The sequence below is a fragment of the Phyllobates terribilis genome, unplaced genomic scaffold, assembly GCF_046119375.1.
Source record: "Phyllobates terribilis strain yellow unplaced genomic scaffold, ASM4611937v1 Scaffold_3__8_contigs__length_932513732, whole genome shotgun sequence".
In the NCBI taxonomy this organism is placed as follows: domain Eukaryota; kingdom Metazoa; phylum Chordata; class Amphibia; order Anura; family Dendrobatidae; genus Phyllobates; species Phyllobates terribilis.
Window position 1 is genome coordinate 522296949 of NW_027362763.1, and position 72089 is coordinate 522369037.

Consider the following 72089-nt stretch of genomic DNA (forward strand, 5'->3'; position numbering starts at 1 on the left):
ACAGCTAGTACCAACCCAAGACACACGTTGGTTTCTATGGTACAACTCATATTGCTATCGGGCAATAGCTCAAAATTACCTAGTACTTGTAAAATTGTTCCATTGCCAGCAGTGTCATAGACTTTGCGGCTTATCCCATCATTCACAGTACTGTACTTGACTTACCATAAATAGAATACTTTTTAGCTGTTATGTGATGTATTTTAGCACTCAGCAATAATCCTGAGAGTTATGGAAGGAGTAGTCTAGGCAAATAAGAGTCAATAATATAAGAAGTACTATTTTAAATGACAATTTTACAAAGCAATACAAAATATTATTTTCACATCAAGCGAAAATTGTAGCTATATTTAGCCTTAAAGGAAACCTGTCAGTAGGTTTTTTTCATGTAATCTGAGAGCAGAATGATCTAGGGGTTGAGACCCTGATTCAAGTGATGTGTCACTTACAATACTGTGTATTGCTGTTTCAATAAAATAAGTGTTTTATCAGCAGGAGACTATCACTGGAGGACTAGTTGTGTAATGCTTTCTGGTCCAACTGTGCCCCCATCTCTGATTAGCAACTTTCCGTCATTATAAATTGCGCACAGATTTCTGCCAATCAGTGGTGTGGGCAGAGTTATACACAGCTCAACATCTGAGCTCTGCTAGATCTGAAGCAGAGAAAACTTTCCATCACAACTGCTGTACCCAGTAAGCTAAGTGATACATCACTGGAATCAGAATCTCTATCCCTACATCATACTACTGTTCCTTATATCCTTTAAGGAGATTGTGTTACTTTATATTTTTTATTGAAAAAAATTGTATTTTTTTAATTTATTTATCTTAAATATAATACATATAGAGTTGGTAGTAATGCTAGTAGTTTGTTTCTATGTATGTAACTGATCTTAGGTGGCTGAGCATAAAAAAGTTAAAAGTGCAGTAAAAATTCAAGGTTGTATGTACTGAGTCAGACAGGATGGGGGAATCACATTTTACTGCTGAGTGCACCTACCATCATAGAAGACAGATGGCATTTACGACTAGAATTAGATTCCTCCATCTTGACCACCTCTGTACTACCCCCTCCTCTTTACTACACTAGAAGAGATCCGTCCGGGATGGAGAATTTACTATTACAGTTGAGCGCAGCTACAGTTAAAGAAGAATGATTGACTTGCATGATCCGACTGCTAAGAATATTATAAACTCAGAACCACATTGCATGCATTATTACTAACGCCACAGGGCACCTTGCTTATGATAGAACATCCATATCTTTATAACCATGCATTATTTTTAATACAATAAAACGGAAATTTGGTGAAAAACACGATTTTCTTGATAAATATGAATATGATGATGGAACAAAGTCTGTAAGTGGTAAAATTTTGTGAAAACAACATTCACAATTAATTTAATTCAATCCAATATAGCAAAATTGTATGAGAATAAAGGATATGTATACCTTTGGTGGCATTATTTCCTCAAATACAAAAAAAATCTATTTTATTTTGGTGTTTTATTAATATATTTTATACCGTTTAGGTTCTGAGATTTCTATGTATCACTGCACAAACAGTAAAAAGTTGGAAGGAATTCCATTTACAGCCCAATCATCAGAGAAATCGTCTGATGTCTTGACCTGCAGTGGCTTCTGTGTTTTCTAATGTGCAATATCAAATCAAAACTGATTATCTAAGAATTGAAACTTGATAATCAAAAATGACAACACACACAAACTTGATCCAACAAAGTAGTTAATGGAATAGACACATACAGATGTGTCTTACTAAATTAGAATATCATAAAAAAGTTAATTTATTTCAGTCCTTCAATACAAAAAGTGAAACTCATATATTGAAAAGAGTCATTACAAACAGAGTGATCTATTTAAAGTGTTTATTTCTGTAAATGTTGATGATTATGACTTACAGCCAATGAAAACACAAAAGTCATTATCTAAGTAAGTTACAATAATTAACAAAAAACACCTGCAAAGGCTTCCTAAGTATTTAAAAAGGACCCTTAGTCTGTTTCAGTAGGCTCCACAATCAGGGGGAAGACTGCTGACTTGACAGATGCCCAGAAGGCAGTCATTGACACACTCCACAAGGTCCCAGAGTTCCAACTTTCATTTGGAAATTAAGGTCCCAGCGTCTGGATGAAGAGTGGAGAGGCACACAATCCAAGCTGCTTGAGGTCTAGTGTGAAGTTTCCATAATAAATGATGGTTTGGGGAGTCATGTCATCTGCTGGTGTAGGTCCACTGTGTTTTACCAAGACCAAAGTCAGTGCAGCCGTCTACCAGGAAATTTTAGAGCACTTCATGCTTCCCTCTGCTGACAATCTTTTTGGAGATGGAAATTTCATTCTCCAGCAGGACTTGGCACCTGTCCACACAGCCAAAAGTACCAATGCCTGGTTTAAAAGCAAGAGTATCACTATGCTTGATTGGCCAGCAAACTCGCCTGACCTTAACCCCATAGAGAATCTATGGGGTATTGTCAAGAGGAAGATGAGAGACACCAGACCTAACAATGCAGACGAACTGAAGGCTGCTATCAAAGCAACCTTGGCTTCCATAACACCTCAGCAGTGCCACAGGCTGATCGCCTCCATGCCATGTCGCATTGATGCAGTAATTGATGCAAAAGGAGCCCCGACCAAGTATTGAGTGCATTTACTGAACATACATTTCAGTAGGCCAACATTTCGGATTTTAAAATCATTTTTCAAGCTGTTGTTATAAAGTATTCTAATTTATTGAGATAATGACTTTTGTGTTTTCATTGGCAGTAAGCCATAATCATGAACATTATCAGAAATAAACACTTGAAATAAATCACTCTGTAATGACTTTATATAATATATGAGTTTCACTTTTTGCAATGAAGAACTGAAATAAATTAACTTTTTGATGATATTCTAATTTAGTGAGATGCACCTGTACATGATTTGGGTAAATTCAAATTTTTTATGTAATGAACTGCAGGAAAGCCAGGCAGGACAGGGTTAAATTCTAGCACTGAAGGACCCGATTAGGTGCACCTGGTTAGCTATGACTAGAACCAGGTCATATTTCATTTGAGTCTCAGTCAGCTAGGAAAGCTGAGCAGTGTAAGGTGTTGGAGCTGGTGAGTGCATACTGAGCCTAAAGCAGGACCTGAATTTCTGTCTGAGTTAGACCCTGTTATTAGTGATGAGCGAACATGCTCGCCACTGCTAGGTTCTCGCCCGAGCATCACTGAGCTAGACAAGCTTGGCGCTTGGCGAGTATTTTGGGGTTGCTCAGGCTGGAACTCGGGTCCCATCCCTGCATGTTTGGTGCTCTTTAGAGAGCCAGTGAACATGCAGGGATTGCCTGCCATGCACTGTAATGCCGTAGCCATGTTGGTTGTGGGCATTACAGTGATTGGCTTGCTGCACAGCGTCAACAGGTCTATATAAGACCTGGCGCCGCTATGCTCGTCACAGTCTACATCGGAGCCAGGCAGAGTAGGGGGAGTTGCTGCTGAGTCAGGGAGAGATTTGCTTGTTTATAGTTAGTGTATGTATTCCACAACATATATCTGTATCCATCTGAACTAACAGTCCTTCTGAGAACTAATCCAGCTGTATATAATCAGTGCTACACAGGCAGGCAGTGTATGTGGCAGACTGCAGTGCATGATACAGCACAAGAGGGTCCATTGAACATCCTGTTAGTATAGGTATTCCACAACATATATATATATACCCATATGAACTAACAGTCCTTCTGGGGACTAACCCAGCTGCATATAGTCAGTGCTAGGCAGGCAGGCAGTGTATGGGGCAGATTGCAGTGTATGATACAGCACAAGAAGGTCCATTGAATGCCCTGTCTGCTGCTGCTGTAATAATTACAGATCTTTGTAGACATAGCCCCAGATATCAGGGGTCAGGGCAATTTTTTTTTTATCTTAGTCCTGGTTATTTGCTTAAAAAGCAATCCAGAGTACACCATTTTTCTGTTCCATTTCCTTGTTCTCACTGCAGAGTAAAGCCAGATCTGTTCCACATCTAATATATATAATCATCTTATCCCGTCTGTCTGTCTATCTGTCCAGGAAATCCCGCGTCGCTGATTGGTCCGGCCGCAGCCAATCAGCGACACGAGATTTCAGAAAAAGATGGCGGCTGTTAGCGGCTCATCTGCCGCACGGAGCAGAACTACCCCGACCGGCGGAGCCACTGACCTCCATGCGGCCACCGTTGAGAGATCAGCGGCTAGCGCCGCTGATCTCCCGACGCCAAGTGTGAAGGGAGGACAGGGGAGCAGTGCCGCCGGTCGGGATGCTTCTGCTGCGAGCAGCCGCTCATCTCCCAGCTGCTCACAGCGGAAGTACCCACACACGCAGTGCCGCTCCCCGGTCCTCAGTAAAACGATTCGCTGATTGGTCATGGCTGCCGGCCTCAACCAATCAGCGATATTGGCACCAAACTTAAACACCGCTCTGCTGATTGGTCGCGACCACCGGCCGCGACCATTCAGCGATATTGGCGCCAAATTTAAACAACGCTCAGCACAGAGATCAGCGGTTATGCAGCCGGAGTACACCGACCGGCGGCGCCGCTGACCTCCATGCGGCTACCGTCAGGAGATCAGCAGCTAGGGCCGCTGATCTCCCGATGGCAAGTGTGAACGGAGGACCGGGGAGCGTAGCCACCGGTCGGGATGCTTCTGCTGCGAGCAGCCGCTCATCTCCCAGCTGCTCGCAGCGGAAGTACCCGCACACGCAGCGCCACTCCCCGGTCCTCAGTAAAACGATTCTCTGATTGGCCTCAACCAATCAGCGATATTGGCGCCAAATTTAAAGACTGCTCTGCTATTTGCGCCCGGACGGCCCATACTTATTTTAGAATACCCGATGCGTTTGAATCGGACCACCATCTAGTTTCAGCTCTAAAAATCCAGAAATTTGAACTGAATGTGGAAAATATTGGCCTCCTTTTCCATTCTGTTGCAGTCTGTCGGTGAAGTTATTCACACTAGGAGTCTGTGAAGAATAGTATTAGTAAATTACAGTCCTGCTATTTAACACCGTGGTTCTCTGTCAGAAATATTACCTATAAGACTGTTCCAAAATCAGATGTTTCTTCCATTTTCATTTCATTGCAGTGTGTCAGTCAAGCTATTCATACTAGGTGTCTGTGAAGAATAGTATTAGTAAATTACAGGCCTGGTATTTAAAACCGTGGTTCTCTGTCAGACATATCACCTGTAAGACTGTTCCAAAATCAGACATTTCTTCCATTTTCATTTCGTTGCAGTGTGTTTGTCAAGCTATTCACACTAGGTGTCTGTGTAGAATAATATTAGTAAATTACAGGCCTATTTAAAATAGTGGTTCTCTGTCAGATGTATCACATATAACTTCATTCCAAAATCAGCCATTTCTAGTGAACGTGGAATATATTGTCCTCCATTAAAAAGAGGCAAGGTGCATGGCAAGGGACGGGGAAGTGGATGTGATGGTTATGGTGCATGCAGAACGTGGCCGTGGGCAAGCTGAAGTTGTGCAACAACAAACACTGACATCTTGTTACTCAATCTTCCTGTCTCAATTACTAGGGGACCGCAATGCACCACTATTGAACCCAGAGCAGTGTCAAAAGGTTGTTGGTTGGATAGCAGATAATGCTTCCAGTCTCTTTGCCACCACCCTGTCTTTCACTCGGTCAAGTCTCAGTAGCCGTGAGTCTGGACCGCATATTCGTCACCCTGATCCTCCTTCCTCCCACCATGCTGAGTGCATGGAGACAACTGATCCCACACTTGGATATTCAGAAGAGCTGTTCGCTTTTCCATTTCTAGATTCAGGCCTCTTGTCCGGCCAGCTACAAGCGAGTCAAGAAGAGAATGCGTGTAGAAATGCCCAAATATTTGAGCAGCCATGGTCATACGAAGGCGACGGTAGGAAAATGCAATTACTGGCGCAAGAGATGGATGATGATGATGATGAGACACAATTGCCAGAAAGTCAGGAGGAGGACCAAGGTGCGGAAATGAAAGACGAGGTGGTGGATGATATAATAACTGACCCAACCTGTCAGGGAGACATAAGGAGCGAGGACAGCAGCACACAGGGGGAGGGAGGAGTAGCACCACAACAGGCAGGAAGAAGCAGTGTGGTGGCCACAGACACAAGGCATTCCGCGTAACGCCAACACGACTGAAGTTGCAAGTACAACTGTTCAGTCTTTCTGAGTCTGGTTATTTTTTAAAGACTCTGAGAATAACCCAAAAAAGGCCATTTGCTCCACCTGCCAGGCCAGCATCAGCAGGGTAACAAAACTAGCAGTCATACCATCTGTTCAGTGTGGATGGCCTGAGGACAGGGAGGAGGAGAAAAATGAGGAGGATGAGGAGGAGGATGAGGACGAGAGCATGGTCAGTCGTCCTCTTGGTGAGGACACGGAAGTCTTGCCTCTTTGCAGTCTGGCACAGATGGCTGAGTTTATGTTACGCTGCCTTTCCCGTGACCCTCGCGTTGTCTAATTTTTGGATGACAGTCATTACTGGTTGGTGACACTTCTAGACCCTTCTACAAGGAAAACTTTTGGTCTCTTATTCCCACGCTGGACAGGCCTAATAAAATGGGGCAGTACCAGAATGCCCTTTTTTGCGTAATTAATAAAAAAATTCTCATCTGAAAACGCTGCCGGCAGAGGTCACAGTTCGCTGGACAACCAAGAAGTACAGGTGAGAGAGAGACAAATGCAATCAAGCAGAGGCAGGTGAACACTGTCAAAGTTCTGGGACAGTTTTCTCAGACCCTCCAATCGCACAGGCCCTGATGTGCGGGGTACTTTCACAAGGAGGGACAAATTTCGGAAGATGCTGACGGAGTACCTTGCCGACCATACCAACGTCCTCCGTGATTCCTCTTTGCCTTATAATTATTGGGTATCCAAGCTGGATACGTGGCATGAACTGGCTCTCTACGCCTTGGAGGTCCTGGCCTGCCCTGTCGCTAGCGCTTTGTCAGAGTGGGTATATAGTGCCGCTGTTGGAATTATAACCGATAGGCGCATCTGCCTGTCAACTGAAAATGCTGATAGGCTGACTCTTATAAAAATGAACAAGGGCTGGATTGGGCCAGACTTCTCAACACCACCAAATGATAGCAGCGTAATGTAAACTCAAATACAGTGTCTTTTTTTTGGGAGGTCTATTCCCATGCACTTCACACCCAGACATGGGTATACGCTTCCTAATTTTGTCTAGTTGCTCTTGCCCTCCTCCTTTTCCTCATCCTCCACCCCCATATCACCACCATATGTACCATATCAACAAATCTACGTCTCTTGCAAGGGACATGGGAGTTCCTCCAAATTTTTGGCTGCCGTTGCTTCACTGCATAGGCAAACAGTATGGGAGACACACTTCCTAATAATGGGAACATTGTTTTCAGGAGGCCCTCCGACCTCTACATCTCTTGCAAGAGGTATTGGAATTTCTCCAAATTTTTGGAAGCCGTTGCTTCACTGCATAGGCAAACAGTATGGGAGACACTTCCAAATAATGGGAACATTGTTTTCAGGAGGTCCTCTGACCTCTATGTCTCTTGCAAAAGGCATTGGAGTTCCTCCACATTTTTGGCGGCTGTTGCTTCACTACATAGGCAAACAGTATGGAGACACACTTCCTAATAATGGAAACATTGTTTTCAGGAGGCCCTCTGACCTCTACGTCTCTTGCAAGGGGCATTGGAGTGCCTCCAAATTTTTGGCAGCCGTTGCTTCACTGCATAGGCAAACAGTATGGGAGACACACTTCCTAACAATGGAAACATTGTTTTCAGGAGGCCCTCTGACCTCTACATCTCTTGCAAGGGGCATTGGAGTGCCTCCAAATTTTGGCCAGCTATTGCAGTCACTGCATAGGCAAACAGTATGGGAGATCCTCTCCTTTCTAATTGGAATATGTCGTTATTGAGGCCCACCTCTATGTGTCTTTAAATTGTTAGTAGGGTTTTTCCTAAATTTTGGCAGCCTTTGGACTATCGTATAACTGAATAGCAGACCCTCTCCTTTCTAATGGGATCATGTCGTACTGATTACTGTGGCCCAGCTCTATGTGTCTTTAAATTGTTAGTGGGGTTTTTCCTAAATTTTGGCAGCCGTTGGACTCACTGCATACCCTATAACTGTATAGCAGACCCTCTCCTTTCTAATGGGATCATGTCGTACTCGTTACTGCGGCCCAGCTCTACGTGCCTTTAAATTGTTAGTGGGGTTTTTCCCAAATTTTGGCAGCCCTTGCAGTCACAATGTGGGAATTACCACTATAGGAGACCCGTTCCTTTATAATGGGATTTTTTTTTACTGAGATCCTCCTCTTTGTCTCTTCAAAGGGATATTGGGTTGCGTCCAAATATTTGGCAGCCCTTGCAGTCTCTGCATACATAATAATAGTATAGGAGACCCACTCGGTAATAATGGGAACAACAAAGCATAGCCGGCTGATGGCTCTCTAACAATAGCTAGGGCCAACTGCTGGCCCTTTAAGAATAGTAAGGGCTGCCTGATGGCCCTGTAAAAATAGGCTTTGTGACTTTCAGAGTCCCTCCATCATAAATGAAATGGAATGTGTCTGATGATGTGTCTCACACCACATGGCCAGATAAGGTAGTAAAATGTTAAAATGACATTTCCTGGTGAATGCATTTGTCTTGGTTGAAAGCAATGAATGCATTTGTCTTGGTTGAAAGCAATGCAAAAGTGCAAAAATACATCAAAAATGCTATGTGGGAACATAGCCCAAGGTGTGGAGGAGCAGTTTTGTTTTTGTATATTTATGTTGCCTTATATACAAGTCATTACCCTGGAAAGGATGGTCCTTAACATATTTCCCAGGAAAATCCATTTTGTTTTTGTTTTTGTATGTTTTATTGTGAGTCCGTAAAAGTGGCGTAATACTCTGACAACGTTGTTGACAGCAGTGACCTGGGAGTCAAAAATGCTTCCAGGGGTCTTCCCCATGCTGTTCCCATGTCATTTGAGCACTGTTCCCATGGATTTGGGCAATTTTTAGGCCCTCTGCAGACCGCCGGGGGGAGCCGCCGGAAAAAATGCTCGAGTTTCCCATAGACTTACATTGGGCTCATTACTCCGACCGAGCCCTCGAGCATTCCAATTTGCTCGACTCGAACAACGACTACCCGAGCATTTTAGTGCTCGCTCATCACTACCTGTAATAGAACGTGAACACACAGAGCCTAAATCAGAGCCTGAATTGCTGTCTTGGTGAGACCTTGTTATTGCTTTGACTTCAATGTAAGGACTAGTGTTGAGCCACCCCCGTAGTGTTCGGGTTCGGTTCGGTTCGTCGAACACCGGGATGTTCGAGGAACTGTTCGTCGAACACCTTAGAACACCGTCGAACACCGTTAAAACCAATGGCAGACAAACAAAAACGCATAGAAACACATAGAAAACACCTTCAAAGGTGTCCAAAAGCTGACAAACTGCTCAGAAGACGCTCTCTTTAAAAAAGCCGGCCGGCAATTCAGCAGCGGCATACACCGGTACCCGACAATTTAGACAAGAAGGAATAGAGCCTCACACATAGATTAGATAGATAGAAACATGTCAGTCACATATATATGAAGTACAGTGACAGTGTTGCTTACTGTACTTGTCATTTAGTGTAAAGGATTTATTTAAAAAAATAATAGTGTTTTCATGCACCGTCTCCTTAAAAAAGCCGGCCGGCAATTCAGCAGCGGTACCTGACAATTTATAACAGAAAGAATAGAGCATCACACATAGATAGATATAAACATGCCAATCACATATATAATAAGTACAGTGATAGTGTTGGTTACTGTACTTGTCATTTAGTGTAAAAGATTTATTTAAAAAAATAATAGTGTTTTCATGCACCGTCTCTTTAAAAAAGCCGGCCGGCAATTCAGCATCTGTATCCGACAATTTAGAACAGAAAGATAGAGCATCACACATAGATTAGATAGATAGAAACATGTCAGTCATATATATATGAAGTACAGTGACAGTGTTGATTACTGTACTTGTCATTTAGTGTTAAAATAAAGGATTTATTAAAAAAAAAATTGGCGTGGGGTTCCCCGTAATTTTAGTCTCTAGCGGAGGTTAAGCAGACGGCTGGGGCAGATGTTTGAAGCCTGGGAAGGGGGTAATACCCACGGAGCTTCCCAGACTACTAATATCAGCCCCCAGCTGAATACATAGCCTTTACTAGCTATTAAAATGGGGAACCCCCCCAAAAAAATGACGTGGGGTCCCCCCTATTTTAATAGCTAGCAAAGGCTAGGCAGTCAGCTGGGGGCTGATATTAATAGCCCAGGAAGGGTGTCATGAATATTGGCCCCCTCCCAGGCTAGAAACACCAGCCGTCAGCCGCCCCAGAAATGGCGCATCCATAGGATGCGTCAATTCTGGCACTTAGCCTCGCTCTTCCATGCTGCCCTGGTGCGGTGGCAGTGGGGTAATAGGGCTGGGGTTGATGTCAGCTTATAATGCCAGCTGACATCAAGCCCAGGTTAGTAATGGAGAGGCGTCTATAAGACACCCCCATTACTAACCCCATAGTCAAAGTTAAAAAAAAAACACAAACACCCAGAATAAAGTCCTTAAATTGAAATAAAGACACAATCCTTTATTGTTCTAAATTAAACCATACTTACCACCACGCCCATTCCAGCTGAAGCCAACGATCTCCTGCAATAAAAGAAAATTAATAAAGCAACCTCATCCTTACCTTCCCTTGGTTCCCACGACAGCTTCAGCTCTGCTACATCGAGATGACAGGCTGGACCGCAGCAGAAAGCTGCCATCCAGCCTGTCATCCCGCAGACACTGAGAAGCGCAGGCATGCTTGCGCTCCTCAGTGTCTCTCTGTGACGGCATAAAGATGAGACGAGGTCATGTCCAATGAACTCAGCTCACCTCATGTACGTCACTGACAGCGTGGGAGAATTCTCCTGCACTCAGCGCTTCAGCGTGAGAGTTCTCCCACGCTGTCAGTGACGTGCATGAGGTGAGCTCATGTCCAATGAACTCAGCTCACCTCATGTACGTCACTGACAGCGTGGGAGAATTCTCACGCTGAAGCGCTGAGTGCAGGAGAATTTTCCCACGCTGTCAGTGACGTGCATGAGGCTGATATTTAAATTTGGTGCACAAATCGGTGATTGGTCGCGGGCAGCGTCCGCGACCAATCAGCACGGTAGTGTTTAACTTTGGCGGCAAGATCAGTGATTGGTCGCGCGCCAAGACCGCGACCAATCACCGATTTGGGCGCCACATTTAAATATCGGCCGCGACCAATCAGCACAGCGTTGTTTAAATGTGGATCCAAGATCGGTGATTGGTCGCGGCCAATATTTAAATGTGGCGCCCAAATCGGTGATTGGTCGCGGTCTTGGCGCGCAACCAATCACTGATCTTGCCGCCAAAGTTAAACACTACCGTGCTGATTGGTCGCGGACGCTGCCCGCGACCAATCACCGATTTGTGCGCCAAATTTAAATATCCGACCAATCAGCACAGTAGTGTTTAACTTTGGCGGCAAGATCAGTGATTGGTCGCGGTCAAGACGGCGACCAATCACCGATTTGTGCGGCACATTTAAATAGCGGCCGCGACCAATTGGATGTCAGCGCCGCTCCCCGGTCCTCCCTTCACGCCCTAGCCACATGGATGTCAGCGGCTCTGCCTGTGCGGATACTTCCGCTGCGAGAACCCGGGAGATGAGCGACTGCTCGCAGCAGATGTATCCCGACCCGCAGCTCCGCTCCCCGGTCTTCCCTTGACACCCTAGCCGCTGATCTCCCCACAGTATCCGCATGGTGTTACAAAGATCCGGACATTTGTGTTAAAAATCGCTGATTGGTCGCTGGCGCTGCCCGCGACCAATCACCGATTTGGGCGCCAAATTTAAATATCGGCCGCAGCCAATCACCGATCTTGGCTCCACATTTAAACACCGCTGTGCTGATTGGTCGCGACCACAACCTATCAGCATTATTGGCGCAAAATTTAAACCCCGCTCTGCTGATTAGTCGCGACCGCCGGCCGTGACCAATCAGTGATATAGTCGCCAAATTTCAACACCGCTTTGCTGATTGGTCGCGGTTGCTGGCCGCGACCAGTCAGCGATTTTGGCGCCAAATTTAAACACCGCTCTGCTGATTGCGCCGGGTCTGCCGCATACATATTCTAGAATACCCGATGCGTTAGAATCGGGCCACCATCTAGTTTCATGAAATAATTTAAAAAAAAATTGACGTGGGGCTTCGCACTATATTTGTGTCCAGCCAGGTACAGCAGGCAGGAACGGGCTGCCCCCAACCACCAGCTGCCTATTTGTACCTGGCCGGACACAATATAGGGAAGCCCTTTTTTTCTTAATTATTTCATGAATTTCATGAAATAATTAAAAAAAAAAATACGTGGGGCTTCGCCTTATTTTTGTGTCCAGCCAGGTACAACTAGGCAGCTGGGGGCTGGAATCTGCAGCGCAGGGAGGCCCAAACTTTCTGGGTCCCCCCAGCTGCAAATTGCAGTCCGCAGTCGCCCCGGAAAATGGCGCGTTCATAGAAGCGCCATCTTCTGGCGCTGTACCCAACTCATCCAGGGCCCTGGTGCGGTGGCTCACTGGGTAATAAAGGGGTTAGGGCCAGCTTGGCATTATCAGCTGGCCCTAAGCCCGAAATTCATGGGGTCACGCCAATATTAGACATGACCACTATGAATTTCTAGTAAAGTATTTAAAAAAAACACAACACCCAGAAAAAAGTCCTTTAATTGAAATAAACACACAATTCTTTATTGTTCTAAATTAAACTATACTTACCATCACGCCCATTCCAGCTGAAGCCAACGATCTCCTGCAATAAAAGTAAAATAATAAAGCAACCTCATCCTTACCTTTCCATGGTTCCCAGACAGCTTCAGCTCTGCTACATCGAGATGACAGGCTGGACCGCAGCAGAACGCTGCCATCCAGCCTGTCATCCCACAGACACTGAGAAGCACAGGCATGCTTGCGCTCCTCAGTGTCTCGCTGTGACGGCATAAAGATGAGCCGACAATGAACTCGGCTCACCTCCTGCACGTCACTGACAGCGTGGGAAAATTCTCCTGCACTCAGCGCTTCAGCGTGAGAATTTTCCCACGCTGTCAGTGACGTGCATGAGGTGAGCTCATTCATGTCCAATGAACTCGGCTCACCTCATGCACGTCACTGACAGCGTGGGAAAATTCTCACGCTGAAGCGCTGAGTGCAGGAGAATTCTCCCACGCTGTCAGTGACGTGCATGAGGTGAGCCGAGTTCATTGTCGGCTCATCTTTATGCCGTCACAGCGAGACACTGAGGAGCGCAAGCATGCCTGTGCTTCTCAGTGTCTGCGGGATGACAGGCTGGATGGCAGCGTTCTGCTGCGGTCCGGCCTGTCATCTCAATGTAGCTGTTAGAACCTTGCTGTTAGGTTTTTTTTCCTTTGCTGGTCACATGACCTTGTTGGCCTATTTGGTCCTGCTCCGCCCTTCTGGCTTTGCTGGACGTCATTGTATTTCTACTTTCTAGCTAGCCTGTGCTCTGTATCTAACTCTGTTAGTTTGCTTGGTCTACGGACCTCTATGTTCTATCTATTTTGTTTGTTCGTCTGTCTGCTACTATTTCTGTTAGGAGGTGTCCCATATTCCTCCCAGTCCTTAGTACTTGTAGGGATTCCCTCCCCACATCTATAGGTCTCCGTACAGACTAGATTAGGACTTTAGCAGGTCTGATCGCAGGATCAGGTTCCCTGTTACATCGTAGGGATTCAGCTGAGTCCTATAGTAGGGACAGATCTCCTCTCTTTCCTTAGCTTTGGTAGCAGAACATAACAGTAGCAGAGCTGAAGCTGTCCTGGGAACCATGGAAAGGTAAGGATGAGGTTGCTTTATTATTTTACTTTTATTGCAGGAGATCGTTGGCTTCAGCTGGAATGGGCGTGGTGGTAAGTATGGTTTAATTTAGAACAATAAAGGATTGTGTCTTTATTTCAATTAAAGGACTTTATTCTGGGTGTTTGTGTTTTCTTTTAACTTTGACTATGGGGTTAGTAATGGGGGTGTCTTATAGACGCCTCTCCATTACTAACCTGGGCTTGATGTCAGCTGGCATTATAAGCTGACATCAACCCCAGCCCTATTACCCCACTGCCACCGCTACAGGGCAGTGGGAAGAGCGAGGCTAAGTGCCAGAATTGGCGCATCCTATGAATGCGCCATTTCTGGGGCGGCTGATGGCTGGTGTTTCTAGCCTGGGAGGGGGCCAATATTCATGGCACCCTTCCTGGGCTATTAATATCAGCCCCCAGCTGTCTGCTTAGCCTTTGCTAGCTATTTAAATAGGGGGGACCCCACGTCATTTTTTGGGGGGGTCCCCCATTTTAATAGCTAGTAAAGGCTAGGTATTCCGCTGGGGACTGATATTAGTAGCCTGGGAAGCTCCGTGGGTATTACCCCCCTCCCAGGCTTCAAACATCTGCCCCAGCCGTCTGCTTAACCTCCGCTAGAGCCTAAAATTACGGGGAACCCCACGCCAATTTTTTTTTAAATAAATCCTTTATTTTAACACTAAATGACAAGTACAGTAATCAACACTATCACTGTACTTCTTATATATGTGACTGACATGTTTCTATCTATCTAATCTATTTGTGATGCTCTATTCCTTCTATTCTAAATTGTCGGGTACAGATGCTGAAATGCCGGCCGGCTTTTTTAAAGAGACAGTGCATGAAAACACTATTATTTTTTTTAAATAAATCCTTTACACTAAATGACAAGTACAGTAAGCAACACTGTCACTGTACTTCATATATATGTGACTGACATGTTTCTATCTATCTAATCTATGTGTGATGCTCTATTCTTTCTGTTATAAATTGTCGGGTACCGCTGCTGAATTGCCGGCCGGCTTTTTTAAAGAGACGGTGCATGAAAACACTATTATTTTTTTTGATAAATCCTTTACACTAAATGACAAGTACAGTAAGCAACACTGTCACTGTACTTCATATATATGTGGCTGACATGTTTCTATCTATCTAATCTATGTGTGAAGCTCTATTCTTTCGGTTCTAAATTGTCGGGTACCGGTGTATGCCGCTGCTGAATTGCCGGCTTTTCATGTTTCACTGTTGGCACTGTTCCCATCGATTTGGGCAATCACTGTAATGCCACAACCACCATGGCTGTGGCATTACAGTGAGTGGCAGACAATCCCTGCATGATTGGTGCTCTAAATAGCGCCAGACATGCAGGACACGCTTTTGGTGCACGAACAGTTATCGAACATAACCTCGAACAGCCGAATTTTTTGCAAATCGTTCGGGTTCGTCGAACAACTCGAACACCGCCCAAAACAGCTCGAATTTGAGATTGGCGAACAGTTCTAGTCAAACACCGCTCATCTCTAGTAAGGACTGTGATTGTTCTAATCATGTTTGTGCCGGGAAAAGGTTGTTTTCATGTAAAGATGTGTGCAAATTTATGGAGTTCAATAAACCTCACTCTGTTTAGACACAAGAATCCTGTGCTTGTGTGAACTCTAGCACCTACCTGATAACATGAATCCCTACAAAACATAAATTGGATATAGGAGAAAATTTGTACAATGCATAGAGCAAAACCGGGCAGCCATTAAACATATCTGTCTATGCATTTTCGTGTGAAATAGTGTAGCTAGTAACGTTAGACGGAGAAAGATGGAGTGAAGAATGCGTGCGGCTGCACACATGATGGTAGAATTTAGACAGTCCTCACATGGGGAAGCAAGCACTGTCAATCAGACGCAGAGAAAGGGCCCCAATATACAAATGAGGAGACATACTGCTGCACCAAACTCGTAACCATGTCAAAGGTGAACCAAAGCCTCCTCATTTGCATATGAATTAAAAGTTATTTTTTCAGGCACTGTACCAGTAACAGATACAGCGTAAGTATGGTTGTAATAGCGGCTAAGTCCTGTACAACACTGTGTAGCCTATTTAAAATGTTTTTTTTGGGGCAATGGGGTCCCTTTAGTGCAGAACTGGGCACAAAGTCCAACATAAAATCATCACGTTCCAGACACAGCGCGTTTTTTCTAAAAAAACAAAAACAAATATGTAACCTCTTTTTCAGGTAACTTGTTGCCTTATTTAATGTGATGACATATGAGAAGTCAGCTTTGCAGAGCATTATGGTCATGAGTCGTAAGTCTTTGTTGGATATATTGGACAACATCATCAAAAAAAAAATAAAGGTGATACCACGTTCTTTTAACTATATGTCCCCTCTATTATTTACTAGTCATCCAATGTCATATAGTACTTGTGAAAACCAAACTAAGAAGTCATATTCCACTTACAACTTTTAAACTTCCCATTCGATAGTAAAAATACACAATTCCTGGAAATGGAGAGTTCTAGTTACTGAATAAAGGACAACATCCAAGGGCGTAATAGTTGGCTTTACAGTTTATACTGTGGGATGTGGCTGAAGACATATTGGACTCCTGTGCATTCACTTTCCATCCCTTTAGCATACTAACACACTAGAGAACTATGCTATTAAATTTTATGGAGTCACAAAAGAAATATGATGTTAGGAAATATAATGTACCAAAAGCATACACCCAATCTAGGTACAAAATAAGACCTTTGTAGTGTGCAAAGTGTTCTTCTGAAATAGAAAGGAAAACATGACTCATTGTTTTAAAGAATAACAAGGACTTTATTCAAAAGATTTGCAGAATTAAAATGTTACTTTTGTACACAATGTACAATACAACATACATATTACATTTATCTTAATATGATATGATTGCACAAGATGACTGACTGAAACTTTGTATCGCATTACCAGGGCTGGAATTACACATTTCTAAGACGTAAGCCATAGCACATAATTCTACACCCTCTTAATCCCCCCTCAAAAACTCTATTAGAAATGTATGATTCAAAAGTTGTCATGCCCGCTTAAACTAACTTAACCATCATGTGTCTCATCTGATTGAAGTTTGCTGAGAATCAAATGCTTTTCATGACGCTCATATACTTTCTGTCACTATTCCAACACTCATGGTGTCCTATGGATGCTTTGAATGACAGGTCTGCCACCCTAGGGCTTGTTGAGGTGTCAGGATTGAGAGTGACAGCTGCCTCCAGTGTGATATTAACTTTTTGTATATGGTCCGATATTGAGGGCGTGGCATGGGGGTGGCCTGCTACCGGTTGCTAGTAGCTGCCTGCCCCCTGATACTATCTGCTTGTATGTTGTTCAATATTAGGTGCATGGCCTTCTCCATGCTAGTAGCAGCAGCCAGCCCTCTTATACTTTCTGCTTGTATGTGGGCCGATATTATATGGGGGCTGGCTGATGCTACTAGCAGGGAGCAAGCCACGTCATCAATATCGAACAACATGCAAGCAGGTAGTATCAAGGGGCAGGCAGATACTAGCAGCCAGAAGAAGGCCACTCCCCCAATATCGTACAACATACAAGCAGATAGTATCAGGGGCAGGCAACTACTAGCAGCCAGGAGAGGCCATGCCCCAAATATCAGACAGCATATAAGCAGATAGTATCAGGGGGCAGGCAGCTACTAGCAGCCAGAAGAAGGCCAACCCCATGCCATGCCCCCAATATCGGACCACATACAAGTAGATAGCATCAGGGGCATGCAGCTACTAGCAGCCGGGAGCAGGCCACCCTCATGTCAAGCCCCCAATATCGGACCATATACAAGTAGATAGCATCAAGGGGCAAGCAATTACTAGCAGCTGGGAGCCGGCCACCCCCAAGCCAAGCCCCCAATATCGGACCACATATAAGTAGATAGTATCAGGGACTGGCTGCTGTTACAAGCAGGAAGCAGGCCATGCCCCCTGATGTGTGACATAACGTCCCAAAAGTGAGGGGGAGCAATGAGGAGCAGCTGCAGCGTAACACAGAATTACAAATAGTGTGAGAGTGGAAAACAACACTATTCATGTTATCCTGATAGTTTATGAAGATATGGCCATTACAATTATTTTTTATCTCCCTGGAGTACACTTTAAGGCCAGCATGCACAATACCAGTCTTAATGAATCAACCCCAATTTTTTTTTAAACTAATGTAGTTTGTACACCATTAGACTCATACAGTACTCTGAACTGTAGTAATATGTTTTAAGGAATTAGAAGAGTACACAATATTTTTGTCTATGGCAGCGCTCAGTTCCTATAAAAGTGGTAAATACTAAAGCAGATGACTGCACTGAGATTATGTTATTTCCTTTTTGACTGGTGCCTTAGTTTGCCAATATCAATACTTAAACTATAATTACTAAATTATGTAACATTCAGAAACATGCATTAGTTACTGGCAAGTATAAATTTGGCTTATATTGCATAAGAAAAATAATGTTTACAAATGCTGACAACGAGTAAAAAGTAATGAAACGCTTATCAGATAAAGATTTGATTGTGGCACCACATAAACATTCTTTAAATATTTCACTCTTTATTATGTACAAGAAGATGGTTACAATGTACTGGAAAAGTAGCCAAACACGAGCTATTTCTTCTCTAATTCCACTCTGTCAGTATGATCTGCTAACATTGTAATTTGTAGAACATCCTACCACAGTTGATTATGCCTGTGTGATTGTAACACTACCTTATAATCATTGAGTGGCATGCACCCAATGGAGACCTCTCGGAAAGGTATACATAAGGACTATTTCCCAATATATACAGCAACTATGAAGTGAACCTATCCTCAAAGGCATTTGGTAATTTATTATGATTGCTAAAAATGGGCAATAATAGAATACCTGCACACATATCTGATAACGGTTCTTTACTTTATGAGACTTTCCCATTAATTCAATCTCAACTTGCTTTTACTAATAATTTGCATGCAAAAACATTTTAAGGCTGTTTTATGCAGTTTATGGGTGGACACATAATGGGGCCTAAACACCATGTGATGTGGGTTTCAAGGTATATCTACCTACTGGATGTAGGCAGCATGGTGACTCAATGGTTAGCACTACAGCCTTGCAGTTCTGGGGGCCTGTGTCCAAATCCCACCAAGGACTACACCTGCAAGGGGTTTGCATGTTTGTATGGGTTTCCTCCGTGTTCTCTGGTTTCCTTCCTCCCTCCAGAGACATACTGAAAGGGAATCTAGATTGTGAGCCCCAATTGGGACAGTGATGATAATGTATTTAAAGCACTGCGGAATATTATTACGCTATATAAGAAATGCATAATAAATAAAGGATTAGTAGGAGGAAGTCTAGGATTGAACCTTGAGGAACTCCTTACATAATAGGAAGCGGAGAGGAAGAGGCGGCAAATGATACAGTAAAGTAGGTATAAGAGAGATAGGAAGATAACCAAGAAAGAACAATTTGTTTAAGGCCGAGAGAATGAAGCATAGTTATCATTCACACATAGGTAAAAATATATCTCAGACATATTAGCTGGGATCCATTATGCTGTATTACCTAGGATTCACCATGCTATATTATATGTTATCCACCTGCTGTATTTAATTTGGCAATAAATAATTAGATACAAAATTATTCAACTAATGAATTATTGAAATTAACATTTAAAGCTGTAGTTTGAATATGGCCACAAGAAGGTGACAGCATAAAAATGTACAATCTTTCATACTGGAACCTAACAAGCTGATAGGATAGAACAACAGCTCACATCAGATTCAAAATCAAGTAGCCACTTTGCAAAGATTTAGTCACGTGTTAACAAACTGCTGCAAAGTAAGAATGCTTTCAAAAATAGAAGTGTTAATAGTTTATTGTTATCAATTAGCAAAATGCAAAGTGAATGCACAAAAGAGAAATCTAAACAAATATTTGGTATGACCACCTTTTGCCTCAACAACTATTCTTCTAGGTACGCTTGCACAGAGTTTTTGAAGGAACGTGAAAGGAAGGTTGTTCCAAACATCTTGGACAATCAACTACAGATCTTCTGTGGATGTAGACTTGTTCAGGTTCTTCTGCCTCTTCATCTAATCCCAAACAGACCCGATGATGTTGAAATCAGGGCTCTGTGGGGCTAGATCATCACTTCCAGGTCATCTTGTTCTGCTTTACGTTGAAGACAGTTCTTAATGATAATGGCTGTATGTTTGGGTTTGTTGTCCTGCTACAGCATAAACTTGGAACCAATCAGGTGCCTTTCTGATGGTTTTACATGATGTATAAGTATCTGTCTGTATTTATCAGCATACAGTCATTGTTGGCATCCTTTAAATTTTTCCAGAAAATGAAGTATTTCTCCCAGAAAATTATTGCAATTAGATATTTTCTCTTACACACGTTTAATTCCTTTGTGTGTATTGGCACCTTTCCAAAATTGCGGGTAAACAACTTTGTTTCAAGCATGTGATGCTCATTCAAACTCAAACTCATCCTTGGCAAGTAACAGGTGTGGGCAATATGAAAATCACACCTGAAATCAGATAAAATGGGGAGAAGTTAACTCAATCTTTGCATTGTGTGTCTGTGTGTGCCTCACTAAGCTTGGAGAACAGAAAGAGAAAAGAACTGTCTGAGGACTTGAGAAGCAAAATTGTTGAAAAATATCAACAATCTCAAGGTTATAAGTCCATCTTCAGAGATCTTGATGTTCCGTTGTCCACGGTGTGTAAAATAATCAAGATCTTTACAACCCATGGCACTGTAGCTAATCTCTCTGGATGTGGACGGCAGAGAAAAATTGATGAAAGGTTGCAACACAGGATAGTCCAGAAATTCAAGCTGTCCTGCAGGCTCAGGGTGTATCAGTGTCAGTGCGAACTATCCATCAATATTTTAGTTAAATGAACCGCTATGGCAGGAGACCCACGACGACCCCACAGCTGACACGGAGACATAAAGAAGCTAGCCTGCAATTTGCCAAAATGTACTTGAGTAAGCCAAAACTCTTCTGTCTTGTGGATAGATGAGACCAAAATACAGCTTTTTGTAAAACACATCATTCCACTGTTTACTGAAAATGGAATGAGGCCTGCAAAGAAAATAACACAGTATCTACAGTCAAATATGGTGGAGATTCAAATATGTTTTGGGGTTGTTTTGCTGCCTCTGGCACTGGTTGTCTTCACTGTGTGCAAAGCATCGTGAAATCTGAAGGTTACCAAAGGATTTTGCCATGCAATGTAGTGCCCAGTGTCAGAAAGCTGGCTTTGCATCCTAGGTCATGGGTCTTCCAGCACGACAATGACCCCAAACTAGGGATGAGCGAGTAGTGAAATAATCGGACTCGCTATACTCGTAACGAGTAGGTCCCAATACTCGGGTACTCGTTAAGAGTAGCCAGTCCAATGTAAGCCAATGGGAAAAGCGAGTAAGCCGAGTAATTGTCTGCTGGAGCCTATAAAGCGGTCTGGGGGCAGAGGGAAAGGCTGAAATGGGTGCATGATTGTTTAAAAGCCGGCGGTAAAAAGCTTTTAAACAATCACTCAGCCCCATACTCGCTTCCCCGCAGCCTCCCATCCCGATCCTCCGCTCCCCCGCCGCCTCCCATCCCGATTCTAAGTTAGGAACATCAGGCAGTGGGGAGCGCAGCACCGAACGGGAAGGCCGGCGGTGAAGTCTTTTCACTGCAGGCTTTCCCGCTGGTTATTTCAAATGAACAGCTAATGCTGATCAGCTGTTCATTTGAAGTAGCCGCTGTGCCCTCAGAGGGTTCATGTGAGTTCATGCTTGACTGCATGAATTCACATCAATCTCTACCAGAGATGTAGCTGAGCTAAAGAAGAAGACTCCATTGGACTACGTCAGACGGAAGATAATTTTTTTTTTAATAAAGATGGAGTCTCTAATTTTTTTTTTGTTTTATTTCTAATAAAAAAAATATTTCTCTGTGTTGTGTTTTTTTAAAATATTTTTCTAGAAATTCTTGGCGGTCATGTCTAATATTGGCATGACCCCATGAATTTCGTGCTTAGGGCCAGCGGATAATACAAAGCTGGCCCTAACCCCTTTATTACCCAGTGAGCCACCACACCAGGGCCCTGGATGAGCTGGATGCAGCGCCAGAAGATGGCACTTCTATGAAAGCGCCATTTTCTGGGGTGGCTGCGGACTGCAATTCGCAGCGGGGGAGGCCCAGAAAGATTGAGCCACCCTGCGCTGTGGATTCCAGCCCCCAGCTGCCTAGTTGTACCTGGCTGGACACAAAAATAGGGAGAAGCCCCACGTCAAATGATTTTTAATTATTTCATGAAATTCATAATTTAAAAAAAGGGCTTCCCGATATTTTTGTTTTCAGCCATGTACATTTGAGCAGCTGGGGGTCGGGTGCAGCCCGTACGTGCCTGCTGTACCTGGCTGGCATACAAATATATGGCGAAGCACACGTCAAATTTTTGTGAAAATTTTAAAAAAATAGGGCTCACTTGTATCTTCATCACATCGAATAGAGAAGTCAATAAATAACAGCAGGGAAACTTTTTTTTACAAGAAAATATTTTTCTTCACTGTCTCAGTGGACAGTGCAGAAAAATACGCATACATAAAAAAAAAGGCAGCATGTGTGCGCAGCCGTAATGTGTAAATGTTTCAAAAATGTATGGTGTAAATGTATATAATATGTTTGAACTACTGTTATTTATTGCCGGCAGACCGTGACTCGTATGCCATGTACGCACTGAGCTATAATAAGTGACATAGGAGCGAGTGATGATCGGGGCGATCTTCTGACAGCTCAGTGTGTAAGTGGCATAAGGATAGCTAACTGCCCTAGGGGTTGTGTGATGGTTAACACAGGAAGAAGTCACCCATCATCATCAGTAGTAGGGCTTCACAATTATAAAAGTTGGACTACTGTCCTTGTTGTTCCACTGCCACTGCACAATGTGCAGCCATAGGCATGTTGCTTCAAAAAATTAGCCCAAGGTGCTCTCTGACCATTGATGAAGGAAGCAGGCCTCATGGGCCAGACAATCATGAAGCTAGGACTTCTAGCACAGCACTTCTGACTCGCCCCCTGGGCCGTGGGGCACTCGGAACCGGGCTTCTGCGCAATGATGGGAGTAGTAGTGGCAACCCAATCCCGTGGCTCAGGGTGGTCAGACCAGTGGCAATCTTTTATATGTTTTAGATTAATGTCCGACTACGCCACCCGTGGATTGCGGTCAGGGTGAACCACCGCTGCGGGGCAGACCACTGAGGCTGGTGTTGTGGGCGCAGCAGGGAATAGCATAACTCCCCATGGGAGGAGTGTAGCCTCAGGGCAGTGAGTGTCAATGGTGGGGGTTGTGGTGCCAGGCGTCCCAGTACCGTTAGTGCTGGCGCGATAAGAAGCACAGAGTCAACGTGTTGCAGTCCAATGCCTTTTACTCACAGTTATTTTCTGAGCGATCTCTGCCGGCAATGACTGCCCAAGCCGTGCTGCGTCCACCAGGTGCGGGGCTCAGTCAACCCCCGGGCAATTCAGGAGTATAGCCCAGAACTCCCTTCTTTCCTTTCTCTGGCCGTGCCCCACCAGTGACCAAACTTCTGTCCAGCTGCCGCGGATCTATGTGGGCAAACGTGGGCCCCGTTTCCCGCTATCCTATATGGTGCCTTCCTAGCAGGTTTAGCGGGGGGTCGCACCAATAAATGATCACGACCTCCGGTTCTTGGCTGAGGGATGATTTACCTCCACCAATTTGGGATCCGGTACCCTTCTCTTGCCTGACCCGTCACCCGATATCACGCTGGTCCTTAGGGTCCCTTCTGCCTTCGTGTCTCTGAGCCTTTCTACTCCTTGGTTCCTTCTCTTTCTGTTCCGTTCCTTCTCCTCTTCTCCCTTCTGGCTCCGGCCTTCACCCTAGGCCTGCCTTCTGAGCAGAGCTCCTACAGAGCCTGTGCTCCCTGTCAGCTCTCTCTCTCTCCACTTCACTCCACTCCACTCCCTGAACTAAGATGGTGCCCGGGGACCACACTTAGATTCGAAACAGTCCCAAAACAGTCCTTTGTACCCTGACGGGTAACTATATACACTGACGCTTTTCCGCTTTACTGTAAGCGATGTCCTCCATATGTGCCTTGCTCCTCATGGTGGTGATCTTCAGACCCGTCCGGGTCCTCTTGGTACTCGGGGTCTGAGTAGTACTGCTCCGCCTCTTCTACTACTCTGTGAACGTGGAGGGCGTACCACCCCTTTACGCCTTGGTGTCTGGTGTAGTTCACTACGTCTCCTGGGTACAGATCCCACCCACGATGGCCTTCCGGCAGGTGGCTTTCGACAACCCTCCGGGTTACGAACACATCGCTGATCGTATTCGGGTCCCCAATGAAACCTTAGCCGTGCTCCATTTGAAATTTTACAAAAGTCCCGGTGGCTCGGGGACCGCGGGCAGCTCGGGGGTCTCGCCGGGTTCTCATCTTCTGCTCCGCACTTTGAGCTTGCAGCTGCTCCTGCCTTACGCGCCGCTCCCGTTGCTCTCTTTCGAACAGCGCCAACTGCTGGCGGCTAGATTCCCGTCGACGGGCTGTGGCCGCCCGCGTCTCCTGCGTAAACCCCATCAGATCCTCTCCAGTCGGGTCCCACTCGTACTGGGCGTCCTCCATCGGGGGCTGGGAAACTTCCAGGGGCTCCGGAGCGGGTATGAGGGGCTCAAGCGGGGCTCCGGCCTCCGCGTACGGGCCTCTCTTCTGCCGAGGATTAACCCACCCGGGCGGCCAGATAAAGGGTTCTCCATCTGGACCCGTATGTTGGGCGAACAGGTCTGCGCCCAGAGGAGGTTTCGTAGAGGTCGGGGGCGCGGGTGGGATAACGGCGCCCGGAGGTACTCGGCCTTGCGACCAGGCCTGCCGTGGACGTCTTCCGATCGCGCCCGGGGTCAGAGGGCACGGTGCGGGGCCCGCCGGTGGTGTCGGCGGCCTGGGGACTGGTCGGCAGCGATGGAGGCGCAGCGACAGTGATGGTCTCCTGGGCTTCGGGCTCTGCAACAGGATGCAGGGGCAGGTTGACGGCCCCAGGACTCGGGGTAAGGGCGCCTCCATTACCTGTCTCTGCTGCTGCGGCCTCCTCCGCGGCGTCGTCCTTGGCCTCTGATCTTTTCTCACCGCCCTCAGAGGCAGGCGTGCTGCTGGGTGGTTGCGGCGTCCCTTGCGGCTGGGTCACGGCCCGCCGGGCCATCTCCTCCTTCCACCCCGCGATGACGTCCCGCTGCACTTGGACCATCCTTCGGTCCAGCTCCTCCAGCGCAGTCCGCATGAACTCCGGGTCTTCTTTGGGGAGCTGTGCTATCACTTCCGTGAGGCTGCATGGGGGCTCGGACGGCAGCAGGCCACGCGCCAGGGTGCTGGAGCTATTTCCTGTCTCCATCTCCGGGTGCGGCCTTGTGAGACTGATCCAAACCACACCCTGCCCCACAGTTTTCTTCTCTTTCCGCCCCCATTGGGGGTGGTCTTGGGGCAATCTGCTGACAATCACTCTCAGGGGCAACCCCCCCACCTTGATGGACATCTCTACAGCCGCACTCATGGCTGTTGGGGGTGGGCTCCTTCTTTGGCGCCATTCTGGGACCTGGCCAACGACGGGAGGTGGCTTCCAGTTATCTTTTGGCGCGCACATTATGGCGTCCATTCTTCTGGGGTGGGCGCCATCTTTAATACAGTAAAACAGTCTCTTTCCAGGCTCGCAATACCCTTTTGTGGCGGGTTGGTCACGATCCTGCCGACTACGCCAAAGCTGACTCACCCCCTGGGCCGTGGGGCACTCGGAACCGGGCTTCTGCGCAATGATGGGGGTAGTAGTGGCAACCCAATCCCATGGCTCAGGGTGGTCAGACCAGTGGCAATCTTTTATATGTTTTAGGTTAATGTCCGACTACGCCACCAGTGGATTGCGGTCAGGGTGAACCGCCACTGTGGGGCAAACCACTGAGGCTGGTGTTGTGGGCGCAGCAGGGAATAGCATAACTCCCCACGGGAGGAGTGTAGCCTCAGGGCAGTGAGTGTCAATGGTGGGGATTGTGGTGCCAGGCGTCCCAGTACCGTTAGTGCTGGCACGGTAAGAAACACAGAGTCAACGTGTTGCAGTCCAATGCCTTTTACTCACAGTTATTTTCTGAGCCATCTCTGCCGGCAATGACTGCCCAAGCCATGCTGCATCCACCCGGTGCGGGGCTCGGTCAACCCCCCGGCAATTCAGGAGTATAGCCCAGAACTCCCTTCTTTCCTTTCTCTGGCCGTGCCCCACCAGTGATCAAACTTCTGTCCAGCTGCCGCGGATCTATGTGGGCAAACGTGGGCCCCGTTTCCCGCTATCCTATATGGTGCCTTCCTAGCAGGTTTAGCGGGGGGTCGCACCAATAAATGATCACGACCTCCGGTTCTTGGCTGAGGGATGATTTACCTCCACCAATTTGGGATCCGGTACCCTTCTCTTGCCTGACCCATCACCCGAAATCACGCTGGTCCTTAGGGTCCCTTCTGCCTTCGTGTCTCTGAGCCTTTCTACTCCTTGGTTCCTTCTCTTTCTGTTCCGTTCCTTCTCCTCTTCTCCCTTCTGGCTCCGGCCTTCACCCTAGGCCTGCCTTCTGAGCAGAGCTCCTACAGAGCTTCTGCTCCCTGTCAGCTCTCTCTCTCCACTTCACTCCACTCCCTGAACTAAGATGGTGCCCGCCTTATATACCTCCTCCTCTGTGTTTGAGCTCAGGTGACCAGCACCCAATGAGCTCCTACCTATGCTCAGAAACCAACCCCTATCTGCTCCTACATCACTGGGTTTTCCTCCCCCCTCCCCACTCCAGCCAGGGACATGGTCAGTTGTGCCTACATATATATAAATCGGAGCACCGTCGAGCTGTCCCCCGGAAATGGGGTGAGTGTGTGTATGCAGCTATCTGAGCCCTGGTCCATACTCCATCCTTACCCGGGAATGGAATATCACACCTCTGGTTGAGGTGCAATACCCCTGTAGCGGCCGAACCCTCGGGGCGCTACACTTCCACTGCCCAATGTGCAGGTGCAGGCATAGGCATGGTGCTTTAAAAAATTTGCCCAAGGGGCTGTATGGTGGCTGAAGAAGGAAGCAGGCCTCATGGGCCAGACAATCATAAAGCTAGGACTTCTAGCGCAGTACTTCCACTGTCCAATGAGCAGGCATAGGCATGGTGCCTCAAAACATTAGCCCAAGGAGCTGTCTGATGGTTGATGAAGGAAGCAGGCCTCATGGGCCAGTCAATCATGAAGCTAGGACTTCTAGCACAGTACTTCCACTGCCCAATGTGCAGGAATAGGCATGGTGCCTCAAAAAATTAGCCCAAGGGGCTATATCATGGTTGATGAAGTAAGGAGGTCCCATCACAAGTGCCTCTAATGGGAAATATAAATTAATGTAACAGTGTTTCTAGGGTTTTGACCATGAGGAACATGTGGCAGGAGCAGGAGTAGGGTACTCATGTAAGATTAAGGAAATTGTTTTTGTATGGAAAGGTATGGACGTGAACACCTGTAGCATAAAAGAACATTTTGCGTGACTTTAGCTTTGGATCATGTCTTCTGGAGGGCTTAAGAACTATGATGAAATCTAGTCCCTGTTGAATTTTATCAGAGTCAGCCTGTCTGCATTCTCTGTAGTCAGCCGTGTCCGTGTATCGGTGATGATTGCCCCAGCGGCACTGAAAACACGCTCTGACATCACACTAGCAGCAGGGCAGGCCAGCACCTCCAAGGCATATAAGGAGAGCTCTGTCCAACTATGAAGCTTGGATACCCAGTAATTAAATGGAACAGAAGCGTCAGTAAGAAAGCAGGTATGGTCACTTACATACTCGTTGACCTTGTTGTTCAATTTCTCTCTCCTTGACATGGTTACCGGACCACCAAGCCCTTGCTGATCAGAAGGTTTATTGAAGATGGCCCAGTTTGTGGACATCTTCCCCCCACCTCTTTTGGACATGCTGGGCGTGTCTCTCCCCATGAATGACTGCTGTTGCAAAGAGCTGGTACCTCTGCTAACAGCGGTGTCTGAGGGTGATCTTGTCATCAAATTGTCGACAACAGCCATCTTGAAGTATTCAATTGTAAAGCCCCTTGATGACTGCAACAGTAGTGAAGGAAATTTGTCCTTGTATCGTGGGTCCAGAAATGTGGCCGACCAGTATAGGTTGCTGTTCAAAATGTTGATCACGTGAGGGTCTTGGGACAGACAGTTAGACATGAATTGTGCCATGTGTGCCAAGGTGCAAAGAAGGAGGAACAATACCCATCGTGGCCTCATACTGAATCTCCTCCTCCTCCTCTCCAGCCCACCCATGCTAGACAGACATAAAGCTGGGGTTGGGAGTACCCTCGGTAGCATGAGGGTTCCCCTCGGTACCACAGAAAAATAAGTGATCTCCCTCCTCATCTTCCTCATCATCTTCATCCCCCAATGTTGGATGATGACATTGGCTGGGATGGCTAGGATCAGCGAGTGTGAAATCTTGCTCCATCCCCAGCTGCTGAGCACTCAAAGATTCCATTTTTAGATTCTGCAGCAATTCTTTCAGCAGATATAGCATAGGGATCGTTACACTGATAATAGACTGATCACCGCTCACAAGCTTGGTGCAGTACTCAAAGTTATCAAGCACCTCACAAATGTCAGCGATCGACACACACTCGACAGTTGTTATGTGTATTGGCTGAGTCTCAGTCTGACGGGCATGTTTAAGCTGGTATTCTGCAAGTGCCCTCTGCTGCTCACTAATCCTTGCTAACATATGATATGTTGAGTTCCAGCGGGTGGGCAGGTCACAAATGAGTCTGTGGTTGGGCAAATTAAATTGTATTTGAAGCGCTGCAAGACTGGCAACAGCTGTTGATGAATGTCTGAAATGGGCGCAAATCTGGCGCACCTTGTCAAGTAGGTACCTCAAGTCCGGGTAGGTTTTGAGAAATTTCCGCACCACTAGGTTCAGCACGTGAGACATGCATGGCACGTGTACCAGCTTCCCGAGCTTTAAAGCCGCCACGAGGTTACGTTCATTATCGCTGACGATAAAACCGGGTTGGAGCTGCAGTGGGGAGAGCCAATGATAGGTCTGTTGCTTTATACCTTTCCACAGCTCTGCTGCAGTGTGCAGTGTTTGACCTAAACAGATCAGCTTGAGCAGAGCGTGTTGTCGCCTTGCTGATGCGCTGCTGCAAAGCTCCCAACTTGGGCGTGATGTTGAGGGTAATTCAGCACTGGATGAGGAAGCGGAAGAGGAAGAGTATGTACTGGACGTACAGTATATCATGAGGCGGACACTCTGAATGATGTGGGGCCAGCTATTCGTGGCGTGGGTAGTATATGTGATGGTCCACTTTGAGAAGTTGTCCCACTCTCCACCAGGTTTAGCCAGTGTGCCGTGACAGAGATGTATCGTCCCTGTCCACAGCTACTTGTCCAGGTGTCCGTTGTTAGGTGGACCTTCCCGGTTACGGCATTGGTGAGAGCACGCTTTAGATTGCTTAAGATGTGCTGGTGTAATGCGGGGACGGCACACCGTGAAAAATAGTGCCGCCTGGGAACAGAGTATCGTGGGGCAGCCACAGCCAACAGATCACGGAAAGACTGTGTCCCCACAATCCTAAACGGCAACATCTCCATGGCTTGCAACTTGGCAATGTGCGCTTTAAGTATTTGTGCCTGTGGGTGCGAAGCTTGGTATTTCTGCTTCCTTTCATAGATTTGGGGCACGGACAACTGGACGGTTGGCTGTGACAAACAAGTGAATGCACTTGTGTTCTGTCTCTCTACAACCGCAGCTTGTGAGCAGTAAGTATGAGCAGCACCTGCTTCCTGGCCAGCAGATTGGGAAGGATGGATCACAGGTAACATGGCAGTGTTTTGACCCGAAGACACAGATTTTGTACCCTGTTGTTCTGCTCACCGAATAGGGTGCTTAGCTGCCATGTGTTTCCGCATACTCATGGTGCTCTGGTTGCTAAGCTTTGTATGGCAGATGCTACAGATTACAACATTTGGTTCAGAAGGAGTATCCGAAAAAAAATTTCCAGACAGCGGCTGAACGCACTCTTACCTTGATTTGGGGCACAGAGGGATTGCTCTTGGCAAGAGTTGACACACTTAGCACTCTGCTCAAACCAGTAGCCCTTGGTGCCTTTGTAAGTGCTACGTATCCACTTTCTTCCTCTGTGCTGCTGTGCTGGCTATGCATGCCAACATTCCAGGTCGGATCAGTGGCCTCATCATCAACCACCTCGTCTTCTATTTCATCCTGATTCCGGGTTGATATAGTTGGCTGGCCAGATGACAACTGTGTCTCATCATCATCAGCCTTCACCTCCTCAGGCGGTATATGACGTGGCTGAAAGTGGCTTTCTTCGGGCCGTGATTTTTCAAATATTTGGCCATGAACCAAGAATACATCCTTACTTTCCTTATCAATGTTGCAGGCTGAGAGGCCAGCATCAACCAAAGGGTCAAATGTACCAAACAAATCCTCAGAGTGGCCAAACTTGGGGTCAAATGTTTCCTGTGACTGCTGACGGGATGAAGAAATAGGAAGAGGTTGAGGATTGGATGACCCAGCGTTCTTTCTATCGACAGGAGACTGTGTGTTCAAGGAAGATTGGGTGCTGCTAGAACAATTTGTTGAGGTCTTATCAGCCATCCAAGACATTATCTGGTCTTGCTCTTCTGGCTTCAAGACACGTTTATGTTCCAGACTGGGAAATTTAGACAGGAACATAGATGCATCAATCTTCCTCTGTCTCCCAGACTCAGTGCCTTGTTGGGCACGACTGACAAGCCCACGCCCACTTCCCTTTGCAACAGTCTTTTTCGGATTTTATGTTTTTTGTGCCATGGTTGCAGATGTTTAGATGCAGATATTGACAAACAAGTAGCAGTTACTGTTTTGTGGAAGAATAACACTACAGGCTACTAATGCTTGGTGTTTAACAAACAGCAACGCAACTGCACACAAAAAGTGGCCAGAGGTTACAGGTGGGATTACACAAAACCAGTCACCACCCTGGACAGAGCTGCTGGCTGCGTGTCAGACCTGAGGTACCATGCGTGCTATTTGTTAGAGAAGCAACGCAATGGCCCACAAAAAATTGTCGGAGATTACGCAAAACCAGTCACCACCCTGGACAGAGGTGCTGGCTGTGTGTAAGACCTGAGGTACCGTGCGTGCTATTTCTTTTAAAAACAGCACTGCAATGGCCCAAAAACTTGTGCCTGGAGGGGTAAATGTGACCCCAAAATGATCTGGGAACACAAACTAGTCCCTAAGCTTATACTTTCAGCTCTGAGAAGAGCTGAGTCAGCTCTGCTATTTAGGTACTATGTGGAACTGTAACGCTACCTCCTGCCTGTCTCCATGCACTACAGTCCCTTACTACAACAATACTCCTCCTGGTAGCTCTGAGAAGAGCTTTTGGGTTAAATATAGTTTTTTTTCTGTTTTTTCATGACTCTAACTCTCCCTAGCAGCCGCTCACACTCTCCCTTCACTAGCTGTGTTCTTCATGCAATTGTGGCGCCCCTGAGGGTTCAGTCACCACAGAGGTACTGCACCTCACCCAGAGCTGTGGTGTCTCCCTTCTCTCAGGTAAGGTGGGAGTGCTACACGGAACCCCAAACACCTGCATCCAACACTACACTGCTCCAGGCCGGAGCAACATGGAGGGGCAACATGCAGAGCGCAGCTGCTGAGCCCTGACCCTGGCTGGAGTGGGGGGAACCCAAAGGTAGGGGGAACCAGTAGTGGGTGTGGGTGGAGGAAGTAGTTAGAGGGAGCACTTTGGTAGGAGTATAAATAGGGAAGCCATCTTAGGGTGGTGGTCAGATAGTTCTGGAGAGCAGTTCAGAAGAACAGCTCGGGACAGTTCAGAAGAACAGTCCGGGAGCAGAGTCTCATTAGGAGATCTGCTCCACAAGTAGGGCCAAGTCAGGAGGCCCAGGAGGGGAGCAGGGAGTAGGCTCCGCTCTAAGAAAGGATCCCAGGGGGTTTGGCGCATGCAGGACGGCACCCGTATGCCCCGCATCTGTCAGAAGACAGAGGGATCATAGCCGCATTCTAGTCCCTTGAGGGTCAAGCAAGTCTGTGTAACTCCGACGGACAGGAGGGACTTCAGAGTACCCGAACAGGGCTGAGAGTGGGCAGCGCAGAGCAGGAGGGAGGAAGACCAGTGTGAAGACGGTCAAAATAGGAACACGAGAAAGTGGGGTTCTGCCAGGTATTCCCAAGTTGCATGAGGAAGGATTGAACCCCTGCCCGGTGAACTCAGCGCGACGTGGGAGGCCTGCACCTGTACAGTGCACCTGTGGACTGTTTGAAGAATTGTGAGTAAAATCTCGAATGACTGCACTGTACGGCCTCCGTCAATTCTTTCATCGGCGCCATTGTTCTCCCTGCACTACCACCACTCCATCTTACACTGCCCTGAGGCCTGCTCCACCTGTGGGGAGCTGTCCCATCTCGAGCTGCCCTAACATCTACCTCAGAGGACTGTTGCAGCACTGGTGACCCTCACCAGACACCACAGGTGGCGTCACGAAAAATCCCAAAAACCCCAATATAAAAGTAATTCCCCTTTTGTTGACCGCCCTGGGCTACGGGCTGGGCCAGCCACCGTGATATCCCCCGGCACCATGGTGAATGTGGCTGGTACGAGTCATCTCTGGCATCACGAACAGGATGCGTGACCAGCCCGTACCGGCGGGTAAAGTGTACCTAGAGAACTGTGTTATGTTACTGAATGTGGCGCCCGCCCCAGAAGAATGGGCGCCTTTATGTGTGTGCTAAAGGACAACAATATGGAACCCCCCATCGTGGGTCGGGTCCCGGAATGGCGCCAAAAGCCAACCCTGCCCCTTGCAACAGTGACTGTCCGCATAGATGTGTCCGTCAAGGCAGGGAGGCCGTCACAGGGAGTGACCGACAGCAGATCGCCATGGGGCCGCCCCCAAAAGAAGAGAGGAGGCGGAGAGAAGGAATGGAGACAGGGTGTGGTCTTGACCAGTCTAGACAGACTGCACCCGGCAGCCAGCATGGACAGACGCGAAGACGAAGACGAAGCCTCTGGCCTGCTGCAGCGTCAAGCAGATCCCCTCACCCAGGAGGGAGAAGTGGAGAAGTTGTCCCTGGAGGACTTGGAGTTCCTCCAGAGCGAGGTCCTCGAGCTGGGCCAACAGGTGGAACGAGCCCAGCAAGCAGCGGTCGCAAAGTGGAGAAGCGAGCTGCTGGAAAAATTGGCGGCACGGTGGAAGACGGCACTGGATGTCAGCAGCAGCACCCCAGCCCCGGCGGAGCTTGCTGAGTACCAGGAGGCCGCATGCGACACAGCAGCAGGTAGGAGAGAATCCCCAGTCCCCGGCGCTGCCAGCGCTGACCTGCTCCTTGGCCTCTTTCCCCAGCCCTCGCTGTATGCTGCCGTACCCTGGCTGGAACAGCTGTGCAGCCCGGGACCTCCACCCCCGGGCGCTGAACCAGAGGATCCCCCATCTAGTGCCCTCCCGGAACCTCCACTCCCGGGCGCTGAAGCCACGGGCCTGCTACTTGATGCCCTCCCGGCGCCTCCACCTCCAGCACCCGAGTGGGTGTGCGGCGCACTGGCATTCGACTGGTCCGCCCCGATGGAGGACCAGCAGCCGTACTTGCTACTCCCGACACCAGCGCCCCCGGTGGCCTATACCAGTGGAATGAAGTTTTGCTGGGACAACCGGGGTTGGACACCTGATGGGGTTCCCGCCGGAGACCCAGGCCGAAGCACTGCAAAGGCAGGAGTTCTGCAGGCGGGAGCTCCGGCAACTAGAGAGGGAGTGACGTGTGCAGGAGGCATGCAGTGAGCTCCAGGAGGCCCGAGACAAGGCCGCCAAGGTGCAGGTCTGCCAGGTGGAGTCAGCCCACCCAAGCCCCCGCGAGGAAGGCCTCGTTATGAAGTTCAACCTGAAGGCTGGGTGGGGCTTTATCAGGAGTCCCAATTTCGAGAGGGACGTGTTTGTGAACCGGCGGGATGTGGAGCCCGAGCTGGAGGAAGGCCATCCTGACCGGAACCTGTATACGGGCGACCGCGTCACGTTCACCCGGCACCATGGTGAACGTGGCTGGTACGCCCTGCACGTGTATTGTGTCAGCGAGGATACACCCCTGCAGGACATCCCTCATGACCTGGCTGGGTCAGGGAAGAATGAAAAGTACCCCAGGCGGGGTCCCCACTATTGATCCAGCAAGTGGAACTGAACATTGCTTATATAGTAGCCCGTAAGGGTACAGTTGAAAATAATGTTTTGAGTGTGTGTTTACTTAAGTACCCGCAGGGTATATAGCGACTACAGGCTTGGGACTGTGAACAGCCGGACGTTGATGTTATAAATAGTTCAGCACTTCTTAAAGTGCACCCTATTGGTTTTATATTCACAACCATGATCACAGAACAAAAACTCGTTTGGCGTGGCGGAAGACGTGGTCCTGCACCAGGATCATCTATGCCCTGCAGCCACGCCCAGGGCCTACGTTGAGGGTTTGTGGACAGGTTCCTCATGCTGCTACTTGTTGCACTTATTGAAGAAGGAAAATGTTATTTAAGAAAGTTTTATAATGTCTCTGAAAAAATGTAACCTGTAACGTTTAAGGAAGATGTGCCTCCCATAAAGGGAATAAATGTTGTGTTTTTGTAATCTTATATGCGGATGCATCTAAAAATTTGCATGTCATGTATACCCTATTTTACTCTGTTCCAGCCCGCGGACGTGCTGTGTTTTACCGGGGGGGAGTGTGGCGCCCCTGAGGGTTCAGTCACCACAGAGGTACTGCACCTCACCCAGAGCTGTGGTGTCTCCCTTCTCTCAGGTAAGGTGGGAGTGCTGCACGGAGCCCCAAACACCTGCATCCAACACTACACTGCTCCAGGCTGGCTGGAGGGGCAATATGCAGAGCGCAGCTGCTGAGCCCTGACCCTGGCTGGAGTGGGGGGAACCCAAAGGTAGGGGGAACCAGTAGTGGATGTCGGTGGAGAAAGTAGTTAGAGGGAGCACTTTGGTAGGAGTTTAAATAGGGAAGCCCTGCATCTGTCAGAAGACAGAGGGATCGTAGCCGCATTCTAGTCCCTTGAGGGTCAAGCAAGTCTGTGTAACTGTGTGAAATAATTAAAAAAAATTGACGTGGGGCTTCGCCCTATTTTTGTGTACAGCCAGGTACAACTAAGCAGCTGGGGGCTGGAATCCACAGCGCAGGGAGACCCAAGCTTTCTGGCCCTCCCCCCACTGCGAATTGCAGTCCCCAGCCACCCCAGAAAATTGCGCGTTCAATGAAGCGCCATCTTCTGGCGCTGTACCCAACTCATCCAGGGCCCTGGTGCGGTGGCTCACTGGGTAATAAAGGGGTTAGGGCTAGAGATGAGCGTTGTTCTACTCGAACTGTTCGCCAATCTCAAATTCGAGCTGTTTTGGGAGGTGTTCGAGCCGTTCGGCGAACACGAACAATTTGAGAAAAATTCGGCTGTTCGAGGTTATGTTCGATAACTGTTCGTGCACCAAAATCATAACTGGATTTTTTCTCAGTAATGATGAAAATTAATGTTAATACGCAGTTTGAGTGTACAGCGGGGTGGGGGGAGGGGCAGGGGATGGATCTCTGCAGGAACAATGAAGATCTCCATTTTTTTTTCTCTTTCCCGCATTTGCAGTGGGGAGGTGCAATCTGTCAGCCTATCAGCAGCGCACACACCGAGCGAAGTGCTTTTTTTCACACAAGCAAGGGCATGTGTCATTGGCAGTGTATGTCACATGTCCTTGCCCTATAAGACCAAGCCATTTTCCCCGTCGCCACCATTTTCTCACTGCTGCAGCTGCGTGTTAGACGGCACCGCTGTTGCTATGTGCGCTATACCTTGTTAATTTCAAGCCAATTTTCGCACAAATATACAGATAGCTTGGGAGTAGGGAATAGTTGTGATTGCAGTCCTTTTAAGGACTAGGTTACAGCATTTCCTACGACTTTTATCAGGGAGGTCTGTGCTCTTAAATAGATAGGTTGTGGGAGTAAAGACTAATTGTAATTGGAGTCCTTTTCAGGACTAGGTTACATGAGTTCCTATCAGTTTTTGCAAGGCAGGTCTGTGCCAGTGCTGTGCAAGTTTTTTTCACAGCATTTGGCTGAATCTAGCAAAGCTAATCCTTTTTGGCCTATTGCAGAGTGTGTTAGTCAGTGGAGTAGCCTATCTGTGTTGCAAGATATAACACCTGTGTATAGAATACCATTTTTTTTACTGCACCTAGTGAAGTAAAATCTTTTGGGCATAGCATCATTCTATTAGTCCATCTATACTGACCTCCATCAGGTTGCAAACTGAATATAATTTTTTTCTGCATCTAGCTCTGAAAAAATAGTTGGGCTTCTAGCGGTGTGTGGGACTTGGTCTATTAGTCCATCTATACTGACCTCCATCAGGTTGCAAATTAAAAATATTTTTTTTCTGCATCTAGCTCTGAAAAAATATTTGGGCTTCTAGCAGTGTGTGGGACTTGGTCTATTAGTCCATCTATACTGACCTCCATCAGGTTGCAAATTAAAAATAATTTTTTTCTGCATCTAGCTCTGAAAAAATATTTGGGCTTCTAGCGGTGTGTGGAACTTGGTCTATTAGTCCATCTATACTGACCTCCATCAGGTTGCAAATTAAAAATATTTTTTTTCTGCATCTAGCTCTGAAAAAATATTTGGGCTTCTAGCAGTGTGTGGGACTTGGTCTATTAGTCCATCTATACTGACCTCCATCAGGTTGCAAATTAAAAATATTTTTTTTCTGCATCTAGCTCTGAAAAAATATTTGGGCTTCTAGCAGTGTGTGGGACTTGGTCTATTAGTCCATCTATACTGACCTCCATCAGGTTGCAAATGAAAAATAATTTTTTTCTTCATTTAGCTCTGAAAAAATATTTGGACTTCTAGCAGTGTGTGGGACTTGGTCTATTAGTCCATCTATACTGACCTCCATCAGGTTGCAAATTAAAAATAATTTTTTTCTGCATCTAGCTCTGAAAAAATATTTGGGCTTCTAGCAGTGTGTGGGACTTGGTCTATTAGTCCATCTATACTGACCTCCATCAGGTTGCAAATTAAAAATAATTTTTATCTGCATCTACAGTACCTCTGAAAAAATATTTGGGCTTCTAGCAGTGTGTGGGACTATTTGTATTAGTCCATCTATACTGACCTCCATCAGTTGCAAATTCAAAATAATTTTTTTCTGCATCTATCCCAGCCAATAGTTTTGGCCTAATACCACAGTTTGGCCACTCAGCTCTGCTCGGTTACCATCCATTTTTTTTTTGTGCAAACAACTCCAGAGTTGTGAATTAGTTAACCACCAAAATGAGTGGAAAAAGGCCTGCTGCTGGTGGAAAGGGGAATAGGCGTGTTGGGAAGGGGAAAAAAGGTTGTGTCCGTGGGGTAGGTGTTAAAGCAACAGTAACATCTGCAGAAGAAAGACCATCTTCCAGCCAAACTAAAATGTCTACTTCTTTTAGCGGACAATGTGATAAGATCCCTTTCTTACGGCCACGCCAATCGCTACAAATTCCAGATGAGGCACAAAAACAGCAGGTGCTTCAACGGATATCAAGTGCTCCTTTAAGTGGGCTCTCCTCCACATCAACTTCAACATCACAAATACTCCAGTCCTCAAAGGTGTCACCCAAATCGCACTTGCTTCCTCACAGCTCCCAAATCTCCAGCTGCCCGTCTGAGTATGAGGTAGAACAGATGGTTGAGTCTGCAGAGCTGTTTACTCATACTATAGCCTGGGAATCAGCGGTCGACTCCAGCGCTTCTGTGAATCCAGACGAGGAAATGATCTGCACTGATGCCCAGAATCTTTATGAGTCGGATCCAGGACCAGACGCAGAAGGTTCTGACCATAATGTAGACCCTCATTCCCAAACTGTAACTCCTGTTGGTGGAGACAATGAGGAAGACGATGATAAGACTCAAATACCTGATTGGAGCGACAACTTTAGTTTTTTGTCAGGGCAGGAACAGGTTGGCTCTGAGGACGACGGGTGTGATAACGCACAGGGTGATGATGATGAGGTCGGAGATCCCACTTACTGTCAACCCACAGTCAGCCAAGAGATGAGGTCAGCAGAGGAGGTGGAGGAAGATGCTAGTGACGACGAGGTCAGGTTGCGCCTTCCTGGACAGAGACGTAGTACTGGAAGCACGTCAACAACTGCATCCTCAAACACAACTCTGCCTCTCACCACAAGTCGTGGTGGCTCTTCAGGTCGCATGGGTGCTAAGCCTTGCATAGCCTGGGCATTTTTTCAGATCGATAAAGATGACCCAACTCGTGTTATCTGTAACATTTGTCAGCAAAAGCTAAGTAGAGGCCAAAAAATACATAGTTTGAGTACTTCATGCATGAACCGGCACATGGACATGAAGCATAAGTTGCAGTGGGAAGCTCAGTGTGCTACAATGCGGCCTAGCCGGCTGGGCCAATCACCGTCTGCCATATCTTGTGCATCCGCGGCCTCTTCATCCTCTGTGACTGGGGGGACAGCAGTCACACCTGTTTTGGGGCGCAGACCTGCCACCTCTTTACCCGCAACAGCCAGCGTGATTGGCAGGTCATCATTTTCTTTGGAGGTGGTAACACCAGCTGGTGTTGAGCGCTGTCCGACATCGATAGCACCACCTTTGGATCAAGGCAACCTAACATGTCCGCCTGCATCTTCCTCACAGACCGGCAGTTTGCCGGGGACACCCTTATCAACCCAGTCTAAGCACAATAGCCAGCCCTCGGTCCCTCAGATGTGGACAAGTAAAAGACCATTTCCTCCTAGCCATGAGAAAGCTAAGAGGTTGAATTTCACCATCTGCAAGCTCTTGGCTACAGAAATGCTGCCTTTCCGCCTGGTGGACACAGAGGATTTTCGAGACCTTATGTCCGTCGCAGTGCCCCAGTACCAGATGCCCAGTCGGCACTACTTCTCAAAGAAAGGTGTGCCTGCGCTCCACCAGCATGTCGCACACAACATCACCGCTTCTTTGAGAAACTCTGTGTGTGACAGGGTGCATTTCACCACAGACACTTGGACGAGTAGGCATGGACAGGGGCATTACATGTTGCTGACTGGGCACTGGGTAACTATGGTGACAGCAGGACAAGGGGCTGCTGTCCAAGTCTTGCCGTCCCCACGAGTTGTGCGTCAATCCTCTTTATCTCAAAGTTCCTCCACTGCTTCTGCCTCCTCAACCTCCTCTCGGTCTTCCACCTGCACCCAAAGCCTGTCTGGTCATGCCACAAGCTTTCTAACTGCGCAGAAGGGATCCTGCACACCTCCTTACTATGCTGGCAGTAGGGCTCAACGTCATCAGGCGGTTTTTACATTGAAATGTCTGGGAAATGTGAGTCACACAGCTGAGGAGTTGTGGTCAGCTCTGGAGAACCAATTTCATGAATGGTTGTCTCCACTGGACCCGAAACCAGGGAAGGCCGTGTGCGACAATGCTGCAAACCTGGGTGCGGCCCTTCGCCGGGGCAATGTCACACACGTGCCTTGTATGGCTCACGTGTTGAACCTGGTTGTCCAGCAATTTTTAGCCCACTATCCCAGACTAGATGGCCTTCTGCAGAGGGCACGGTCGCTGTGTGCTCACTTCCGCCGTTCGCATCCCGCAGCTCAGCGACTTACATCTCTACAGAAGTCGTTGGGCCTGCCACTTCACCGGCTAAAATGCGATGTGCCTACCCGGTGGAATTCAACTCTGCACATGTTGCAGCGACTGTGGCAGCACCGACAAGCCCTGGTGCAATATGTTCTGACATATAGCCTGGGCCAACGAGATTCAGAGGTGGGGCAAATCACGCTGGAGGAGTGGTCTCAGATCAGGGACCTATGCACCCTTCTGCACAGTTTTGAAATGGCGACGAAGATGTTTAGTGCTGACGATGCCATTATCAGCATGACTATTCCGGTGATTTACATGCTGGAGCACATGTTAAACAGAATTCGGAGTCAGGTGGTGGCACAAGAGGAGGTGGAGGAAGTAGAGGAGGAGGAGTTGTATGCGGAAGGGCTAACATCTGCAAGGTCCAGACGGTCGGCAGCACCAAGGCAGCAGGCATGTGAGGGTGGGGGAGATGGTTTTACCAGGGCGCATGGTAGCAGCCAAACTAGTGAGGAAGGTGCAGGAGCCCAGGAAGAAGTGGAGGACGAACTGATGGAAGACTCATCAGATAAGGGAGACCTTGAACACATTTCTGTTGTGCGAGGTTGGGGGGAGAGGACAGAGGAAGGAAGCATGATTGTTACCTCGCCACCAACACAACAGGGACTTGGTGCTCCTGGATGCGCAACACACATGAGTGCCTTCTTGCTGCACTACCTGCAACATGACCCTCGAATTGTGAGAATTAGAAATAATCCTGACTACTGGGTTGCCACACTGTTAGATCCCCGGTACAAAAGTAAATTTGCAGAAATTATTCCTGCCATAGAAAGGGATGCACGCATGCAGGAGTATCAGCAGAGACTGTTGCAGAATCTTACATGTGCTTTTCCACAAAATACCAGTGGTGCACGTAGTGAATCTCACAGTTCCAACTTGCCAACCGTGGGACCGTCAAGTGTTCAGCACTCAAACCGTAACAGAGCCACAGTATCTGCTGGTAACATCAATTTTGCGGAATCATTTCACCACTTTTTTAGCCCATCCTTTGCAAGGCCACAGGAGACAAGAAGTCTGACACATAGTCAACGCCTAGAGACGATGGTACAGGAGTATCTCCAAGTAAACATTGAAGCCACGACTGTGTCACTGGACCCTTGCTCTTTTTGGGCTTCCAATCTGGATAAATGGCCGGAGCTAGCCACTTACGCCTTGGAGATCTTGTCATGCCCCGCAGCCAGCGTTCTGTCTGAATGTGTGTTCAGCGCTGCTGGTGGTGTGCTGACAGATAAGCGCACGCGGCTCTCCACTGATAATTTAGACAGACTCACGTTCATAAAGATGAACAAATCATGGATCCCAAACGACTTTTCTACCCCTGTGTCATCCTGTGGAGAGTAAAAGCTTGATGATTGGTTAAAATCACCCTACCAACCGTTTTAAGCTTTCAAATTACTAATCATGTTTATCTGTATCTTGACTGGAAAATAATTTGGGCTTTGTAGCAGTGTGCAGCACTGATCCTATTAGGCCATCTATACTAAAGCTTCACCAGATTTAAAATTAAAAATAATTTTTAGCTGCATCTAGCCCGGAAAATAATTTTGGGGCTCCGAGATGCGCAAGGCACATAAGTGCCTTCTTGCTGCACTACCTGCAGCATGACCCTCATATTGTCAGAATTCGAAGTAATCATGACTACTGGGTTGCCACACTCTTAGATCCCCCAAACTTTTCGATCAACCTTTTCATTTTAATAAAGACCAAAAAAATGGTCATTTTTGAAATTATAAGCATTAGCAGGTTGTTAGAAACTGAAATCAAACAGTTTTCAACTCAAAACTTTATTCTAGGTGATGTTACATTTTCACATAGGACCCCTTGTTCGAAAGGAGCTTCTGAACTCTCTCGTCCATTGAATTGGTCAGGTTTTGGATGGTTTCTGCTTCAATTGTTTTGCATGAGGACAGAATACCCTCCCAGAGCTGTTGCTTAGATGTGAACTGCCTCCCGCCATCATAGACACTCCTTTTAATGATGCTCCAAAGGTTCTGAATGGGGTAGAGGTCAGGGAAGCATGGGGGTCACACCATAAGTTTGTCCCCTTTTATGCCCATATCAGCCAGAGATGCAGATGTTTTATGTGCAGCATGAGATGGTGCATTATCATGCAGAAAAATGATCTTGCTGTGAAATACACGGTTCTTCTTCTTGAACCATGGCAGGAAGTGCTGTTTGAGAAAATCCACATACATTATGGAGTTCATCTTTAGCGCCTTCAGGGATCCTAAAGGGGCCGACAATCTCTCTCCCCATGATTCCAGCCCAAAACATTACTCCACCTCCTCCTTGTTGGCGCTGTAGCCGTGTTTGCGTGGGGTGTCCATCAACCAGCCATCCTCCACTCCATCCATCTGGACCATCGAGCGCTGCACGGCATTCATCCGTGAACAAAACAGTTTTGAAATCAGTCTTCATGTAATGTTTGGCCCACTGGAGCCGTTTCTGCTTGTGTGAAGTGGATAGAGGAGGTCGACAGGATGGCGCATGCACAGCTGCAAACCTCTGAAGGACCCTGCATCTTGTTGTTCGGGGGACGTTGGAGGCACAAGCAGCTTCAAAAACTTGTCTGCTGCTATGACAAGGCTTTTTTGCCGCTGCTCTTTCAACCTGACGTAATTGCCTGTAGGAAAGAGTCCTCAATTTGCCCTTATCAGCACGCACACGTGTGTACTGTGAATCAGCTACATACTTCTTGATTGCCAAGACACTTCATCCTGATCATCGCACAATGTTGATTGTAGTCATGCCTTGACCTAAACACTCCACAATTTGTTGCTTCTCAGCAGCCGACACATCCTTTTTCTTTCCCATTTTGGCAGAAAATGTAGGCTGCTTAATAATGTGAGAGAGCCTTCTTAAGTAGTCTTGCCTTTCATTGGACACACCTGCCAAACTAATTAGCACAGGTGTCTGCAATTGCTTACAGTGATATAAAGAGCCCTGACACACATCACCATCAATGAGTTTAACTGACAAACAAACAAATTCTTCCCTTATCACTCCTAAACACTTTTTGTATAATAATTTGGAACGCAGTGTACATGTGCTTTTCCACAAAACACCAGTGGTTCACGTAGTGAATCTTACAGTTCTAACTTGCCAACCGTGGTCTGTATGGAGTTGTTCAATAAAGGGCCCAAAATTAAGATAACATAGATGGGAGAGGTCTCTATGAATAGGAATTCCTAAGTATTTGATACCCTGTGAGGGCCAGGCAAAGGGAAAGTTGGACTGGATGGAATTCTATATGGATTTGGGGAGGGAGACATCGAGGGCCTCAGACTTCGCTGCATTGATTTTAAAATTTTACCATGTAACAAAGTGATCTATTTCAGCCATAACAGCATGGATGGATATATGTGATTGAGTGATATATACTAGGACATCATCAGCAAATAGAGAGCACTTGTAATCGGTGCCTCCCACCTCAATCCACCTAATATTGGGGTTATGGCGAATTGATGAGAGCAGGTGCTCCGTCACTAGGATGTATAAGAGAGGGGACAGAGGACATCACTGCCTTGTCCCATTGGTGATTGTGAAAGGTGATGAAAATGTTCTGACGCACCCCCTGGGCCTTGGGACACCCGGAGCCGGACCCTTTTTGGTGGATGCTGGTGGTTGTAGTCTTCGTGGCGGCGACCCAGTTCCGTGGCTCAGGGCGGTCAAACCAGTGGCGGAACTATTTATGTGGTTTTCATGTTTAAATGTCCGACTACGCCACCCGTGGATTGCGGTCAGAGTGAACCGCCGCTACAGGGCAGACCACTGAGGCTGGTGTTGTGGGTGCAGCAGAGCGTAGCATAACTCCCCACGGGAGGAGTATAGCCTCAGGGCAGTGTATGCGGAGGATGGGGGTGATGGTGCAGGGCAGCAGCAGTAACGACACGGAGTCAGTGATGCAGTTCAGGGCCTTTACTCACAGTTCTTATTATCCAGACCACGTCTGCAGGTAACGGCTGCCCACGTCGTACTGTGCTCACCAGGTGAGGGGCTCAGACAACTCCCAGATAACTTTGGAGCACTTCACAGGACCCCCTTTGTGTGTCCTTTGTCTGACCTTTCTTACCAACACTTCTGTCCGGCTGCCTCGGGCCTCCTCTTGGTAAACTTGGCGCCAGTTTCCCTGACCCTATGTGGTGCCTTCCTAGCGGGTGTAGCGAGGGGCTGCGCCACATAAAATGTCAGAGCCTCCGGTTTCTAGCTGAGGGTCGTTTCCTGCCTCCACTAGTTCGGGGACCGGTCTCCCCCTTTGGCCTGACCCCTCCACGCAGGTGGATTCGGGCGTGCGGTGGCGACTCGCCTGTCCGCACCCCTGGGATCCCTTCATTCCTCGTTCCTGGAGCCTTCTCCGCTCCTCTTCCTTCCTTCTCCCTCTTCCAGGCCTGGGCCTCTGTTACTAGGCCTGCCTCCGGAGCAGAGCTCATGCAGAGCCCCTGCTCCCTGCCACTTCTGCTCAGACTTCTCTGCACTGAACTAAGATGGTGCCCACCTTTTATACTCCCTTCTCAATGCACCCAGGAACTGCTTCCTCCCTGCTCCTGCACTACAGGGTTCCCCTTCCTCAGTGTTCCCTCTCCCCACTCCAGCCAGGGACAGGGACTGTCGTGCCCATCTCAGGGGCATATTGGTCGCCCTGCCCCACGGCAATGTGGTGTAATGCATGCAGGTGTCGGGTCCTGATCCACACTCCATCCTTACCTGAGAGTGAGATATCACACCTCTGGGTGAGGTGCAATACCTCTGTAGCAACCGAGCCCTCAGGGTGCTACAGTTCCATTTATCTTCAGCCTAGGTGACGTATTGCGATACAGGGCCGTGATTTTGGCTATAAAAGGGTCCCCTAGACCCCTACCCCAAGCTTTTTAAGAGAATCATATATGGCGTGCCAGGAGACTCTATGGAATGCTTTCTCAGCATTCAACGAGAGTATCTAATTACAAATTTTTAACTGCATCTAGCCCAGGAAATACTTTGTGCCTAGTAGCAGTGTCTGCTAGTGAGCGGATTATCCCGGCTGTTAAGCAAGCTGCACCACCTGTAGTTTAGACACTTAATTTTTTCAAAGGAAATGCTTCGGGACCACGGGATACTTAGTGAAGAGCATCAGGAGGCACCCCAAGGCATAGGGACTGGGACTGGCAGTAGGATGCCTTGCGGTGGACAGCCGAGCTCGATCCTTATAAAAGCTTTTTAACTGCAGCAGCTTTAGTGGACGCTACTGGAGCTGGAATTACCGCGGCTGCTGGCATGAGACTTTCCCTCCAATAGATCCTTGTAAATGGATTTAAAGTGTATTCATTCAAATTAGAGAGACAATTTAAATTAAAAAGCTTAGAGCTGCCTCCACCACAGGGGTCTCGCTCGACCCACCAGCGGACAGGCACCAGTATTGGGAGAGGGGGGCTGGCCGTCAGGGTTCACCGCGGCTCTGGCACAAACCCGGCGACACGGAGGTGGCACGGGCAGGAGCGGACTGGCCGTGTCGGCTTCTCACTTTTTGGATTTTAGAAGGGCATGACATGCCTATATCTGTGTCTCCCCCTCCTTTTACTCCTCCACCTCTTTTATTTTCGCATGACTATATGTACTTGTCACTTTTCCATGTGTTAGTTATGTCTTCTGAGCAGTTTGTGAGCTTTTGGACACCTTTGAAGGTGTTTTCTATGTGTTTCTATGTGTTTTTGTTTGCCTGCCATTGGTTTTAACGGTGTTCGAAGGTGTTCGACGAACAGTTCGACGAACAGTTCGGCGAACACACGGGTGTTCGACGAACCGAACCGAACTCGAACACTACGGGGGTGGCTCAACACTAGTTAGGGCCAGCTTTGTATCATCCGCTGGCCCTAAGCACGAAATTCATGGGGTCACGCCAATATTAGACATGACCGCCATGAATTTCTAAGTGAAATATTAAAAAAAAACACAACACAGAGAAATAAATTTTTTATTAGAAATAAAACAAAAAAAAAATTTGAGACTCCATCTTTATTAAAAAAATTATCTTCCTTCTGACGTAGTCCAATGGAGTCTTCTTCTTTAGCTCAGCTACATCTCTGGTAGAGATTCTCTACCAGAGATGTAGCTGAGCTGTGCGGCCGTGGGAAAGTTGATGTGAGTTCATGCAGTCAATCATGAACTCACATGAACCCTCTGAGGGCACCGCGGCTACTTCAAATGAACAGCTGATCAGCATCAGCTGATACCTCAGCTGTTCATTTGAAATAACCGGCAGGAAAGCCGGCAGTGAAAAGACTTCACCGCCAGCTTTCCCGTTCGGTGCTGCGCTCCCCGCTCCCTGATGTACGTTCCCCGCTCCCTTGCCGCCTCAAATCCTGATCCTAAGTTAGGACCGGGCGGGGAGCGAAGCACCAGGGAGGGGGAAGCGTACATCAGGGAGCTGGGAGCGCAGCACCGAACGGGAAAGCCGGCGGTGAAGTATTTTCACTGCCAGCTTCCCCGCCCAGGTCCTTCGCTCCCCGCTCCCTGGTGCTGCGCTCCCCGCTCCCTGGTGCTTCACTCCCCTCCCGATCCTAACTTAGGATCGGGATGGGAGGCGGCAGGGGGAGGGAAGGATCGGGATGGGAGGCTGCGGGGAAGCGAGTATGAGGCTGAGTGACTGTTTAAAAGCCGGCGGCTTTTTACCGCTGGCTTTTAAACAATCATGCACCCATTTCAGCCTTTTCCTCAGCCCCCAGACCGCTTTATAGGCTCCAGCAGACACTTACTCGGCTTACTCTCATTTCCCATTGACTTACATTGTACTCATTACTCCTAGCGAGTAATCACAAGGAAACTCGAGGAGTAACGAGTAGCCCAAGTACCGTACTATTCGGCGAGTACCGAACAGTAACGAGTATATTCACTCATCCCTACCCCAAATATAATTCAAGAAGCACCCAGAAATGGATAGAAGCAAAGCGCTGAAAAGTTCTTAAGTGACCAGCAATAAGCCTGGATCTAAATACATTGAACACCTGTAAAGAGATCTAAAATTTGCTGTTGTGAGAAGGCACCCATCAAATATGAGAGACCTGGAGCAGTTTGCAATAGAAGAGTGCTCCAAAATTCCAGATGAGAGGTGTAAGAAGCTTGTTGATGGTTATAAGAAGTGATTGACTGCAGTTATTTATTCCAAAGGGTGTGCAATCAAATATTAAGTTGAGGGTGCAAACAATTTTGTCATTTGTGGGGTTTGTGTGAAATTATGTCCAATGTTCCTTTTTGTTTCTCAGTTTTTTGAGTTGTTCTCCAATACACACAGAGGAAATAAACATGTGTATAACAAAACATGTGTAACTGTAATAATTTACTAGGAGAAAAACTTCATTTTCTGGAACAATTTCAAGGGTGCCAACACTTTCGGTCATAACTGTATATATGTATAAATATAAATATATTTCAGTGTTGAGGAATGCTTATCTATGTAGATAGATTGATACCAGCAAGAACTATATCTGTATGGAGTTTGTATGTTCTCCCCGTGTTTGCGTGTGTTTCGACTGGATACTCTGCTTTCCCCCCACACTCCAAACACACAGTGATAGGGAATTTAGACTATGAGCCCCAATAGGGACAGTAATGATAATGTCTGTAAAGAGCTGCACAATAAGATAGCCCTATATAAGCAAGCATAATAAATAAATAAATATGCAAATGATGAATAAATGGAAACAAAGAATCTTAATTGTATCTGTATTGAGAAAGAATGCCACATGCAAAAATACATACTTACATGCATTGGCTGCTATCAATGTGGTTACTGTAAGTTGTCTGAGGAATGTTCTGTCAAGCAGAATGCACTTGAGCACCGAAATCATCAAGATACGCTCCTGGCAATTCCCTTTGCAATTGCCAACCAATGATGTCTGAAATGTGCTAAATGGAAGACCAGTTCGGAGATGTTGTAAGCCACGTTTAGGCCATGCAGGCTGCTCACAGTAGCCCCAGCAACATGTGGCCTGGCATTGTCATGTCGAAAAGAAAAGACTCCTGGGACACTTTGGAGAAATATCTGTACCATCGGCTCCACCACCAAATCAAGTGAGCTGTTAATGTACCCGGAATGAAATCTAGAGCGGTCTTACAAAAAATTAAATGGACATATGAAAAAAATGTATATTTCAAAAAAATTCTGCGAATGTGGCATAGATATTTATGGAATGTCAATTAACCATTTTGTGGGGTATGACTATCAGTTTAAAAGGCAGGCACAATAAAACTTTTTTCCAATTTTATTTTAATTTTATTTTTTATAAATTAACGGGGAGCCTGTCATGTCTTATCTACTATGTAAACTGCCCCCATAGCGTTGTTAGTGATGCAATGTGCATCACTAACATATTTTTTTCATTAAAATTGGTGCTAATATCATGAGTCTATAACATTTTATACACTCATATCCTATCTGCTCGTTTAGTCATAGGGGTGTGATCCTTGCATTCAGTCAGGGCCTGCACCGCCAACGCATTTGAATTTTACTTCCGGCTAGTGCTGATGTAAGTGGGGTGCTTGCGCAGTATGACTGGCCCGGCACACGCATTTGAATTTTGCTCCCGGCTAGCACTGATGGAAGTGGGACGCTTGTGCCAGTTTGACATTGCTAGCCACGGCTCCCCGCGCGTGCGAAGTGAGGCTGTGTAGTTCCCAGCTTCACTGCGCATGCGCTGTGACGAGCGGCTCCCTGCGCATGTGCAGTGAAGTTCCAAGCTTCACTGTGTGCAGCCGGAGCCGCTGTCACAGCGCATGCGCAGTGAAGCTGGGAACTACACAGCCTCACTGCGCACGCGCGGGGAGCCGTGGCTCATAGTACATGCGCAGTGAAGCTAGGAACTACAAAGCCTCACTGCAAACGAGCGGGGAGCCGTGGCTGGCCATGTCATACTGCGCAAGAGCTCCACTCACATCAGCGCTAGCCAGGAGCAAAATTAAAAGGTGTGGGTGGCGTGACTGACTGCGGCGCCGCCCCTGACTGAATGCGATGATCACACCCCTATGACTAAATGAGCAAGTAGGATATAAGTGTTTAAAATGTTATAGACTTGTGATAGACTCAATTTTAATGAAAAAAGCATGTTAGTGATGCACATTGCATCACTAACAACGCTATGTGGGCAGTTTACATAGTAAGACATGACAGGTTCCCTTTAAAGTCATATCGCCTTAAACTTATAATTATCAATGTGTCACAAAAAAACTATTTTAGAATCATTTAGAAATTTAAAGGCCTTTCTATGTTCTTGTTATCTAAAGTGAAACATGTCAAATTTGAAAAATGGCATCCCAGATAGGCAGCGTTATTAAGGGGTTAAGAATTGTAAGAACATTTTCTTTGAAAGTAGACCCTCCACAAATATAGGTGCATAAACAGCTAAACATTGCTTCCATTAACAGCGTCAACAAAAAGACCCTATTAACCGAGTCAGCAGGGAGCCTACAAAAATATTGGCAGCAGAGTTGGGGGTTTTGCCTCCAAAGACTACAACTGATAGATATGTCAGAGTTTACTTGTACACAACTCTATTGAGAATGCTAAAAATCACCACTATTTTTTGGAAGACTTCGCAATCTGTGAGAATAGACAAGTCTGTATATAAGTGATCACCTTTCTGTTACAATCAGTCTTATTTTAAAGTGTTTGTCTGGTCTTAAACGCAAGTCCTCCTTACCTCATAAGAACCCTCCAGTACTAAAAATGGCATCATGGAGTAGACTGTGGGGACCCCCAATCAAACCCCGACGCATGCTTAGTCCCCCTACCGCCCCCCTTTCCCTTGCCAATAATACAACAGGTACAACTGGATGGGCGAAGGATCGGTCACAGCTTTATTAAATTCTCCATTCATTTCATTATAAAGGCATTTAACCTTTCAAACCAGCTCGTTGTCGCATGCCCTGTGTCTCCACCACACCGGCAAGCCAACAAGCGGAACTCTCCAACATGTCCTTTCTTTATTTTCAGGCCACGGAGGATCCTGTGTACCTGTACGCAGGACTCCAATCCCCACCCATCTGCTTTATCTCCTCGATTCCATTTTTGCAACTTGAATCAAAATTATGTTGTTTCCAATACCATTAAGGTGCACTCAATATGACCACCTTATCAGGTTTGTATTATCTCATTCTCATCGCCGGTGGCGTATCACCACTCTACCCCTTTCTCTCATCAATTTAGACATTTGTTCATTTTCGTTATTTTTTTAAGATTTTTTTTATTTTTTAAGATTTTTCCATAGCCATTCTGCCTCGGGCTCCTTGCCAAACCAATCGCAGCACCATCTCTGACCAAACCAATATCAATTCTGAAAAAAAATTACTTTGAATCTCTCCATATCCGATCTTGTCCTTGTATGTAACTGTATGCAATTTTGTAAGAGCAACGATAGTTGCCCCCGGCGTGTACGACCAATGCCACCAGACCTCTTGATTCTCTTGCGATGTCTCTCATTTCCATGAATACCTGTGGCCACATTAAGCCTCTTATACCTCTCCACTTAACTGTGATTCCCTTAAACCCAAGTTTTTCCCACCTGGGCGGCATTCGCCCTTTGGGCTGTCCAATATATATATGAATGTTTTAGCAGCCAAACTGTTACCATCACTGCTAGTACTATTACTCCCATCATTACTATCACTGCTGGTACTATTACTACCATCATTACTATCACTGTTGGTACTATTACTACCATCATTACTATCACTGCTAGTACTATTACTACCATAATTACTGCTAGTACTTCATTAATCTGTGTTACAACTATAATTACTATATTCACTACTCTACTTCTGCTCTTACTACCAGTGTTACTATATCACTAATATCACATCACAACTAGTGAGATTCTGATATCACTAGTATTATTAATACCAATAATATCACTATTAATATTAATGACTCCTCTACTAGTGATATCAATATTGTTATCGCAGCCACTACTACTTATATTGCTGCTACCAAATGAATACCAACACTTCTGCTATTACTGATACTATCACCACTGTTACTACTCATATTACTTCCACTATTATTAATATTACTACTAATGGTAATGTCGGAATTTTATATGATAACATATATGATATGATAACATCACCTATAGCATTACTAGAAATACTACTGCTTGAAGAAAATAAACTACCTTATATTAACAAGTCAGGTCTTATGTATCTTGCAATGTTAGCAGAGCTCCAGGGACCTATTCTCTGAACTTCTGTCTCTGTCAGTCCTGCTCTTAGCCGCGCCTATGCGGAATGAGTGTGTGCCATATTCTTTGGGATGGACCCCTGCTGTTTTTAAACATTTATGGAATATTGCTTGAAACTGATATCTTGTAAGTGCGGACCCGTCAATGTGTGCTAAGAAGAAACTGTTTTGGCCTCTAACTGATAGGTAATTATTCACTAATGTAACCATACAGACTGTATTGTCTGTAGGTGGTAGTATTATCCAGGTACCCTGCCGGATGGATCTCATTTAGTTTTAAGTAACCTAAGAGGTATACCATTATTAACAATTCCCGCGTATTAATAAATTAATCCTCCGCTAGTATATTTCTAAGACAAAGGAATTAGTTCACTGATACCTAACACCTCTAAAGAGGCAATCTTACAATCAATAGATGCAGTATCTACTCATATTGTGACTGGCATGTTACTGTCATGAGGGAAATGATGCTACTTAGCAGATTTAGTGAAGTGTGATGTCTACGCTCATTGCTCGGTTGAGATCTTTTCCCACCTTTTCAAGGCTGTTTAATAATGAATGCTTTAGTTACATCTTCCAATTCAATAATTACAATTGAAAGACCAACCCCGCTAGTCGCTGTTGTGCCGTCGTCTCTGAATTTGCGTTGATAAAGGGCTGGAAAAGAATCTCGATTCTAACGTCTAATCTGTACTAATCACCGATATTCTCGTCGTTATAAACAGCTGTATTTGTTAGCCAGGCATGTGTCCCATAAGAAAGAGTTTAAGTAGCTATTAACGCCTTGTGTGGGGCCTAAAACAGCAGGGAGGTGAGGGAAGCGGGCCCAAGAAGCTGGGGGACAGGGGAATCCAGGTGTTGGGCGCTGGGGACAGGGGGATGAGTGCTGAGCCCAGCAATGAGGGCTTGTAGCCAGAGATTGTCACCCTGTGCAAACCCAGCAGGGCCTTCAGAAGCTGACCTGACTTCTCATGTAGCAGCACTTCCAGAAAAACAATCGCTTCTAGGACCACTGGGGAAAAGGAAGGAGGATGGGACATCTCCGTGTTTATATATCCATAGGGACGGCTTGTGATGGCGTTCCCTTTCACATTATTGGTCCCTTCGGGGACTTCCTATTTCTCTGGCTAGTAAGGGGCAGCAGAGGGTACCACCAATCGCCATGGCCCGGAGAGGGGCCACCACAGTCAGAGGCTCTTTCCTTATTTAGTGCAGCGCCTGCCAGACGGTAGACAGGGTGACAGATTTTGTATTGGGACACAAGCGCCTCATATTACAAATTGGCTTAAGTTTGTCTATCATTTAAGTCTAAGTAGGAGAACCTGGCAGTTTTATAGTCCAATCTTAAATCTGTCACGTCGAAAGGTGAAATGCATCAGTTATTGATTACATACGGATCACTTCTAAGCACATTTGGGATTTATTCAACACTATCATGTGTCACTAGAGGAATCATATGGTAATTTTTGTGAATGTTTTATAGTTTACTGATGCAATAACAAATATATCAAGTACAGAAAAAATATGTATATTCTGAAATTTCATATTTAATTTCACATAAAGGTTAAGACATGTTTTACTAACTATCAGCTACACACGCCGGAGACTGCCAAAAATTGCAATACAGCTAATTAATATCGATTTAGAAAGAAAGAGGTTGTCAGTTTTACCATATTACATTACATCATCGCCATGATTGACTTCTAAAGAAAACACTCTTAATAGAATAGACACTTTTGGCAAGCAGACAAAAGTGATTGAACACACACAGGGAAAAAGTGCATTTTTTTGTATGTTGGCTTAGATAAGCCACCTTCGGTGTTACTGATTTAGCACCTTTATAGGTCCATAATGTGAGTACGGGTAGTAAGAAGAATAGCACTGGCCCAACAGAGTACCAAAGGACCAAGCTGACCGTGGAGCCAAACATATGCCACTGGGGCTTATTTCTAATGGGTTGATTCCTAAATAATATACTGTTGATATGTTCTGAGAGTATAATGTAGTGATAACAATAAAGTTAATGATGGAATTAAAATTGAACACATGTCTGTATATAAATTAATTGTGGACCCAATATATCCTAATATAACATTGGATAATGATATACACATATCTGTTTATCATATTTATATATTTCCAATCAGTCTGAATAAATTCAACCCATACATATTAGACCCCGTTTGGAGCCTCTGATACCAAGCAAGTAAAAAATCCTTGGTAATCCTGACATGACCATTAAATACAATGGCAAGCAGCATGTTGCTCAGATGCATGGGCTCCACTGTTGTTGATTAGAGTCTGTGTTATCCTCAATAAAAAATAATGCAAATACAATTTATAAACCTGGCAGGAAAACATAGCAAGAATATAATTTTTGAAGTAATATTTATAAATAATGCAGTCATATAGTTACCGAATAACAAATATTATCTCCATACAATTGCTGAACAAGGTCCACTATCCCAAGACCAATATACCAATAATACCATATATGATAAAAATATCACCACGCCATGATCATATATTACCACATAATGTCTGAATATAATCACCATCCTCTTACTGAACAAAGCCCAATGTACCAAGACTAATATTCCAATAATAGCACATAAAGGGGATAAATATTGCCACGCCATGACCACACCATATACTATAATATATAATCATACTGATTATTGATAAAAACCACAGTTGTGAGACTAATATCACCCCCATACAATGACCGTACGATAGAATGATTTATATCACAGTACAGTATATACATGTAGCTTCAGATACACACCGGTGATGTCTGTAGTTGAAGTAATTTATTGTCATTTTCTTCTTCATCAACCACTATGGCTTATTCTGGCATGACTCTTTGCTGCAAAATATAACAAACAGATATCCATGGCTGATCACTTCTAGAGCGCACTTCCCACTTTTCTCCCCACTTCTACAGTAACAGTACATCCCTTTTGCCCAACAGTAACAGTATTTCCAAAAATAAAATATAATACAGTAATGATGTTCTCGTGTGTCCTCCATACAATAGCAATAAGTAGTAATACTTCATTCTATGACCGCATACTTCAATAATATCCCCTATGTGACCCCCATATAGTCAAATAATCTCTATATGGCCCCCCATATTGTAAAAAATGTCATCAAATTATTTTGGCCCCCAAAAATTAATTATGTTCTCCAGTTTTGGACCCCATGCATTAATAATGTCCTCCAATTCTGGCCTGCATATAGTACTATTCACACGGTAAGTCGCCTTCCATTGGGCTTCTTTGTTCACAGTGCTTCTCTGCTATTCAAAAATAACAACAAAATCTCTCATCTGTCACCACCCCCATGCTGAACAACGCAGTAATATTCCATCTCCTGGCTGACTACGGCCCTGCACTTACAACTACAGGCCTTTCAGAACCATCATCAGTACATGAATTGACGTTAGCATATAAATACAGCATTGGCATCATCATCAGTACATGAATACAGTACCAGAACCACCAGCAGTACATGAAAACAGCACCAGAACCATAATAAGTACATAAATACATCACCTGAACTATAATCAGAACATGAATACATCACCATAACCAACATTGATGCATGAATACAGCACCAGAACCACCATCAGTAAATGAATACAGCATTAAAACCACCATAAGTACTTACAATACTAGACCCAGAATCTGTACATGAATACAGCATCAGTACAAAAATACATAATCTGGACCATGACTACAGCACCAGAGCCAATATTAGAAAATGAATATAGCACCAGAACCACTATCATTACATGAAACATCATCAGATTCACAATTAGAACATGAATACATCACCATAACCACCATCGTTAAATGAATAAAGCACCAGAATCATCATCAATACATGAACTGAAAGCCAGAATCACCATTGGTAAATTAATATACAACCAGAACTAGAATCAGTACAATAATATAACACCACAACCATTGTCAGCACATGAATACAGCTCCAGAACAATCATCAAAATATGAATACAGCACTAGAATCATCATCAGCATATGAATACAGCATCAAAACCATCATCACCACATGAGATCTTATTATTTGCCACAGTCTATGTGTTGCTGCATTGTTTTTTGGCTCTTGATATTATGAGTAGTGTTGAGCGATACCTTCCGATATCAGGAAATATCGGATCGGATTGGATCGGGCCGATACCCAAAAAGTATCAGATATCGCCGATTCCGATACCGTAAATCAATGCAAGTCAATGGGACACAAATATCGGAATGAAAATAAACCCTTCTTTCCTTGTAGGTTAATTCTACATGGAGGAAAACAACTAACAATAATGTAGAATGTATTGGGGGAGGTGGTTGCCCAAATCGATGGGAACAGTGCTCACAGTGAAACATGAAAAGCCGGCAATTCAGCAGCGGCATACACCGGTACCCGACAATTTAGAACAGAAAGAATAGAGCTTCACACATAGATTAGATAGATAGAAACATGTTAGTCACATATATAATAAGTACAGTGACAGTGTTGGTTACTGTACTTGTCATTTAGTGTTAAAGGATTTATTTAAAAAAATATTAGTGTTTTCATGCACCGTCTCTTTAAAAAAGCCGGTCGGCAATTCAGCAGCGGTACCCGACAATTTAGAACAGAAAGATAGAGCATCACACATAGATTAGATAGATAGAAACATGTCAGTCACATATATAATATGTACAGTGACAGTGTTGGTTACTGTACTTGTCATTTAGTGTTAAAATAAAGGATTTATTTAAAAAAAAATTGGCGTGGGGTTCCCCGTAATTTTAGTCTCTAGCGGAGGTTAAGCAGACGGCTGGGGCAGATGTGCGAAGCCTGGGAAGGGGGTAATTGTTATGAACTGCTACAAGCACTAAGGAAAGACAGGAGATCTGTCCCTACCATAGAACTAAACTGAATCCCTACTAGAAAAAACCTAACAGGAGAGTTCTAACAGTACCCCCTCTTCTAAGAGGATCCTCCGGATCCCCTAGGACCGGGCTTATCAGGAAACCTCCTGTGAAACGCTCTGACAAGTCTGGAAGCAGAAACATCATCCGCCCTCAGCCATGAGTTATCCTCGGGTCTGAAACCCTTCCAAGCAACGAGATACTGCAAACTCCCTCTATACCGTCTAGAATTTAGGATGCGGGAAATTTCATATTCCCCATCCTCCACCACCGGAGGAACAGTGGCAGAGGCGTCACCAACCGACACATCAGCTTTTTTCAACAGAGAAACATGAAACACCGGATTAATCTTCCAGGAGGTAGAAACCTCCAACCTAACAGCAGATTGGTTAACTATCTGAAGCACCTTAAAGGGCCCTACAAACTTGGGACCCAATTTTTTTGAAGGAATCCTCAATCGCAGATTCTTAGAGGACAACCAAACCATGTCACCAATAGCAAACGAAAGCTCTTGCCGTTTCCTATCAAAGTACCTCTTAGATTTTTTGTTAGCCTCCTGAAGATTATCACGCACATCCGTCCAAACTCTCTCCAAATCACCGGAAAAACTCTCCTCCTCCGGCACAGCCGATACCAATTTGGAGAATGACCCAAAAGACGGATGTCTCCCAGTACAACAAAAAAAAGGCGAACACCCAGCAGAAGAGGATGTATGGTTGTTAAGAGCAAATTCAGCAAGTGGCAGAAACTCAGACTACACCTCTTGATTGTCTGCCACAAAGCAACGCAAGAACTGCTCAACATCCTGGTTTTTTCTTTCTGTCTGGCCATTAGACTCAGGATGATATCCGGATGAAAACGACAAATGAACTCCCAACCTGTCACAAAAGGCACGCCAAAAACGAGCCACGAACTGTGGTCCCCTATCAGAAACAATGTCAGTAGGAACGCCATGTAGTCTGACAATTTCCTTACAAAGGCCTTAGCGAGTGTCTTAGCGCAAGGCAGTTTGATGAAGAGAACCAAGTGACACATCTTGCTAAAACGGTCCACGACCACCCAGATGACCGTGAAACCTTCAGAGGGGGGAAGGTCAGTCATAAAGTCCATAGCTAGATGTGTCCCAGGTGCACTAGGAACCTCCAGAGGGCAAAGCAACCCCGCAGCAGGAGTATGCGAAGACTTAGATCTAGCACACACAGTACATTGACGCACCCACTTAATGACTTCCTTCTGCCGTCCAGGCCACCAAAAACTGCGACCCACAAGTCTCTTGGTCTCAGAAATTCCTGGATGACCTGCCAACCGAGACTCATGACACTCAACAAACAAATCTCTCCTAAAGGTCCTAGGCACAAACAACCTCCCATAGGGAGTGTTAGATGGGGCATTCTCCTGAGCTTTAAGAATCTCATCCTCCAAAACGGAGTCCAAAGCAGCAATCACAACACCTTCTTGTAAAATGCTCTCCTCCTCCGCCTCAGCACTGACCATGGGAGAAAAGCTGTGAGACAAAGCATCCGCTTTAACATTCTTGGTACCCAGGATGTAAGTAACGGAAAAATTAAACCGCGAGAAAAAAAGTGCCCACCTAGCCTGACGGGCATTCAAGCGCTTGGCAGCATCAAGATAGAATAGATTTTTATGATCAGTGAAAACCTGAATGGGAAATTCAGCACCTTCCAAGAGATGACGCCAGTGTTCAAATGCGAGTTTAATAGCCAGCAATTCCCGATTACCAATATCGTAATTAAGTTCAGTCTCAGAAAAATTTTTTGAAAAAAAGGCACAGGGATGTACTCCATCCTTGCTTTCCTGAGACAACACCGCACCAACCCCCACAGAAGAAGCATCAACCTCAACCAAAAATGGCTTAGTCACATCAGGCTGCATAAGGATGGGAGCAGAGGTGAACCTCTCCTTTAGAAACACAAAAGCTTCAATGGCCTCAGAAGTCCACTGAACCGCATTAGCACCTTTCCTAGTGAGATCGGTCAGCGGTTTGACAATAATAGAAATTTTTTTTATGAATTTTCTGTAATAATTGGCGAAACCCAAAAACCTCTGTATCGATTTCAAACCAATAGGCCTAGGCCATTCCTGCACAGCTTGAACTTTAACCGGGTCCATCTCAAAACCTTCACTGGAGATAATGTAACCCAAAAAACTAATTCTCTGTCCAGCGAACTCACATTTCTCTAGCTTAGCAAAAAGCGAATTGTCCATTAATAACTGTAAAACCTCACGTACGCTCTGCCAATGAGACTCTAGATCAGGCGAATAAATCAGAATGTCATCCAAATACACAACCACATTTTTGCCGATCAAAGGTCTAAGGATGTCATTAATAAGATTCTGAAAAAATGCTGGAGCATTGGTAAGACCAAAAGGCATAACCAGATTCTCAAAATGACCCACAGGAGTGTTAAAAGCAGTCTTCCATTCATCACCCTCCTTCATGCGCAACAAATTGTATGCCCCCCGGAGATCAATTTTAGAGAACCACTTGGCCCCCACTAACTGGTTAAACAAATCAGGAATCAATGGCAGTGGGTAAGGATTGCGTACAGTAATTTTATTAATCTCACGAAAGTCCAGATAAGGACGTAAACCGCCATCTTTTTTTTTAACAAAAAAAAATCCAACAGCCACAGGAGACTTGGAAGGCCTAATGTGACCGGCGGCCAAGCTTGTCTGTATGTATTCCTCCAAAGCCTTTCTCTCAGGAATAGTAAGATTAAATAAACGACTTTTAGGAAGAGTCGCTCCAGGGCCAAATTCAATGGTACAATCATAGTCTCTATGGGGAGGCAAAATTTGTGACTCCTCCTCAGAAAAAACTCTCCAAAAATCCTGAATAGGTACAGGTAATTCCCCTTTTTCCACCGCAGCAATACGTCCCTTACAACACTTGTCATAACATTTAGGGCTCCAGGACTTAATTTCATTGGTAGACCAATCAAGTACAGGATTATGCAATTTTAACCAGAGCAACCCCAATATTACTGGAGAAGGCAAATTATTCCATACTACCAAATCCAAATTCTCTTGATGAACACCATTAATAGTGAGGGGAAACTCACAGACCTTGTGAGTAACACTCTTCAAGGGAGAGCCATCAACAGAAACCACAGCAATAGGGGATGACAAAGGTTTAGGTTTTAATGTAAGTTTTTCCAAGAATCCCCCATCAATCACATTCAGAGTAGAACCACAATCCACAAATACCCGAAATTCAATTAATTCTTCCTGAGCAGCGGTAGTAGCAGATAGGAATGCTCCCTTTGTATTTAAACAGGCTATACGTGCATAACTGACCATTTTTTTTTCTTTGTTCATACTGTAACATACGTGGCGGCGCCCTTGCATGGTGGTCCATCTCCCACTGTGCAAGAGCGCGCACTTGGTCTACGGTCCAGAATGTCTCTCTGGCTTCCCTCCATGCTGTCTGCTTGTGTCTGTTTCTGCTGCTTAAGGGCGGCGCCCGATCACTTCCTGCTTTTTGTACCTGCTGTGGGTCACACCCCTTGTGCGTCCTCAGCCTATTGCTGTCTGTCACCTGGTATATAACCCAGCTGCTCCAATCAATCCCGGCCTGAGCATTGTGCTTCATTCAGTGTGTGCTTGCACTCTGAAGGTGCCAGGTTCCGTTCCGTGTTTCTCTTGTCTGCCTGTCCTGGAGGCTGTATTTCCAGGCCTGTCTGAACACGCTCCTAGCCTGTTCCTCCCGCCTTCTAGGGGCCGATTACCTAGACCCGCTCCTGTATCTTGTCTGTCCTGTCTGAACATGCTCCTAGCCTGTTCCCCCCGCCTTCTAGGGGCCGATTACCTAGACCCACTCCTGTATCTTGTCTGTCCTGTCTGAACACGCTCCTAGCCTGTTCCTCCCGCCTTCTAGGGGCCGATTACCTAGACCCGCTCCTGTATCTTGTCTGTCCTGTCTGAACACGCTCCTTGCCTGTTCGTCCCGCCTCTCTGGGGGCCGTATTCCCAGACCCGCTCCTGTATTCCGCTGCAGTGTCGGAATCCTCCGTACACTCAGTTCCAGTCTGAACTCTCTCCTATCCTTTACCTGTTTTGCCTCTATGTCCGTTCCCTTCCTTTTTCTGCAGAGTCTGAACTCGTACCTAACTCCTACTTATTGTCTCTGTACTCCCGTTTGTGAGTTTGTGGTCCACTCGCTACTTCACTGCTAGTACCCTGTGGGTATCTGGCTCTGCCTTTCCCTTCCTGTCTGTTCCGTGTGAACAGAGCCCTGTCCCCCCTGCTCAGCCTTGCCTGCTCTGACTCCTTTGCTCACCGCTCCGGCGGTTCTAGCCTGCTCTGACTCCTTTGCTCACCGCTCCAGCGGTTCTAGCCTGCTCTGACTCCTTTGCTCACCGCTCTGGCGGTTCTAGCCTGCTCTGACTCCTTTGCTCACCGCTCCGGCGGTTCTAGCCTGCTCTAACTCCTTTGCTCACTGCTCCGGCGGTTCTAGCCTGCTCTGACTCCTTTGCTCACCGCTCCGGCGGTTCTAGCCTGCTCTGACTCCTTTGCTCACCGCTCCGGCGGTCCTAGCCGTGCTTGCCTGTACCTCCCTGCCTGCATACCCGCCTGCCTGCATGGGTCCTCTTCCCCCTGTGTTCCTACCTGCTAGTGCCTCCCTGTCTGCACTCTAGCTGTGCTTGCCTGTACCCCCCTGCATGCATACCCGCCTGCCTGCATACCAGTCGTGCCTGCCTATTCAAACCAGTCTGTGTGCCAGCCTACCAGTCTGTTCCTGTATTCCCCTGTGTGGGTCAACAGCCGTGTCCGGGGTCTGTCCTGGAGTAGCACCTGGTCCCTCTGCTCGGTTCCTCCTTGGTGCACTGGCGTCGTATGCCGTCGTGCGACCCTGGTCGGATCGGGTGAATACCTAGTTACGCCCCTCCAGGCATTCACTCTCCAGCACGGTCCAGTGGAATCACACGCACACGCCGCTCAGCCCGGGCGTGTGCATTACACATACGAAGACCAGAATTTCCGCAATAGAAGCACAAACCTTCACACTATATTTGTGTCCAGCCAGGTACAGCAGGCAGGAACGGGCTGCCCCCAACCACCAGCTGCCTATTTGTACCTGGTTGGACACAACAATATAGGGAAGCCCTTTTTTTCTTAATTATTTCATGAATTTCATGAAATAATTAAAAAAAAAAATAATTGGGGCTTCGCCTTATTTTTGTGTCCAGCCAGGTACAACTAGGCAGCTGGGGGCTGGAATCTGTAGCGCAGGGAGACCCAAGCTTTCTGGGCCCTCCCCGCTGCAAATTGCAGTCCGCAGCCACCCCAGAAAATGGCGCATTCATAGAAGCGCCATCTTCTGGCGCTGTACCCAACTCATCCAGGGCCCTGGTGCGGTGGCTCACTTGGTAATAAAGGGGTTAGGGCCAGCTTGGTATTATCAGCAGGCCCTAAGCCTGAAATTCATGGGGTCACGCCATTATTAGACATGACCACCATGAATTTCTAGTAAAGTATTTAAAAAAAACACAACACCCAGAATAAAGTCCTTTAATTGAAATAAACACACAATTCTTTATTGTTCTAAATTAAACCATACTTACCATCACGCCCATTCCAGCTGAAGCCAACGATCTCCTGCAATAAAGGAAAAATAATAAACCAACATCATCCTTACCTTTCGATGGTTCCCAGGACAGCTCCAGCTCTGCTACATCGAGATGACAGGCTGGATCGCTGCAGAAAGCTGCCATCCAGCCTGTCATCCCGCAGACACTGAGAAGTGCAGGCTTGCTTGCGCTCCTCAGTGTCAGGCTGTGATGGCATCCAGATGAGCCGAGTCTCTCACGCTCACTGCATGCGTAGGAGAATTCTCCCAAGCTGTCCGTGACGTGCATGAGGTCAGCTGAGTTCATTGTCGGCTCATCTGGATGCCGTCACAGCCTGACACTGAGGAGTGCAAGCATGCCTGCGCTTCTCAGTGTCTGCCTGCAGCATGACAGGCTGGATGTCAGCTTTCTGCCGCGATTCTGCCTGTCATGTGTATGTAGCTGAGCTGGAGTTGTCCTGGGAACCATGGAAAGGTAAGGATGATGTTGGTTTATTATTTTTCTTTTATTGCAGGAGATCGTTGGCTTCAGCTGGAATGGGTGTGATGGTAGGTATGGTTTAATTTAGAACAATAAAGAATTGTGTGTTTATTTCAATTAAAGGACTTTATTCTGGGTGTTTGTGTTTTTTTTAACTTTGACTATGGGGTTAGTAATGGGGGTGTCTTATAGACGCCTCTCCATTGCAAAACTGGGCTTGATGTCAGCTGGCATTATAAGCTGACATCAACCCCAGCCCTATTACCCCACTGCCACCGCGACAGGGCAGTGGGAAGATCGAGGCTAAGTGCCAGAATTGGCGCATCCTATGGATGCGCCATTTCTGGGGCGGCTGACGGCTGGTGTTTCTAGCCTGGGAGGGGGCCAATATTCATGGCACCCTTCCTGGGCTATTAATATCAGCCCCCAGCTGTCTGACTAGCCTTTGCTAGCTATTAAAATAGGGGGGACCACACATCATTTTTTTGGGGGTCCCCCATTTTAATAGCTAGTAAGGGCTAGGTATTCAGCTGGGGGCTGATATTAGTAGCCTGGGAAGCTCCGTGGGTATTACCCCCTTCCCAGGCTTCAAACATCTCCCCCAGCCGTCTGCTTAACCTCCGCTAGAGACTAAAATTACGGGGAACCCCACGCCAATTTTTTTTTTAATAAATCCTTTATTTTAACATTAAATGACAAGTACAGTAACCAGCACTGTCACTGTACTTATTATTTATGTGACTGACATGTTTCTATCTATCTAATCTATGTGTGATGCTCTATATTTCTGTTTTAAATTGTCGGGTACCGATGCTGAATTGCCGGCCGGCTTTTTTAAAGAGACAGTGCATGAAAACACTATTATTTTTTTAAATAAATCCTTTAACACTAAATGACAAGTACAGTAACCAACACTGTCACTGTACTTCTTATATTTGTGACTGACATGTTTCTATCTAATTAATCTATGTGTGAAGCTCTATTCTTTCTGTTCTAAATTGTCGGGTACCGGTATATGCCGCTGATGAATTGCCGGCTTTTCATGTTTCACTGTGAGCACTGTTCCCATCGATTTGGGCAACCACTGTAATGCCACAACCCCCATGGCTGTGGCATTAACGTCTTAAAAAAATATTAATTCCTGCTATTCCATTTAATTGTAATGTACGGGAGATAATGTAATGTCAGCACTTGAGCAGGAGAATTCTCCCACGCTGGGATGGCATTCTGATGACAGGCTGGATCGCAGCTGAGCGCTGCCATCCAGCTTGTCTTCCTTCAGAGACACTGCAGAGCGCAGGAGCTAAGAGAACTTCCGATTCCGGTATTCGATATTGTAAAAGTATCGGAACTCAGTATCGGAACTCCGATACAGCGAATATCGGTTGATACCCGATATTTCAGTATCGGAATGCTCAACACTAATTATGAGTCTTTTTCATGCTGTGTTCCTTTTTTAACTGACCATTTGATGTTCCTACCTATGACTATAGCATTTATTGCATCTGTGTGTGCTCTTTCATGCGGTGTGCATTACTCAGCCCTGCACCTTGCCCTCTACTCTCCCCTTCTCTATATTTTACATAGTGTGCATTCTCATATTCTCTGCAGTTTGTGTTGCATTTGACATTTGATTAGCATACACCGCATCTATATATTATTTTCTATAATGTACCTTTCCCATGCTGTATGCCTTTTCCATGCTATGCGCCTTTTCCATGCTGTGTACCTTTACCATGCTGTGTGCCTTTTTTCATCCTTAGCAATTGCTGTACCTATATGCTGAATCCATACTGTATGTACAGTACAGACCAAAAGTTTGGACACACCTTCTGATTTAAAGATTTTTCTGTATTTTCATGACTATGAAAATTGTACATTCACACTGAAGGCATCAAAACTATGAATTAACACATGTGGAATTATATACTTAACAAAAAGTGTGAAACAACTGAAAATATGTCTTTGAGGCTGCGTGCCCACGTTGCGGATTACAAGAGTATTTGCTGCGGATTTTCCACAGCGGAAACGCTTGTAAAACGCTTGGTAATCCGCATCCCACGGTACCCAATGAGAATCCGCAAGTTCTATGCCCATGCTGTGGATTTTTCCGCAGCATTTATGCTGCGTTCAAAAATCCGCAGCATGTTCATTAATTTTGCGTTTCCGCAAGCGGAATTGCCTTATACAATGCAATAAAAAACGCAAGGCAATTCCGCATGTCGAAAACGCGTGAAAAACGCGCGATAAACGCTTGCGAAATTCCGCATGCGTTTTTCCGGGAGAGGACATGCGGAAATGAAGCAGAAATTTTCTGCTTCATTTCCGCAACGTGGGCACATAGCCATATTCTAGGTTCTTCAAAGTAGCCACCTTTTGCTTTGATGACTGCTTTGCACACTCTTGGCATTCTCTTCATGAGCTTCAAGAGATAGTCACCGGAAATGGTCTTCCAACAATCTTGAAGGAGTTCCCAGAGATGCTTAGCACTTGTTGGCCCTTTTGCGCTCACTCTGCGGTCCAGCTCACCCCAAACCATCTCGATTGGGTTCAGGTCTGGTGACTGTGGAGGCCAGGTCATCTGGCGTAGAACCCCATCACTCTCCTTCTTGGTCAAATAGCCCTTACACAGCGTAGAGGTGTGTTTGGGGTCATTGTCCTGTTGAAAAATAAATGATGGTCCAACTAAACGCAAACCAGATATAATAGCATGCCGCTGCAAGATGCTGTGACAGCCATGCTGGTTCAGAATGCCTTCAATTTTGAATAAATCCCCAACAGGGTCACCAGCAAAGCACCCCCACACCATCACACCTCCTCCTCCATGCTTCACGGTGGGAACCAGGCATGTAGAGTCCATCCGTTCACCTTTTCTGCTTCGCACAAAGACACGGTGGTTGGAACCAAAGATCTCAAATTTGGACTCATCAGACCAAAGCACAGATTGCCACTGGTCTAATGTCCATTCCTTGTGTTCTTTAGCCCAAACAAGTCTCTTCTGCTTGTTATCTGTCTTTAGCAGTGGTTTCCTAGCAGCTATTTTACCATGAAGGCCTGCTGCACAAAGTTTCCTCTTAACAGTTGTTGTAGAGATGTGTCTGCTGCTAGAACTCTGCATGGCATTGACCTGGTCTCTAATCTGAGCTACTCTTAACCTACGATTTCTGAGGCTGGTGACTCGAATAAACTTATCCTCAGAAGCAGAGGTGACTCTTGGTCTTACTTTCCTGGGGTGGTCCTCATGTGAGCCAGTTTCTTTGTAGCGCTTGATGGTTTTTGCAACTGCACTTGGGGACACTCTTAAAGTTAGCCCAATTTTTCGGACTGAGTGACCTTCATTTCTTAAAGTAATGATGGCCTCTCATTTTTCTTTACTTAGCTGCCTTTTTCTTGCCATAATACAAATTCTAACAGTCTATCAGCTGTGTATCCACCAGACTTCTGCACAACACAACTGATGGTCCCAACCCCATTTATAAGGCAAGATATCCCACTTACTAAACCTGACAGGGCACACCTGTGAAGTGAAAACCATTTCCGATGACTACCTCTTGAAGCTCATCAAGAGAATGCCAAGAGTGTGCAAAGCAGTCATCAAAGCAAAAGGTGGCTACTTTGAAGAACCTAGAATATAAGACATATTTTCAGTTGTTTCACACTTTTTTGTTTAGTATATAATTCCACATGTGTTAATTCCTAGTTTTGATGCCTTCAGTGTGAATGTACAATTTTCATAATCATGAAAATACAGAAAAATCTTTAAATGAGAAGGTGTGTCCAAACTTTTGGTCTGTACTGTACATACTGTGCGTCTCTTCTTTTTATATTGTACTGTACACCTTTTTTCACTTTTTTTGCAGCACTTGATTATAGCAATCACTGTATTTATAATCCATGGCTTTTTATATATACATTTGTGTCACCCAGGGGGAATATAGGGGACTCGGTACCCGGGCCTTTTACCTTGTTTAAGAGGTCATGGCTGTGGCTCCCGGGCCCGTACTCTGGGTCTCTCTTTAAAAAGGGGTTTTAGTGTACAGTTTGTGTCGTGACGCCACCTGTGATTTCCGGTAATGGTTACCGGCGCTGCTGCAGACCTCCGGGCGTGATGGGACGGCAGCTGGGATGTTTCTACTTCCCACAGGCGGAGCGGGCCCCCCGGGCAGTGTAGGTGCAAATGGTGGTGATGCTGGGGCTTGCAGTGCAGGAGAGATGGCGCAGCAGGAGTAACTGACAGAGACAGGGGATTCACTTCACTATCTTTACTGGTGCGGATGTCAGGTATGGTCCAGGGTACGCGGTAGGAAGGGTGCACTTCAGGACTTCTCCCCAGTGAGCGGGTATAAGGCCTCCTGGTCCGTGTCTCCCTCTCTCTTAGCTCCTGGCCAGCCTGCAACTGGGCCTAGCTTCTGTGTTGTGCTGTTCCTTCACCTGTCACTTGGTAGTAGGACCTTTTTCTGGCAACCACTATCCCTGGACGCCAGGGCCTTCGTGGTTCCTAGTCCTGTCAAGGGTTTAGCTTCAGATCGACCAGGGACTTGTAGTCCTCCTGGTATGCCGGTGATCCCTACTGGGTATAAAGGACCCTGTAGGCGCTGACCCGGTGTCCGGTTTGTGTCTTGGGGTGAGCCTATGATGCTCCTCTGCCCCCTCAACTCCTCTCTCCTCTCCTCCTTGCCTCCGGCCACACTCGGGGCCCTCAATACAGCAGCAGACGTGCTGCGTCTTCACTGCTCTCAGTGGCAGCACACTCTCTGACTACTAACTGACTGCCTGGCTCCACCCTCCATATATATCCCTATCCGGGCTCCCTCTGGTGGTATGAGGTGGAAGGGTGCAGGTGTTTGTTTGAAGTGAGGGCCTCTTGTGGAGAAGTCCATCCATGCACCCTTTTGAGTCCTGTGGTACCTGTGAACAGCAGGGTGCCAAATTTCCCCTTAGTACAATTCAGTACTCCTGGACTGAAGCACCCTCGACCCTCGAGGGACTTTGCATCACGCCAGTGTCAGTATTGGATTTCTGCTGCGGTATGTTACAATTGTACATTATATGAGCAGTAGTATTGGTTTTGCCTAAGAATTCATTATAGAGGGCAATATATGTATCCTAGTGTACTAAACAGAAGCAGTATATCCCATAAGTATGTGCACTCTGGTTTAGATGCTATATATGGTCCCTCACAGTTTGGAGGTGCCGTTTTTATTTGTATGTGTGGCGACCCTGAGGGTTCGACCGCCACAGGGATGCTGCACTTCTCTAATGGAGTGTAGTGTTCCTCCTCTGAGGTAAGAACAGTGTGATAGTCGTGACCCAACCTTTGCATCCAACACCACATTTCTCCACCAGAGGTGCTGCTCCCCTGGTTACAGGGAGACTGGGGAACCAAGAGTTAGGGGAACCAGTTAGTGGGTGAGGGTGGAGAACTAATAAGTTAGTTACACTTTAGATTTCATATTTAATAAAAAGCGATTTTTGGTCTTTTGCTGGTCCTTGATAGTCAAGGTCTTTCAGCTGTTCTCTGTGCTGTCATAGACTGTGTGTAAATGTGACCTCCCTCCCAGAGCACAGATCCTGTGTGGGCCTGCACCGGCAAGGGACACAGCCCTCGTACCTTAGCCTTGGGACGAGGGGCAGGTTGTAGATGAGGAATGTCTCAACCCGGCCAATGACCAGGACCAAGAAGGCCCGGAGCTCAAGAGTGTGGCTCCACAGCAAATGGATGCCAGGCAGGATGCAGAAGAAGCGGAGTACGCCACCTGTCCTAGCCATGCTGATATATTCAGAGGGACTCCGGCTGCCAGAGGGGTACAGGCCCCCGACACCCGACCTTGCTACTCCATGTCCTGGTCGGGAAAGCCCGGTAGGCCCTGAGGATCCCACCAGGTATCGGACGGAGCAGAGCTGCCACCCATGCCCTTGTTCTGAGAGGAGCTCAGAGGGAGGCCCGGCATATTCGCACACACACGGACAGGAAAGGATTCGGTTTGTAGTTCAGGAACACTCTGGTGTAGGGTCCCGACTGAATGCTGGACTTACTCGGAGGTTGTCGGACCCCCGTCCCTAGTGACGCAGGACTCCGCGGGGAGCAGGGAGTCGCCTTCCTTCTGCCATCTCTAAAGTGAGTAAAGCCTTGGAAGTTCACCCCTATGGCCTCCAGACTGTTTATTCTGCGCTACACCGCACGACGCGGCGCCCGTCTTCCTCTACTACTACCCCCTCCATCCTGTCCCTCTGCCTTGAGGCCCTGCTCCGCCTGTGGGGAGTAGTAAGAACTTTGGCTGCCATGACACCATGCCTCAGCGGACTGCCTTCACCAGGTGCCACAGGTGGCGTAGTCGTTAAATCAGCCACTCAACCCGGATGAGCCCACACCATCTCTTTTCATGTGACGACCCTGAGCACGGGTCGGGTCCGGGCCACGGCTGCACCCCATCTCTTCATCGCAGGACCCGACTCCGAGTCCCCCATCACCCAGGGTAAACTAAAGGGCTCTTTCGAGTAAGAGGCGTCACATATGTCTACATGTATATTTTAAATAATAAACTTTGTGCTTTTCTGAGCTAAGTTTGGTCTCTAGTTATATTTGGATTGGATTGAGACTAAACTTTATGATATGAAATGTTATGTTGTGTCAGCAATCCTATTTTGATTTATAGGACAAATATGATCTTTTGATTATAATTGTAGTCAGGGTAAGCCAGGATTTCTTCACCAGTTAGGACTTCCTTCATTACTGCAAAGGATTCAGCCTGTTCCTTACCCCACTGGAATGGGGAACTTTTACCTCTCTTGGACTGTCCTACCAGGAGATCTTGTAAAGGTGCTGCCTTTTTGGTGTAATCCTTTATGAACCTCCTGTAGTACCCGACCAGTCCCAGAAACTGACGTACTTCCTTGATGTTTCTCGGTTCAGGCCACTTCCGGATGGCAGTGACCTTCTCCGGGTCTGGTGCTACTCCCTCTGAGCTGACTACGTGTCCCAGGTACTGAACCTTCTGCTTGAGCAAGTGGCATTTAGAAGGTTTTTGTTAGAACCCTCATGTTGCAGATCATAACAGTAAGTACAGCCCAAAAAACTAAAAGGAAAGAAATTTGGGGGATAAGTATGGTTTCCGTCCAGGATTTGGCTCAACGCCTGCAGGGATTAACTCTGGAGGTGGCCAAGCTTCAGCAACATGTGAGTAGCTGTTCTGGAACGCATTTTGTGGAACCCAAGGTAGGACTGCCTGATGTTTTTTATGGTAAACAGCAAGATTTTTTTTCCTTTAAAAATGCTTGTTTCTTATATTTTTGTTTGAGACCAAGATCCTCTGGGAAAGAATCACAGCGCATTGGTTTTATTATGTCACTATTGCGCAATGAGCCACAGGGGTGGGCCTTTTCTCTCCAGCCTAATGATCCGTGTTTAAGGTCTGTTGAAGAATTTTTTTCTGCTATGGGGCTATTATATGACGATCCTGATCGAATCTCATCTGCTGCATCAGAACTTAGACGTTTGAATCAGGGGTCAGATGATGTTGAAAATTATTGCACACACTTCAGTAGATGGGCTTCAGAAGTTAAGTGGAATGATCCGGCACTGAGATGTTTATTTATTGCTGGTCTGAGTGAAAGGGTTAAGGATTTGCTAATTGCATTCCCTGCACCTGAGACTCTGCAGGAAGCTATGCATTTAGCTGTTCGTATAGACAGGAGACTGAGGCGCAGGCTCCATGAGGTAAAGACTCCTGTAATGTTAGGTCCTAGTCCCCAGAAAATCTGCTCTGATGGTGGGGAACCGATGGAGGTTGGGGGGATGTCACTCCGCTCTCAGGAAAGTGACCGGAGATTCACCGAGGGATTGTGTCTTTATTGTGGTAAAGCTGACCATTTGATTAAGTATTGTGAGCGTCGTTTAAGTAAAGAAAAAAAAAAGGTCAGTTATGCCCGTATAGCTTGTTTACGCTCTGCAGGAGTATTTCTTTCTGGGAGTACTACTCTGCAGGGAGATTTGATTGAATTTCAGGTATTTGTGGATTGTGGTTCAACACTTAATGTGATTGATAAAGGGTTTTTGGAAAACCTTAAATTGAAATCCAAACCTTTGTCATCACCTATTTCTGTGGTTGCAATTGATAACACTCCTTTGAAATGTATTACTCACAAGACTGCTGCATTTCCCCTCACTATCAATGGAGTACACCAAGAAATTTTGGACTTGGTTGTTTTGGATAATTTGCCCTCTCCAGTTGTTCTAGGATTGCATTGGTTAAGATTGCACAATCCTTTATTGGACTGGTCTACTAATGTGATTAAGTCTTGGAGTCCGAAGTGCTATGATAAATGTTGTAATGGTCGCATTGCGGCTGTGGAAAAAGGGGAATTACCGGTACATATCCAAGATTTTTGGAGGGTTTTTTCGGAGAAGGAGTCGCAAGTTTTACCTCCTCATAGGGGTTATGATTGCGCCATTGAGTTTGTTTCGGGTGCTACTCTTCCCAAAAGTCGTTTGTTTAATCTGACTATCCCTGAAAGAAAGGCCTTGGAGGAGTACATAGAGACTAGCCTGGCTGCTGGTCACATTAGACCTTCTAAGTTGCCTGTGGCAGTTGGATTCTTCTTTGTTAAAAAAAAGGACGATGGTTTACGTCCATGTCTGGATTTTCGTGAAATTAATAAGATTACCGTACGCAATTCCTACCCATTGCCGTTAATTCCTGGCTTGTTTAACCAGTTAGTGGGAGCCACGTGGTTCTCCAAAATTGATCTCCGGGGGGCATACAATTTGTTACGTGTGAAGGAGGGTGATGAATGGAAAACTGCTTTTAACACTCCGGTAGGTCATTTTGAGAATCTGGTGATGCCTTTTGGTCTTACCAATGCACCTGCATTTTTTCAGAACCTTATTAATGACATCCTGAGACCTTTGATTGCTAAGAATGTGGTTGTGTATTTGGATGACATTTTGATTTATTCACCAGATCTAGAGTCCCACTGGCAGAGTGTACGTGAAGTTTTGCAGTTATTGAGTGATAATTCACTCTTTGCTAAGCTGGAGAAATGTGAGTTCGCTGTGCAGAAAATTAGTTTTTTGGGCTACATTGTCTCCAGCGAGGACTTTGAGATGGACCCTGTGAAGGTTCAGGCTGTGCAGGAATGGCCTAGGCCTATTGGTTTGAAATCTATACAGAGATTTTTGGGTTTTGCCAATTATTACAGGAAAATCATTAAGAATTTTTCTGTAATTGTTAAACCTCTAACCGATCTCACCAGGAAAGGTGCGAATACGGTCCAGTGGACTACTGAGGCCATTGAAGGGTTTGAGTATCTCAAAGAGAGGTTCAGTTCTGCCCCTATCTTTATGCAGCCTGATGAGACCAAGCCTTTTTTGGTCGAGGTCGATGCTTCATCGGTGGGGGTCGGAGCAGTTTTGTCTCAGGAGAACAAGGGTGGAGTACATCCTTGTGCCTTCTTTTTGAAAATTTTTTCGGAAACCGAACTGAATTATGATGTTGTAAATCAGGAGTTGCTGGCTATTAAACTTGCGTTTGAACATTGGCGTCATTTTTTGGAAGGCGCTAGATTTCCTATTTAGGTTTTCACAGATCATAAGAATTTGATCTATCTGGATGCTGCCAAGAGCTTGAATGTCCGTCAAGCTAGGTGGGCACTTTTTTTTTCTCATTTTCATTTCTGTGTTACCTATATCCCTGGTACTAGGAATGTTAAAGCCGATGCTTTATCTCGCAGTTTCTCTCCTACGGTCGGTGCCGAGGAGGAGGAGAGCATTTTGCAGAAAGGAGTTGTGGTGGCGGCTTTGGACTCCGTTTTGGAGAATGGGATTCTGAAAGCTCAAGATGATGCTCCATCTAACACTCCCCAAGGGAGGTTGTTCGTGCCTAGAGCCTTTAGGAGAGATTTGTTTGTGGAGTGTCATGAGTCTCTGTTGGCAGGTCATCCAGGAATTTCAGAGACTAAGAGACTTATCAGTTGCAGTTTTTGGTGGCCTGGATGGCAGAAAGAAGTCATCAAGTGGGTGCGTCAGTGTACTGTGCGTGCTAGGTCAAAGGCTTCATATACTTCCACTGCGGGGTTGCTTTGCCCTCTGGAGGTTCCTAGTGCGCCTTGGACCCGTTTTAGTAAGATGTGTCATTTGGTTCCATTCATTAAGTTGCCCTG